The sequence below is a fragment of the Lolium perenne genome, chromosome 4 (genome assembly GCF_019359855.2).
Source record: "Lolium perenne isolate Kyuss_39 chromosome 4, Kyuss_2.0, whole genome shotgun sequence".
Taxonomy (NCBI): Eukaryota; Viridiplantae; Streptophyta; class Magnoliopsida; order Poales; family Poaceae; genus Lolium; species Lolium perenne.
In genome coordinates this window covers 384636722-384708810 of record NC_067247.2, presented here as the reverse complement: position 1 = coordinate 384708810, position 72089 = coordinate 384636722, and the positions used below count along the sequence as shown (strand labels likewise).

Below are 72089 nucleotides of genomic sequence, written 5' to 3'. Positions count from 1 at the left end.
TTATTAAACCATAATTCATACGGTGTCGTTTCTACGGATTTTGATGGTGCTCTATTTAAAGTGAATGCGGCTGTCTCTAATGCATAACTCCAAAATGATAACGGCAAATCAGTAAGAGACATCATACTACGAACCATATCTAAGAGAGTTCGATTACGACGTTCGGACACACCGTTTCGTTGAGGTGTTCCCATGGTGTCAATTGTGAAAGTATTCCGCATTTCTTTAAATGCATGCCAAACTCATAACTCAGATATTCACCTCCACGATCAGATCGTAGAAATTTGATCTTCTTGTTACGTTGATTTTCTACTTCACTTTGAAATTCCTTAAACTTCTCGAAAGTTTCGGATTTATGTTTCATGAAATAGATATACCCATATCTACTCAGATCATCTCGTGAAGGTTAGAACATAACGATAACCCCCGCGCGATGCTACACTCATTGGTCCACCTACATCGGTATGGAAGATGTCCAATAAGTCCGTAGCTCGCTCCATCATACCAGAACCTGGAGTCTTTGTCATTTTTCCCATGAGACATGCTTCGCATCTATCCAGTGACTCAAAGTCAAGTGATTCCAGGAAGCCATCAGTCTGGAGTTTCTTCATGCGTTTCACTCCAATATGACCAAGACGACAGTGCCACATATAAGTAGAATTATCATTCAATTTAATTCACTTAGCATCAATGTTATGTATATGCGTATCACTACTATCGAGATCTAACAGAAATAAGCCATTCTTTTGTGGTGCTCGACCATAAAAGATATTATTCATAAAAATAGAACAACCATTATTCTCAGCACTTGAATGAATAACCGTCTTGCATTAAACACGATCCAGAGATAATGTTCATGCTCACCGCGGGGACTAAATAACAATTATTGAGGCTTAAAACTAATCCCGAAGGTAGCTGTAGAGGAAGTGTGCCGACAGCGATCACATCGACTTTGGATCCAATGCCAACGCGCATCGTCACTTCATCTTTCGTAGTCTTCATTTATTCTTTAGTTCCTGTTTCGAGTTACGTATATGAGCAACCGAACCAAGATCAAATACCCGTGTACTAGTACGAGAACCAAGTGAGATAAACATCTATAACATGTATATCAGATATACCTTCTTTCTTTTTCTTGACAAGGCCGCTCTTTAGATCAGCCGGATACTTGGAGCAATTACGCTTCCAGTTGTCCCTTCTCCTTGCGAATAGCACTCAAGATCGTGCTTAGGGCCGTTCTTAGGTTTCATAGGAGGCGTGGCAGCTTTCTTGCCACCCTTCTTGAATTTTCCTTAGACTTGCCCTGTTTCTTGAAACTGGTGGTCTTGTTGACCATCAACACTTGGTGCTCTTTCTTGATCTCAATCTCAGCAGCTTTTAGCATGCCAAAGAGTTCAGGTAACTCCTTGTTCATGTTCTCGCATATTGTAGTTCATCACAAAGTTCTTGTAACTTGGTGGCGTGATTGAAGGACACGATTAATCCCCTCTATTAGGAATCACTATTCCCAAGTCAATGAGTTTCTTTGCATGCCCGGTCATGGCGAGCATGTGCTCACTAACGGAGCTGCCTTCTTCCATCATACACCAAGAAATGTTTCGATGCTTCATAGCATTCCACGGCCGCATGAGTCTCGAATATAGCTTTCAGCTCATTCATCAACTCATGAGGATCGTGGTGCTCAAAACGTTTTTGAAGATCGGATTCCAGATCGCACAGATGGCACACTGAACTTGAGAGTACCGAGTTTTCCGAGTCGCGTAAACAGCTTTTACTTCATCGGATTCATCTTCTGCAGGAGGGTCACCTAGCGGTGCATCAAGCACAAATTGCAGATTTCCGCCAGAGAGGAAGATCCTCACATGACGGAACCGGCCGGTGAAGTTGCTACCGTTGCTCTTAAGTTTCTCTTTCTCTAGGAACCGATTAAAATTGATTGGGGACGCCATCTCTACAACATATATTTGCAATAGTTTAGACTAAGTTTATGACAAATTGAGTTCAAATTTTAATTCAACATAATTAAAAATCTAGGTGAACTCCCACTCAAAACAATATCCCTCGCATTGTCTTAGTGATCACACGAACCAAATCCACCGCACCTAAGCCCGATCATCACGAGAAAAGGTGTGACTTCAATGGCGAACACTCAAAGTGTTCATCATATCAACCATATGATTCATGCTCTACCTTTCGGTATCACGTGTTCCGAGACCATGTCTGTACATGCTAGGCTCGTCAAGGCCACCTTAGTATCCGCATGTGCAAAACCGTCTTGCACCCGTTGTATGCACTTGTTGATTCTATCACACCCGATCATCACGAGATGCTTCGAAACGACAAGTCTTGGCAACGGTGCTACTAAGGATGAACACTTTATTATCTTGAGATTTTAGTGAGGGATCATCTTATAATGCTACCGTCGCGATCTAAGCAAAATAAGATGCATAAAAAGGATTAACATCACATGCGCTTCATATGTGATATGATATGGCCCTTTTGTCTTTGCGCCTTTGATCTTCATCTCCAAAGCACGGACATGATCTCCATCATCTTCGGGCATGATCTCCATCATCGTCGGCGTAGCGTCAAGGTCAATGGCGCCGTCTTCATGATTGTCCTCCATGTAGCAACTATTACAACTACTTTGAAATACTACTCAACATGAAATTTAAAGACAACCATAAGGCTCCTGCCGGTTGCCACAATACAATAATGATCATCTCATACATATTCATCATCACATTATGGCCATATCACATCACCAAACCCCGCAAAAACAAGTTAGACGTCTCTAATTTGGTTTGCATATTTTACGTGGTTTAGGGTTTTCGAGAGAGATCTAATCTACCTACGAACATGAACCACAACGTTGATACTAATGTTTTCAATAGAAGAGTAAATTGAATCTTTACTATAGTAGGAGAGACAGACACCCGCAAAGCCTCTTATGCAATACAAGTTGCATGTCGAACGAGGAACAAGTCTCATGAACGCGGTCATGTAAAGTTAGTCCAAGCCGCTTCATCCCACTATGCCATAAAGATGCAAAGTACTCAAACTAAAGATAACAAGAGCATCAACGCCCACAAACCATTGTGTTCTACTCGTGCAACCATCTATGCATAGACACGGCTCTGATACCACTGTAGGATAACGTTGCATAGAAAACAAAAATTTTCCTACCGCGAACACGCAATCCAAGCCAAGATGCAATCTAGAAGACGGTAGCAACGAGGGGGTATCGAGTCTCACCCTTGAAGAGATTCCAAAGCCTACAAGATGAGGCTCTTGTTGCTGCGGTAGACGATCACTTGCCGCTTGCAAAAGCGCGTAGAAGATCTTGATCACGATCGGTTCCGGCGCCACGAACGGGCAGCACCTCCGTACTCGGTCACACGTTCGGTTGTTGATGAAGACGACGTCCACCTCCCCGTTCCAGCGGGCAGCGGAAGTAGTAGCTCCTCTTGAATCCGACACACGACGGCGTGGTCTCGGTGGCGGTGAAGAAGTCCGGCGGAGCTTCGCTAAGCTACGCGGGCAATATGGAGGAGAGGGGGGCGGCTAGGGTTTGGGAGGGGTGGCCGGCCACTCTATGGGGGCGGCCAGCTTGTGGTCTTGGGGTGGCCGGCCCCCTCCCTTGGCCCCTCATTATATAGGTGGATCCCAAGTGTTGGTGTCCAAGTCTTCGAATAAGACCCGAAACCAAAACCTTCCATAAGAGGGGGAAACCTAGCCCAACTAGGACTCCCACCCAAAGGTGGGATTTCCACCTCCCATGTGGGGGTGGCCGGCCCCTATAGTGGAGTCCACTTGGGACTCCACCCCATCTAGGGCTGGCCGGCCATGGAGGTGGAGTCCCATGTGGACTCCACCTTCCTTGGTGGTTTCTTCCGGACTTTTCTAGAACCTTCTAGAACCTTCCATAGAACCTTCCGCGACATTTTATTTCACATAAAATGACATCCTATATATGAATCTTATTCTCCGGACCATTCCTAACTCCTCGTGATGTCCGGATCTCATCCGGGACTCCGAACAAATATTCGAACTCCATTCCATATTCAAGTACTACCATTTCAACATCCAACTTTAAGTGTGTCACCCTACGGTTCGTGAACTATGCGGACATGGTTGAGTACTCACTCCGACCAATAACCAATAGCGGGATCTGGAGATCCATAATGGCTCCCACATATTCAACGATGACTTTAGTGATCGAATGAACCATTCACATACATTACCAATTCCCTTTGTCTCGCGATATTTTACTTGTCCGAGGTTTGATCTTCGGTATCACTCTATACCTTGTTCAACCTCGTCTCCTGACAAGTACTCTTTACTCGTACCGTGGTATGTGGTCTCTTATGAACTCATTCATATGCTTGCAAGACATTAGACGACATTCCACCGAGAGGGCCCAGAGCATATCTATCCGTCATCGGGATGGACAAATCCCACTGTTGATCCATATGCCTCAACTCATACTTTCCGGATACTTAATCCCACCTTTATAGCCACCCATTTACGCAGTGGTGTTTGGTGTAATCAAAGTACCTTTCCGGTATAAGTGATTTACATGATCTCATGGTCATAAGGACTAGGTAACTATGTATCGAAAGCTTGTAGCAAATAACTTAATGACGAGATCTTATGCTACGCTTAATTGGGTGTGTCCATTACATCATTCATATAATGATATAACCTTGTTATTAATAACATCCAATGTTCATGATTATGAAACTAATCATCCATTAATCAACAAGCTAGTTTAAGAGGCATACTAGGGACTTCTTGTTTGTCTACATATCACACATGTACTAATGTTTCGGTTAATACAATTCTAGCATGATATATAAACATTTATCATAAACATTAAGATATAAATAATAACCACTTTATTATTGCCTCTAGGGCATATCTCCTTCAGTTCCGGGGATCAACCTCGTGTTGGTTTTTAGGCCTTGTCTAGGATCGGCTTACGATCACCGTGCGTGGCCGCGAGGCCCAATCGTGAGTAGGATGATCCGATTATGCGGTGAAAACCCTAAATCGTCGTAGATCGCTTTAGCTTTATCTTGATCAAGCAGGACCACCATATATTCGTGCACCTCGTGCGAATCATGGGTGGATCGGCTCCTTGAGCCGATTCACAGGATAACCTGAGAGCCGATCGAGGCTCGTATTTAATGTTTACGTGTATGCCATGCAGGAAACTAAGCGAGGCATCTCCATCACCTTCCTGACCAGGTATAGGTCAGGTGGCACGCCCTTGCATCAGCATCGGACGTGTGTACCAGAGGCTTTGCGGGCCGTCGCTCGGAGGGACCAGGGCGAGCCGCAGCCCTAAGTTGTTCCCGGCTCTACTGTGTTGCCCGTCGCTGCCCGCCGGTGGGTTTTGACCGCAACACATTCTGGCACGCCCGGTGGGACCAGCTTCGTCATCAACCACATCGCCATCTACATCTGAGATGGCGGACGGCACTCCAGTCACGTACGAGGATCTGACCGACGAGCTCAAGAAGAAGTATGACGAGGTCAAAGCCATCCTCGAAGCCGACCTCATCGGCTCTTTTCACAGAACCCATTCACATGGCATCAGGTGGAAGGGGTTCTCGCCTGATGGTGCACTCGATGGGATAGACCTCTCTGCCCCGTCGAAGAACGCACCAGGTCCCTACGTCGGGAGATCAACTACTTGGTGGCTCACTCGCCGCACCGCCACTCGAGAACCTGGTGAACACTTTGGAGCGTGTCGCTCTCCGGGTGATCCAGAGATCATGAGACACCGCACTCTCCGTCAGGACCAGCTCTCGGGACACACCAAGGAGAGATGCCACTCCGGCCCCGTCCACCGCTGCCATTTGCGTTGGCAGCACCGTAAGTGCCGAATTCACCGGCATTCGTCGTCTACAAGATCGGTGGTGACCCTAGTGATCGCCAATTCTTGCATGAGGCGCCTAAGGAGATCCCTCACGGGTACATGTGCACATACGTGCCGACTGCGTAATCGGGCGCTCACAAACCAGGCCGCGACAAATAGGGGCTTCGGGAAAGCAGGAGGAACGTCGGCAACGGATCTTGAGAAGCGTACGTGGCTAACTAAATATGCCACCCCGACGAACCTCCAGAGCTCAGCTCCTGCAGTTGGCTCGTAGCTGGAAAAGCAAGCATGGCTGGCTAAGTACGCCACCCCGGCGAATCTTCGTAGTTCAACTCCCGGCAGCCAAGACATGGATCAGATCAGTACCATACTGAGAGACCAGTTCGGCATGGTGCCGAAAAGGAGGGCAATCGGCTATTCCAAGCCGTACCCCGACGAGTACGAGTTGATCCCGCTGCCACCTAAATATCGGCTCCCTGATTTCTCCAAATTCAGTGGATGAGATGGTTCCAGCTCCATCGAGCATGTGAGCCGATATTTGGCACAGCTAGGAACGGCCTCAGTGTCGGATCCACTACGCGTGAGGTTCTTCTCACAGTCCCTCACGGGATCGGCTTTCGGGTGGTACACCTCGTTGCCACCAGACTCGATCCGGACTTGGAAGCAGTTGGAAGAACAGTTCCATACGCAGTACCACTCAGAGGCTTCCGAGTCTGGCCTTGCCGATCTAGCACAAATACGTCAGAAGCGTGGAGAAACTGTGACAGAATACATCCAGCGCTTCAGGAATCTTAGGAACCGATGTTATTCGGTTTGTGTGACTGAAAAGGAAGCAGTCGAGTTGGCAGTAGCGGGCCTTGCAGCACCGCTCAAGGACATGGCCTCCCAAGCAGACTACCCCTCACTGGCGCACATGGTTCAGAAACTGTCGGCATATGAACAGCGCCACCCGGACTTGTACCAGGACAAATTCAAGCGTGCAGTAGTCCTGGTCGAGGCAGAGGAAGACGAAGTTTCTGCGGGAGATCAAGAGGTAGCAGTGGCTGAATGGACTCGGGGGCAACCCCCGTGTCCTGCAAATGGGTTAAGCCACCAGGTCCGCCCAGGGGTTTTGATTTTGATGTGACCAAAACTGAGCAAATTTTCGACCTCCTGCTCAAGGAGAAGCAGTTGAAGATACCCGAAGGTCTCAAATTCCCCACGGTACAAGAGCTGAACGGAAAGCCATACTGCAAATGGCATAACTCGCTCTCCCATGCCACCAACGACTGCAGGGTGTGGCGTCAACAGATCCAAATAGCGATAGAACAAGGACGTCTGATTTTCAACTAGTACGCCATGAAGGTCGACACTCACCCCTTCCCCACCGTTAACATGGTGGAATGCACTTACCCTGAAGGTTGCCAGCCAGGATCCTCGTTCAGTATCAACACGGTAGGACTTGGACACCACGCTGGCAAGGATGGAGACGAGGGCAGCTGCTCTCGCAGCAAGGACACAGAGGAGGCCGCTCCACGCGATCGGCTCCGTCATGATGGCAAGCGCTACATCACAGAGGGAGAAGTGAAGGACATAAGATATCAGCGACCCCTCTCTGATCACCTCCTCAACAAGTATGTGAGTCAGTATGACCAACGCCGACGATCCAGTGATGAGGACGAAAGAGATCGTATGGCTAGGGAAGCCAGAAGACATCGTCGGCATGATCGCGATGAGGAGGAGCACGAGCGCCGTGCCAAAGGAAAATCAAGGGAGCAGGACGACAACGATAGGCACTGGGACTGCCCCTTCTTCAGACACTGCTGGGATTCAGGAATGAGCCGATTGCCCACAATCGGCAATTGCCCAGAATGCAACCAGAAGAAGAAGGAGGCAGCCAACGTGTCCGTGTTCAAGCGTCCAGGACCTCTCCCAACACAAAGTGAACGCGCGGAGTCCCCTCGTTTGGAAGATCTCGAGGATTCAGAAGACGAGGGAGAAGAAGAAGAAGACAGGTACCACCGTCCAAGGTGGTGCCCTGACGGACTCAGCCGTTCCCAAAAGCGCAGGGTTCAGCGATTGCGCGGCTTGGAGGAAGCCGAAAGGTTATACCTGCATACGCTAAGGAAGGCGCGACCTGATCTGGCTGCGAAAGTTCAGCGAACCCTGGGTGAAGAGGGTCGACCACGGAAAATGGAGTGGCGCCCCAAGCAAAGGAAAGCCGATGATGAAACATCGGCTGGCACAAACATGGTGCTCGTCCTTCCGACGGAGCTTAATGCTCCAAGATTACACGATGCACTCAAGGTGGACGACAGCGAGTGCATCGACATGACAAAGGATGTGGTTGGGCTGGTCTTATCCACCGGCCTGATCGTGTAGCAAGAACAAACCGATGAGCAAGTGTGGCGAAGCCGATCCTTGGGATCGGCTCCAAAAAATCTATGAAGGAAAACTACAAGACCTTCATTGAGCGTTTCGATCAATATGGAGGCCGATTTTCAGCAATCGGCCAAAATTATCCTCACCACATGTTCTGTTTATGTCCAACATCAATCTGCATGGCAGCGGTCACGTTGGCGGATGAGAGTCAACACGAATCCTAACGGAGCCGCCGTGCAAATACAGTGCATTGGTTAACCACGAAGCCGATATCTGCAGTCACCTGGCAGATTCGGCTCGGGGGGCATATAATAATCAGATGAACATGTGCAGATGAACATGTGTGCAGTAAAACATTGGGGCCGATAGAAAAATCGGCCCCGTAAAAAAACAAAATCTCTAGCCGATGCAAGGACATCGACTTTAGAATGAAAGGAGGTACAGCTGATATAAGCAGAAGCCCGATGGAGCAGTTGTTGAGTTACAAGGAGAGGCTCTACTGGATAAATTCCTTCTCAAGACTTCCAACTCCTTCTGCAAAATTTCCAAGTTGGCGTTTTGCCTGGCATGGACCAAGGTGGCGGCTTGATCAATGTCACTTTCAGAGGTTGTTACGCCCAGAGTCTAGGAGGGCATCAGAGATTCAGAAAACATCCTCACCGGAAGTTGCATTAGTCTGCCAAGGATGATGAGCCGATCCGATCAGCAAGGCGCAGAGGAGGAATTGGGAAGCCATTATATTTAAGGCTTCTTAGTTCAAGGAACAGATTTGCTGATCTTTCCAAAGCTTTTCAGTACAACGGCTCTTCCGGAAATCAAGAGGCTCGGGGGGCAGCTCGCCCTGAAATATCTTTGCTCTGGAGAGCCGATTTGGTTGGAATCGGCTGGTTCTGCATTATAACTTGGAAACCGATGGCGACGCATTTGGCTCGCTTCGGATGAGGCTCGGGGGGCAACTCGCCCGAGAGGTTCTTGGCTTTGGGAGCCGATTTTGTCGAAATCAGCTGGCTCTACATTGCAACTGTTCTGAAGAATGATGCTTTTGTTACAGAGTTATCAGTTTCAGCATCCAAGCTGATTCAACAACAGTTCCGGGGCTCTCTTAAAAACGCCCGCTCAAGCTCAAATCGCCGGTCTGCTGCAGTCGGCTGCACCCAGTGCTATCGTCATCGGCAGAGCTGGCTAATTTGGAAGGATGACTGAATTGGCTTATCTCGCAGATTATCGTGAGAGACCAAGGCGTGGCCCCATCTGGTCATTGAGCATCGGTTAGGCTAACAATCGTCAAAGTCAGATGAGGAAAAATCGGCTAAATCAGCATAAAGAACATCGGCAAAATCAAAGGAGATTTTTCATTAATAATAAGATTTCTTACAAAGAGAGGCCGATTGTTCAGCAAAAGGGACAGATTACTACTGCTAATCCTATACTAGTAGGTCCCTATTCTAAGGGCTGTTGCCGTCTTCGCCGTCGCTGGGGTAGCTGCCCTCATTGTTGCTGTCGACGAATCCCTCGGTGCTGCTACTGTGACCTTCAGTGGAGGCTTCTTCCTCGTCATCATCATCGTCCTCGTCTGACCAAGCCCAGCCACGGATGCGCTTTGGCGGCGGTTCGTCGGAGGAGGTGTCGTCCTCCTGTTCCTTCTTCATGTCGGAGGAGATGTCTTCGTCTTCGTCATTCTCTTCTTCTTTGGTGGCGGAGGTGAATTTACCCCGGAAGGGAGGGTCGTCGTCGTCGCTCTCCGCCTCCAGTGCTCCGTCAACCAGGTACCGGAGGTCATCTTCCCCGTCGGTTAGGGGCATGGCCCCATCCGACCAGACGAGGTCCTCGCCCTCTGGCACGAAATCGAAGTCCCACTCCCGCTTGTCCCAATGCTTGGGAGCACGACGGTTGTACGCCTCCATCTGGTCGTGCTCTGGAATTGATTTGCTTGAGGGAGAGGATTGGAGGGAAACAGAAGAGGAGGAAGAAGATGACATGGCTATGGAAGGAGAGGGTTTTTTGGTGCCGATAGCTGGAACAGAGGAAGGGGATGAAGAGGGCTAATCAATCGGCATGGTTAAATAATGAGGAGCCTGGTCGAGATTTAATGCCATTGCGGTTTCCGAAGAGGTGATGCCAAAAGCTATCAAATTTTGCAGAGAAGCTGAGAAGACAGGGCATCATGATGAAGGATACTGCAACGGTTTTGCTCTGCCACGACATGACCCTTCGAAGGAAAAACAGAGTGGTTTTTGAAATTATCATTACCAAAACCAGGGGGGCATGTGTTATCACCAGATTCTGGCCAAATCAGGAGGTGGGACGTAAGGGAGATGGGCTTGGAAGATTACACGTGGAAGATCTCTGAAGCGGCCTTACACGAAGAGTTTGGGCTAGATTGCCCGTGTATCTGTATTATAGTAGATCGCATCTTAGATTAAAAGATAGAGTTGTACCCGTGCACGGTTAGGTGCACACCTAAATTAGAAAGTCCCCTGGACTATAAATATGTATCTAGGGTTTATGGAATAAACAACAACCAACGTTCAACCAAAAATCAATCTCGGCGCATCGCCAACTCCTTCGTCTCGAGGGTTTCTACCGGTAAGCATCATGCTGCCTAGATCGCATCTTGCGATCTAGGCAGCACAAGCTTTATGTTGTTCACGCGTTGCTCGTACTGAAGCCTTTTTGATGGCGAGCAACGTAGTTATCTTAGATATGTTAGGGTTAGCATTGTTCTCCGTATCATATGCTATCGTATTGCAACCCTTGCATATCTAGCCGCCCTCACACCTATCTTAGGTGTGGGGGCGGCACCCCGCTTGATCATTATTTAGTAGATCCGATCCATTACGGTTGCTCCTTGTTCTCCAAGGATTAGTTTAATATCTGCAATAGTTAGGCCTTACAAAGGGTTGGAGGATCCAGCGGCACGCAGGGTGTCGTTTGCTAGTCCTAGACAGGATGTTCCGGGGATCAACCTCGTGTTGGTTTTTAGGCCTTGTCTAGGATCGGCTTACGATCACCGTGCGTGGCCGCGAGGCCCAATCGTGAGTAGGATGATCCGATTATGCGGTGAAAACCCTAAATCATCGTAGATCGCTTTAGCTTTATCTTGATCAAGCAGGACCACCATATATTCGTGCACCTCGTACGAATCATGGGTGGATCGGCTCCTTGAGCCGATTCACAGGATAACCTGAGAGCCGATCGAGGCTCGTATTTAATGTTTACGTGTATGCCATGCAGGAAACTAAGCGAGGCATCTCCATCACCTTCCTGACCAGGTATAGGTCAGGTGGCACGCCCTTGCATCAGCATCGGACGTGTGTACCAGAGGCTTTGCGGGCCGTCGCTCGGAGGGACCAGTGCCAGCCGCAGCCCTAAGTTGTTCCCGGCTCTACTGTGTTGCCCGTCGCTGCCCGCCGGTGGGTTTTGACCGCAACAAGCATATGGACAAGTATGTCCTTAGGCTCTACTCATAATATTCATGGCGAAGTTTCTTCTTCGTTAAATTGTTATATGGTTGGAATTGGAAAATGATACATGTAGTAATTTGCTATAATGTCTTGGATAATGTGATACTTGGCAATTGTTGTGCTCATGTTTAAGCTCTTGCATCATATACTTTGCACCCATTAATGAAGAAATACATAGAGCTTGCTAAAATTTGGTTTGCATATTTGGTCTCTCTAAGGTCTAGATAATTTCTAGTATTGAGTTTGAACAACAAGGAAGACGGTGTAGAGTCTTATAATGTTTTCAATATGTCTTTTATGTGAGTTTTGCTGCACCGCTTCATCCTTGTGTTTGTTTCAAATAGCCTTGCTAGCCTAAACCTTGTATCGAGAGGGAATACTTCTCACGCATCCAAAATACTTGAACCAACCACTATGCCACTTGTGTCCACCATACCTACCTACTACATGGTATTTCTGCGCCATTCCAAAGTAAATTGCTTGAGTGCTACCTTTAAATTTCCATTCTCTACCTTTACAATATATAGCTCATGGGACAAATAGCCTAAAAACTATTGTGGTATTGAATATGTACTTATGCACTTTATCTCTTATTAAGTTGCTCGTTGTGCGATAACCATGTTCACTGGGGACGCCATCAACTACTTTTTGTTGAATATCATGTGTGTTGCTATGCATGTTCGTCTTGTCTGAAGTAAGGGAGATCTACCACCTTATGGTTAGAGCATGCATATTGTTAGAGAAGAACATTGGGCCGCTAACTAAAGCCATGATCCATGGTGGAAGTTTCAGTTTTGGACATATATCCTCAATCTCAAATGAGAAAATTAATTGTTGCTACATGCTTATGCATAAAAGAGGAGTCCATTATCTGTTGTCTATGTTGTCCCGGTATGGATGTCTAAGTTGAGAATAATCAATAGCGAGAAATCCGATGCGAGCTTTCTCCTTAGACCTTTGTACAGGCGGCATAGAGGTACCCCTTTGTGACACTTGGTTAAAATATGTGCATTGCGATAATCCCGGTAGTCCAAGCTAATTAGGACAAGGTGCGGGCACTATTAGTATACTATGCATGAGGCTTGCAACTTGTAAGAAATAATTTACATGATACATATGCTTTATTACTACCGTTGACAAAATTGTTTCTTGTTTTCAAAATCAAAGCTCTAGCACAAATATAGCAATCGATGCTTTTCCTCTTTGAAGGACCATTCTTTTACTTTTATTGTTGAGTCAGTTCACCTATTTCTCTCCACCTCAAGAAGCAAACACTTGTGTGAACTGTGCATTGATTCCTACATACTTGCATATTGCACTTATTATATTACTCTATGTTGACAATATCCATGAGATATACATGTTATAAGTTGAAAGCAACCGCTGAAACTTAATCTTCCTATGTGTTGCTTCAATGCCTCTACTATGAATTATTGCTTTATGAGTTAACTCTTATGCAAGACTTATTGATGCTTGTCTTGAAGTACTATTAATGAAAAGTCTTTGCTATATGATTCACTTGTTTACTCATGTCATATACATTGTTTTGATCGCTGCATTCACTACATATGCTTACAAATAGTATGATCAAGGTTATGATGGCATGTCACTCCAGAAATTATCTTTGTTTATCGTTTACCGCTCGGGACGAGCAGAACTAAGCTTGGGGATGCTGATGCGTCTCCGACGTATGGATACTGTCTTATGGTCCATGCCACAGTGTTGATGATATCTACATGTTTTATGCACACTTTATGTCATATTCGTGCATTTTCCTGAACTAACCTATTAACAAGATGCCGAAGTGCCGATTCTTTGTTTTCTGCTGTTTTTGGTTTCAGAAATCCTAGTAAGGAAATATTCTCGGAATTGGACGAAATCAACGCCCAGGGTCCTATTTTGCCACGAAGCATCCAGAAGACCGAAGAGTCAACGAAGTGGGGCCACGAGGTGGCCAAACCATAGGGCAGCGCGGCCCAAGCCCTGGCCGCACCGACCTAGGGTGTGGGCCCCTCGTGACGCCCCTTGACCTGCCCTTCCGCCTACAAATAGCCTTCGTCGCGAAACCCCCAGTACCGAGAGCCACGATACGGAAAACCTTCCAGAGACGCCGCCGCCGCCAATCCCATCTCGGGGGATTCAGGAGATCGCCTCCGGCACCCTGCCGGAGAGGGGAATCATCTCCCGGAGGACTCTACGCCGCCATGGTCGCCTCCGGAGTGATGTGTGAGTAGTCTACCCCTGGACTATGGGTCCATAGCAGTAGCTAGATGGTTGTCTTCTCCCCATTGTGCTTAATTGTCGGGTCTTGTGAGCTGCCGAACATGATCAAGATCATCTATCTGTAATTCTATATGTTGTGTTTGTTGGGATCCGATGAATAGAGAATACTATGTTATGTTGATTATTAATTTATATCTATGTGTTGTTTATGATCTTGCATGCTCTCCGTTATTAGTAGATGCTCTGGCCAAGTTGATGCTAGTAACTCCAAGAGGGAGTATTTATGCTCGATAGTGGGTTCATGTCTCCGTGAATCTGGGGGAGTGAGAGAAACCTCTAAGATTATGGATGTGTTGTTGCCACTAGGGATAAAACATTGGTGCTATGTTCGAGGATGTAGTCACTGATTACATTACGCGCAATACTTAATGCAATTGTCTGTTGTTAGCAACTTAATACTGGAGGGGGTTCGGATGATAACCTGAAGGTGGACTTTTTAGGCATAGATGCATGCTGGATAGCGGTCTATGTACTTTGTCGTAATGCCCAATTAAATCTCACTATATGTATGTGCATGGTCATGCCCTCTTTATTTGTCAATTGCCCAACTGTAATTTGTTCACCCAATATGCTGTTTATCTTATGGGAGAGACACCTCTAGTGAACTGTGGACCCCGGTCCAATTCTCTATCTTTGAAATACACCCATCTACTGCAATACGTTTCTCTTGTTTCTGCAAACAATCATCATCCACACTATACATCTAATCCTTTGTTACAGCAAGCCGGTGAGATTGACAACCTCGCTGTTTCGTTGGGGTAAAGTACTTGGTTTGTGTTGTGCAGGTTTCACGTTGGCGCCGGAATCCCTGGTGTTGCGCCGCACTACATCTCGCCGCCATCAACCTTCAACGTGCTTCTTGGCTCCTACTGGTTCGATAAACCTTGGTTTCATACTGAGGAAAAACTTGCCGCTGTACGCATCACACCTTCCTCTTGGGGTTCCCAACGGACGCGTGCTGTACGCGTATCAGTCTACCGCCACCAGCGCCTCCGAGAAACCCTGTACCGACTGCCTCCGTCTCCATGCCGCTCTTGTGGCCGTCGCTGGATGACGCACCTGCGGTGTTGCCCACCTAGTGAGACGTCGTTTTCTCGAGCGTGGAGTGGCCCCGCGTGCCTTGACCCCCCGGATCGGGCTCCTCCTCCGGGGACCGACGCTCGGATCCGCCACCGTCGCCGATCTGGAGCTTATCCATGATCGCGCGCAGGATGAGCGCCGTATCGGCGTGCTTGATGGCGCCGTCCGCAAACGCCGCCGCCTGCAACTCCTGCTGCACCCGCATCTGCTGTTGAGTCGAGTCGACGCCGGCAACGACCCCGTGTAGTATATCCAGACTCGCCTGGAGCCGTGCGAGTACCGTGGATGTTTCCTCTTCGGCCTGCGCCATGGCCTCCAACACGAGCTTGGTCTGCGCAGATGCCTTGGGTGGTGCCGTGATGTGTGTCCACTAACTCGAGCCGACCGGCGCGAGGACTTACCGCAACTTGGAAGAGATCGATCGAAATCGAAATCCCCAAATCGCAACCCGACCCCGGAACTATAGCTCGAGAGTCAGCGACCTCCAAAACACGCACAGCGATTTGCCCAAGAACCGCCCCAAATCTAATACCAAGTGTAAGACCCCCTTGCTAGTATGATAGCCAGCGTGAGGTTCGATCTCGACACACAAATTTTCCTTGTGAAGGAAGAAAGAAGAAGGGAGCAACGAACAACAAAGAGAAGAGGACATTGGATTCGTTTTTCCTTTCTCCAGACTTAAGTTTAGAACGCTTACAGCTGCTGCTTATAACCTGCAGCTCACCAACCCACACACGCCCGGCTGACAGCCTAGACCCACACTTAACTTACACACACCCACACACCTGCGCCACCTTTATATTACCAACAAGTCCCTAGGTGGCGTTGTGTACAGCTAAGGCGTGACATGATATTAGCATGATGATACACTGCAATTATATCAGAACATGTGAACTGTTGGATGATTCTACTTAGACGAACCAATTGGGCACTCCTTTTTGTCAGTCTGCAACTCCGTACTGATCTGCGGTACCCTCTTCGTGTTATGTTTTCTACTGTGCTGAATTGATTAGTCTGACATCCGAATTTATGCAATTCTGGTTTGATGTATGAGATATTAAATTGGTTCGAACTTGAAATAATGTTAATTTCTCTTGACTGGTGTGGCATGCTCCCTCTCTTTGCATGCATGTAACACCATAGCCTCCACAACAACGATTTCTTTGATGTACGATGATTTGGTCTAAGTCATGGACGCAAAGGTTGGGGAGAAGTGTTGTAAACCCTATATAAATAAGCTAAAGAAAAGAAACAAAATGAGTTGATAAAAAGAAAGAAAGAAATAGAGTTGAGAAACGGAAAAGAGAAATATAAAAGAGTTTAAGAAAAGTTGATCATCCACTATACTCTAATCTCCCTCTGTACAAAACAAAATATAATATTCTACAAGACAAAATTCTTCAATGTTCAAGCTTGCAATTTTGTGTCATATCAGTATGCGGGGATTATTTTGATGTTTCATTTTCTCTACCATGATGGTAATTTGAAATCTCCTGAGGAAAGTTGCTTATTGCTCTTTTATCTTCACACATAAAGATGTAGCACATTATTTGGTTCAAATTTGTAAGTACGATGAGGTGATCAAACTTCAAAGTTATTTTGTTTTCATCATCCTACATAACAAGGAGTATGGATTAATCTTAGGGAGGCTGATACATCCTAACATATCTACACGAGAAGAAAATTTAGAAAGGTTCTGACCTCCTAAAACACGACACACATAACCTAAACTCATTTAGGGATGTCTGTATTGCTTATATACCGGGATATTGTGATGTGTGGATATCTAGGCCTTCCGGGTGTTCCCTACTCCGCCTTATATAGGTGGACGGTGTAGGGTTACAAAGTTCCAGGGTATGGTTACATGTAGATTCCTGAACATGTACAAACTTGTTTTTGGGTATTTCCTTGCTTGTAATGTAATCCAAGTTGCTACGACACCCATGTCTCAATTGGACTCTGAGTTGATAACGGCTTGACCCACCCTTTGTCTAGGGCCCAAATTTGTGTTATGTAAGGTACCTAGGGTTCTGCGTATTTTTCATTGTCACCCCGAGACTCGGAATTTTGCAGAGAACTACCCAAACTTCAAATTTAAAAATGGTCATAGTGTCTTTGATTTTGGAGGGAATCCCTAGCTCTTCCCAAAAATTATAAACAATCCCCCAATGGCTTGCTTGCATATAAGACCTCGAGCTACTCCTAAATTACATTCAAGCACCTAATTGGCCAAGTTCCTATCAAGAAATGACAGAATCTCAATACAAATATGCAGCCAAAAGCATCTTCCGAAGCCCAAGACCTCAAGAGTCAAAATTTGTGACCCTCATCCGTAAGATAACAAGAAGCAACCTCCTTTGTGACTACAACTTAAGGGGACTCATGTTTTAGGAATAGATAATCTTACCCAGGGGTCCATTCAATCATACGAGAAATGAGGTGAATAATCGACAAAGTCAATAGAGGTCAAATAAACTCCAAGGAACTAGTTGTGTTCAAGAAGTCAAAGGAGGAGAGAAGATGAAAAGAAGTCAAGCCATGCAGGCCCAAGAATAGAAGCCCAATGGTTGGAGGGATTTGCGGTCTAGTCGACCATAGACGATGCTAAAAAAACCATAAACCACACCCTCTCACTTCTATCATGGACCAAAAATCACCACTACTTTTCGTACCTACCATCTCAAGGGTACCCTTAGTCATTTGTCAAGTACCCTTGGGCTATAAGTTTCCCTCATGGTCATGTTGTTGTATGGGACAAAATCGGATTACCCCTAGTGGGGCTCCCTCTTCTCAACGCCACCATCTACAAGACACTAGAACTACAAAGGAATATGTGGAGAAATTGTAAGTATAAAATAGAAGGCCAAATTAAGAAAAAAAAAAGAGAAGAAGAAATCCAAGAAGCGGAATTTCAGCCCACTAAGGCCATTAGTCTTACCCTACATGAACTGAAGGCATGGGCCATAAATGACTAAAGAGTCCTTGCTCCCCCCACATGCGGTGTTTTAGACATTTCCCTATAATATACTAGGTTGCCCTTGCTATTCCTCCCAAGGATATTGGTGGTCGTTTGTACAATGCCATGAACCTATAAAAGGCACCCCATGGCTCATTTGTAATCAAGGTTTGTAATACATATGCATATGCATGTCTCATATGAAGCAAGAGCTCTCCTCTCAAGGTGAGACCTACTTCTTAAGTTGATTGTTTCAAAATTTGAGTTCCTCTGACGGGATCCCTCGAAACTACTAGCCCTCGACAATAATCACGACATAATTAAGTGTGGTACTATATGTCATATCACCGGGTTGTCCCCTTCAAACACCTAAGGTTTTCTCAACGACACTAGGCCTCTCTCGCATGTGTGTAGAGGGTGGAGCCAATCAATAAGAAGTGTCGTGACACTCGTCTTAGTGTCCGACGTACAACAATGTGGCCGTCGTGTAAGCCCTTGACTCCAATGACATCAACAAATACATCCTTTTTGCCGTTTTTACGATGACTACACATGTACTCGACTCACTCTCACTTAAGTGAAATCAAAGAGAGTGTTAGTGTTGATCAAGACGAGTTTAAGGAGCCTAGTATTGGATCCGAGAAGTCAAGGGCTCAGATCGACGTTGAGGAGTGGTGTCTAAGAGTCGGATCCGGGAAGTCAAGGATGGTTCAACCTTGTTCCAAACTCCACATGACATATTCCTAATACACGACTAAGTCGGGCTCAAGACAACCGAATCTACTCAAAGAACATTAACGTGTCAAACTTGTTATTGCACGACGACCTTTATTATAAGGCCGCTCCCCTACTCATATTGTGTCGTGACAATTGGTTGGATGGTTATCAAGTGATTGTTCCCCATAGCCTACGAAAACACTAAACCTCACATGTAGGGCACTATGTATCTCATTAATGGAAATTGTTTCGTTGGGTGAGAGGCTACATTTTCTTTGATAGCGATTCATGTATGGTGATTTCATCAAGGTTTTGCTAATTTTGAATCGGCTAGATTGAACCAAAGAGCTTTATTCTCAGTTGACTCTCAAATCATTGGACCGCGTCGTGATTTGTGCTAGCCATGAAGTGAGACTTTACTACTTACACATAATTTTTAATTGAGAAAATTTCTCTAGACCATTAGATTTGCTTCATGATCCTTGCTAGTCATTAACTGAACATGGTTAACTAAGATTTGACGATATCATCAGTTAGTTCTCAGTTGGAATGAACAGGTCAAGATTTTTTATACTCCCTCACTTTCACCAAAAGTGTCTCAACTTTATCAAACTTTTAATGTATTTAGATAATATCTAGTAGATGGATACATCTAAATTTTGACAAAGTTAGACACTTTTGTGGGACGGAACTGAGTTGTTGGTGGGACGGAGTGAGTACGCAAGTTTCTCAAGTAAGGCGATTTGCACAAAAATAGCCCAAAAGTTAAAGAAAAGCACAGACTGACCCTCCAGCGAAACTATTTCACCAATCTAACCCTTTTGTGTGGCGCCCCTCCCACGGGCGCCACACATGCCCATGTGGCGCCCTTCCTGCCGGCGCCACTGTCCCAGCCGACGTGGCCCCCTGGCCGCTGAGCTGGTGCGCCCATCCGACGTGGCAGCATGTGTGGCGCCCCTCCCAACGGTGCCACACATGCACTTGTAATTGCCCAAAATATACTGTGAGACAATTCGTCTGGGACTTAGCCATTTTGCGAGGCTCAATGTGTGGCGCCGACGCCACGGGCACCACAATAGCACGTGTGGCGCCGATGCCGCGGGCGCCACACATAGAGGCTCGCGAAAACGGCTAAGGACTTATCCTCCGGAGCCCCTGGATGTTTTCGACCCAGAAGTTTATATAAGTTGGCATGTGTGGCGCCGATGCAACGGGCGCCACACACTGCAGTGTGGCGCCAGTGTGCAGGGCGCCACACATTGACTTGTGTTAAAACCATGAAATATCCTACCATACTCCAACAGTTTTTAGTACAACATTGGACACAACAAGTAGCAATTTCATGACATACACATATAACACTTCATAGGTCACATTGTAGCACGTAGATTCAAACAACAAGTAGCATTACAGACCATGGTTCGAAATGACATAGGGTTCACAAATCGATACTTATGAAGATAGAGTTCAGAACAACACGTAGCACATCCTAGTATCGTCCTCGACGTGCCGTCCTCGCGGGCTGCTTCCGGACGGCCATCCTCTTCGTCCGCTGCCGTGGCTGTTGTTGCTGCTGCTCCTGCTGCTACTGCTGCTCCTCCTGCTCCTCCTGCTCCTCCTCCTCTGAAGAGAACGGCTCGTCGTTCCTCATCCTCGACAAAGCTGATCTCCGCGGCGGCCCCTCATCCTCCTCAGTGACAACCTTCTTTCCTCGGTTGACATAATCTTCCGGAGTGTACCGGTTTGGACCCTTGCCCCTTGGCTTCAACTGGTAAGCTGACCGTGGGGCTTGCTTGGAGGTATGCTTTGGAAGTATGCCTTGACTCAGAATTAGCTCGTCCTCAGGAATCTTCACAGACATGAACACATGAGATTACAAAAGTTGAAATTAGTAAGAACATGTTTGACAGCAACAAAATAGTCCATACCTCCCGCTCTTCTGAAGAGGAAGATGTAGCGATTTCGCCTTCCCGGCAACCTAGCAAGCTGGCTAACCGCCGCATCTTTCGTGCAGTGTTCTGCGTCATGCCGTTCATGGTTACAAAGCCACCACATCATAGTAGCGTACATTCAAAGTTGGTGATCATACCTTAATAAAATACCGCAACGATCCGACAGGCTTATCATCTCTCCCGCTCTGCTCCCACATAACCTCGCACTCCTCAGCTGTTTTTTGGATCTCCTCCCGCTGTGACAAACATAGCATTACACAATTGAAGCGAGCACATGGCAATGTAGATGATGTACTAGTTAGTGAGAGAATCCATTACCACGAAGTTCAGCTCGGAAGCAATAGAAGTCGATCTCCCTCTGCGAGCAAAGGTGTCGTGCTGGCTTTGCCCAACCTCATCGAACTGGATGGGGTCGTCCAAGATCTCCTCAGGATACGCGTGCTTAACTAACTCGATACGCGTGTTCTCATGGAACCACTCGAGGTAGTTGTTGAAAGCGGCGAAGTCGTGAGGCACAATCTGCTCAGGGCCAGCATTCCGTGTCGCTTCCAAACAGTGTAGGAACGCTGCGACGTGGCCGCTATGATGAACTGGCCAATTTGTGATCTTCCTCTGCCGCTGCCTATCAAGCCTGCAAGAATCAAGAAGTTAGATTGTACCTCTTCTATCAAGAATCTTCCATCGCATGATTCCAGAAGTTTACCTATGAAGCGCCTTGTCCGTGTCTTGCCACTGAGGTGGGCACACCTGATACAGCCCAAACTGTCTCATCACTCTTTGCGGCTGGTGGTGTTCAACAAGCCACATGCATATGAGTGGGCAGCGCATACGCCAGAACCGCGCCTCCTCCGTGCACTTGTGGTTGAGGTCAGCCATCCCGGAGCCAATATGGTAGTAGCTACCATATGGCTCCCATTCCACCTGCAGCATACAAATATTTCAGAATTTAGAACATGCCAGTAGAATCAATAAAAACTAGGATTGCAAAAGAGTGATCGGTTACCTGCTCAGCGGTAAGAGTGTCCAACTCCGCAGTGTACTGCCTGTACATGACCATTGGATCGCTCGTCATCTTCGAGACATTGTCCCAAAGGTATGCCCAAGTGGGCTCCCGATCAAGGTTCTCATGGTGATGAGGCCATGGCCTCTCGTTGAGTACCCTGGGACGCCCAACTGATAGGTGGTCTCAGCTCCATACGGAAAGTAGGAGCATGCATCCACCAATACCGCCGCTCCCAGTCCTGCTCCCAGTCCTGCGACAAGCTTCGTCCAACTGCGCACATAAGACATTTGGTTAGTACTTTGTCTAGCACACTACTATACGAAAATAGTACATAGAGCAAATCATCACCTGCCGGTAGAGGTAGGCAAGTGCCGCTGTTCCCCAACTCCACCGGTTATCCAACACCGTAAGCGCCTTCAGCCAACACCAATGGGCCAGCTTCCCCCCACTGTCAGGAAAGAGAGTCCTCGAAATCATGTACCATAAGTACACGCGGGCGTACGTCCTTCGAGTGTCCTCGTCGGCCTCTTCCGGGCATTCTCCAAAGTTAGTCCTGATCCAAGAGAAATATGCGCCGGCGGGAGCTCTCTTCTTTGGTTGTTCTGGCAGCGGAGGAGCCCTGCCAATAAGCACCTCCATCTGCTGGCGCCACCCATCAGAAGCTGTGTTCATACACAGTGGCTCGCCCTGAATGGTAGTCCAAGGATCATGGAAACATCCTGGAGAGTAGGGGCCATCTCGCCGGCCCTCAAGTGGAAGGTGTGAGTCTCCGGCCTCCACCGGTCGACAAGGGCGGTGAGTGCCGAGGGGTTCATGTGTGCCCCCCCACGGCTTACAAGGGATATGAACGGCATAAGACCGGTAGGCTGGATGAACTCCGTGTACCTCTCGTCATACGGTATATCTACTGTGCCATGGTAACGAATCTTCAAAGGGTGAAGATCCGCTGTCCTCTCCGTCATATGAACAGCCCGGTGATCCCTCTCGTATTCTTCATCCAGGAGCCACACCATCCTACATGTTTACACAAATACAACATATTATGAGCCATTCATACCAAATATGAGCAACACATACATGAGAATATATCCAAATAAGCCATCACACATACATTCATATCTAGGCATTCCTAACAAATATGAGTTATTCCATCAAGAATACTAGGCATATGTAACACATTTGAATGCATTTGGTAGGCAAATATTAGACATGTCAAGACATACATACATAGAATTTGAACACATACATAGCCATTTTATATCTAGGGTACATATCCAAATCCACCAACATATCCAAATCTAGGGTTCATATCCAAATCCACCAACATATCTAGGGTTCCTACACATACACATTCAACACTTACATACCCATTTCAACACATACATAGCCATTTCAACACATACATGTAAAATTTCATATCTAGGGTTCCAACAAATCTAGGGTTCATATCCAAATCCACCAACATATCCAAATCTTGCTAGGTTCAGAGCCAAATGCACTAACATATCAATGGTTCATATCTAAATCCACCAACATGAATTTCCATGTCTAGGGTTCATACCCAAATCTACCAAATCCACCAACACTAGTGGATGAATCGGAGGGAATCGAAGGGGAATACCTTGAGGAATGGAGGAGGAAGGAGTTGGCCAGATAGATCTGACGATTCCTTGGTCGATTTGGTGGGGGGTGGGGGCGAAGGGGAGGCGGGCGGCGGCGGCGGTTGGGGAGGAGAAGCAGAGAGGAAGAGAAAGAAGAAAGAGAGGGTCGGGCTGGACGCGGGCGCGGGCGCCACACTTAAGTGGATGTGTGGCGCCCGTGGCATCGGCGCCACACAGGCTAGTGTGGCGCCCGTGGCGTCGGCGCCACACATAGAGCCTCGCAAAACGGCTAAGTCCCAGACGTTCCGGAGCCCCTGGATGTTTTCGACCGAAAACATGATATAAGTTGGCATGTGTGGCGCCGTTGGGAGGGGCGCCACACATGCTGCCACGTCGGATGGGCGCACCAGCTCAGCGGCGAGGGGGCCACATCGGCTGGGACAGTGGCGCCGGCAGGAGGGGCGCCACATGGGCATGTGTGGCGCCCGTGGGAGGGGCGCCACACAAAAGAGTTAGATTGGTGAAATAGTTTCGCCGGAGGGTCAGTCTGTGCTTTTCTTTAACTTTTGGGTTATTTTTGTGCAAATCGCCCTCAAGTAAGGAGAGTAGTATCGAGCTCTTCGCATGAACGGCCTGTTACGGCTTAGAAGATCATGAAAGAGGGGATATTCACTTTGGCTCATAGGAGCATTTGCTCCCATTATGTGAATCAACATTTCGAAGTGTCAAAAAATTCTAAAATAAAATTTTACATGTACATCTACATATTTTATGTTCGTACACAAGTTTTCAAAAAAAACTAAAAAAATTTGTGGCTCCTGTAAAAAAGACAAATTTTGATGCTATAACATGACTACGTACAGGATATTTTTTTGTCTTTTTTGTACACGCCACATAAAATGTTGTTTCTCCACGAAAACTTGTACACTAACATAGAATGTCATGATGTACACCAAAAAAATTATGTCAGAATTTTTTACCATTTTTAAAATTATTTTTTAATTATTTTATATAATGGGAGCATTTGCTCCTATGAGCCAAAACTCCTCCTCCATGAAAGAGGCACTTTATTTCTCGCAAGACCTGGCCCTTTGTGAACTGCATTCTGTCTCCCTTTTGGGCTCACTTTTTTGGGCCTAATAGTACAGGCTAACACAAATCTAGTTCCTGTCTTCGACTCCTAAAATGTTCCTGCTCTTCTTCGAAGAGGAACTTGTTCAGGAAAAAATTGCATGATTAAGTTACTGTGCAAATTAAATGAATGATGTGTATCTTCCGGTCTCTCAATCCAGGCGTCAAGACTGAGAAGTCGACTCCAATTTCGCTTCCTCCTCATCCACTGACCCGTATGCACGCATCAACCTAACGATTCCAGCCAATAAGAACAGAAGTAGCATCCCATTATTCTCTGACGGACCCATCTGCAAATCGCATACGAAATGAGGCCGGTGATGCGATGGGACCTAAGGTCTCGTTTGATTTTAATGAATTAAATAGCAATTATTTAGAATTTAGATTTTATGGGAAAAATTCTACTACATAAGTTGTTTGATTAGTGGACACATATCTATAGAAACTAATCTTGTTTATCTCCTTTCGGTTTTAATCGACGTAAGAGAGTGAAGAAAATGAATTACTCTCTCCATCTCGGTTTAACAGCCGCACACATAGTTTAATTTTTTTGCTTTAACCATTATTTTGATTAACAAAATATGAATTATATGCCATAAAAATTATATCACTGGAAAACTCATTTGGATACGAATCTAATGATATAACTAAGTCAGGAGCGATAGGGAAGCCGCCTATAGGAGTCGAAGGACGAAAGTCCGTTAGACCTGATGAGCCTCCAGACCATAGCACCCTCTTGGGGAAATTAGGAGCACCGCGTTGCAAATGCACGAGATCAAAGAAATCTAGTGAAGCTGTGGATGAGGCTGGCTAATGGGATGGTCATCTTTCGAACCAAAGTAAAAAAGCACTTAAGTTTCATCAGATCCATACTTACGGTTAGTGGGTAAGCTACTTAGGCTAGGAAATAGGTACACATAGGTTAGATTTTGTAGACATAAAATTTATATTTTGTTGATCAAATCAATGGTCAAAATTTATCTTAAAATGCGTGCGTGTCTGTTAAACCGAGACAGAGGAAGCAACATTGGTTGAAAGTAAAGTTAATTAATAGGAGCAGAGAAAGTAGCAATATTGAGTATAAATCCTATATAAAAAAATAGTAGATCATACTTCATGAATTTTACTTTTCGGTATTACTAAACACACTTCATCTTCTAAAATTGGATTCAAGTAGACATGACATCCTAATCCTATGATTTTTCCATTTTTATGTTTTCAGTATATTATGGATTAAAGGAGTCGTAAATCTCCCCGAAAGTGGATAGGTCGAGTTACACGTAACCTTTATTTTTCAAAATTTGAAAGTTATATTGTATTATGGGGCAAAATCTTAATGTAAATTTTTCCAAGTGTTCAGTTTAATTTTCAATTTTTACTGTGGATGTAAATCACCCCATGTTTTCCTTTGCCATTCTTCGTCCAGCTGTATCCCACCACGCCCTCACAAACGTTGACCCGAGAGAAAGCAACGTCCGCCCATCCATCATCGTCAGGAATCCAATGCCCAAACAAGAAAAAAAAGAGAGATAAATATTCGAAGCGTACAACCGAAGGAAAAGGATACGGTGGGCCCCACCAGCAGTCCGGTCCCACCTATGCAGCCCGTGCAGCCCATCGCTTCCCGTGCCCCGGTCCCAGCCTTACCCACACCTCCTGCGTCCGCTGACACGGTGGGCTCCACATAAAACCGGCCCCACCGCTTGCCTGATGTAGCAAACGAAAAGGTCACGGCGAGTTTCCCATTTATTTTAAATCCGCAGAAAAAACGGTGGGCGGAGTTAAATATACGAAGGCGAGGCGACCCACCGCACGCGCTTGACGACTCCACTCTCCCCCACCCCGCCCCGAACCAAACCGGAGCGCCGCCGCCGCCGCACCATGTCGTCCGGGGGGATCGCGCGCGGCCGCCTCGCCGAGGAGCGCAAGGCGTGGCGGAAGAACCACCCCCACGTGAGTCTCGATCTCGTCCTCCCCCTATCGCAGATGTCGCGTCGCCGACGGCTGATCTGTTTCCCTTTTTCTCGTCCTCGCAGGGCTTCGTCGCCAAGCCCGAGACGGTGGCCGACGGCACCGTCAACCTCATGGTCTGGCACTGCACCATCCCCGGCAAGCAAGGGGTAAGCAACCGTCCCCACCCCCCGAGCCGATCGATTGCTTGATTGATTGATTCATAGTCTCGAAACCCCCACCTACTGCTCCGCGCGCCTGATTCTAGATCGGCGCGGCTCGAATAATCAGATCTCGTTCGGCCGATTGAGATTAGGTCGTGCCTCCGCGCGCGTCTGTACCCGTCAGGCCGTCCGAACTGGGGATTCTACATTGATTTTACTTAAATCAATAAGCTGTCACTTTTTCCCCAGATCAGGGCTTATCATTAGTTCGTCTGACCCTTCGGCGTGCATAGTGCTGTGGCCTGAGTTTTGGTATGGTTTGTTCACGCTTTCACCATGGCCTACTATGCCTTCTCATAGCGGAGTAAGGTTGAAATGTCCTAAGTAGTGTCTACCTGCCACTGGTTTATCCTTTTCAAGGGAGTGTTCATTGCAGCAACTACTAAACTGCACGGCTGAACGGGAAAGGGTAATGTTAAATGATGATTCACTAGGGCTTTAATTGATTGCAGCCAGAACTTCAGCTGTTAGGGATTTCTGCAGGCTCTGTAATCGACTCGGCTGCTAAGTACTAATTAGGTCCTACTAAAGCAGTGTTAGCAACTGGCGCAACTGCACCGTGTGGCCTGTTAGCAAAACTGGCGCAACTGCGCCGTGTGGTTTCAGTACCGACAGCATAGATGCCCTGCCAACTTGTTTCCAGTCCTACATACCCATGGTTTGTTCATGATTTAGGTTGTTTGCCCCCATGCTCGGTGGCATTAGTTGTTTAGAGCTAAAGCTGGGGTTATGTTCTTGAATTCCTGGACATTCTCTAGTGCTTCTCATAACTCGTAATTTTGTTTCTTCTCTGATCACGTGAAACTGTACACAGTCCCTAAATACACTGTGCATGTAACCCTAAGCCCCACCTACTTGTCCATTCACTCTATTCTTGTTTGAGATTAGGGAGTGCCGTGGTACGTTTATTTAGCTCCGACGCCTTCGAAAGAGATTGTCCTAATTTATTTTACTCTGTCGAACTAGTCCCGTTGTGAGGTGTTGATGTGCCACTTACAAAGGACTAGTAGCAAGCTTTATTAGATATAATCCCAACTTATACAAGCTTACTATAGAAAGACTGTCAGTCGTTTTGAAGAGACATAAACCGACTCGGTTCTAGAGTTCTAGCTAGCTGTTTGTTGCATTCTTACCCGTTAAGCTCGACCAACTTTACAGCTGGTGGTCAACTTCAGATTTGCTTGTACTACTGTTCCTTGCCAACATGCAGCTATCTATAACCTGGACTACAAACATCATGCAAGTTGTACTAGCATACCTACTCCTGCCGGCATGCATGTATAGCTACTTGACGAGATTGCTTCTAACAGGAAAGAGCATTAAGTAAACGAATATAACTGTTTGTGTGAAGCACATCTCTTTTAAAAAGAGAGGGAGCCTTGGGTGAGAGCTAGTAGCTAGCTCCAACATTACCATGGCAAAAATGCCCATTTTGGTGCGAGTGTCACTGTAGACATCTACTTAGTATCTGAATACTACTGCTTTATGCATAAACTTGTACACAGTTAGGTTATATGCTTCAAAGGTGTTGTTAATTGCAGTAATCCCTGTCTACCATGGTTGCAGTGGACATGTGCAATGATCAAAGAAAGGTTAACTATGAGTTAACTATATTGTGTGCAACCCCATTTGGTAGGAAATTTCTGGATGCTCTTTAATTAAATTGGCCAAGTCACTAAGGCCCTAATAAAGTTGTGTTAGCATATTAGCAATGGTTCAGAATCTACAACCTTGAGTTCCTTCCAGGTTATTCCATTCTCTCGTAGCAACTGTTCTGTCTTAAGCTAATTTGAGGTGTCTACCAGTCAACTATGAATATAAATGAGCCAGAGTACTTTGAAACATGTCCATGATTTGGTGTGGCATACTAATATCATGTAGAAAACGATCTAAATCTTTTCCCTTGTCATTTAGGTCGTTTGAGTTCGGTAACGATAGTGTCTTAGTGATTTGGTTCAGGTTATTTTCTTGAATTCTTTCAGATATCAGCCTTGTGATCATTCAGAATTTGTTGCATCTCTGTTTACGTACAGAGTTGTAGACTGTTGTAAATGCATGGTGTGGCTATAATGGTTTCCATCTTCTGTTTTGCAGACTGATTGGGAAGGAGGATACTTCCCTCTTACCCTTCATTTCAGTGAGGATTACCCTAGCAAACCTCCCAAGTGCAAGTTCCCAGCAAACTTCTTCCACCCGAATGTTTATCCTTCAGGAACAGTCTGCCTTTCAATCCTTAATGAGGACAGCGTAAGTTTGCCTACCATTTGTTAGCTATTATTTATGTAATGTCAGAATTGATACCCCATGGTTTACAGTCCGATTTAATCCTTTCAGGGTTGGAGACCAGCTATTACTGTGAAGCAGATTCTTGTTGGAATTCAGGACTTGCTTGATCAACCAAACCCTGCTGACCCTGCTCAGACAGATGGTTATCACCTTTTTATCCAGGTTAGTCAAGAGTGACCACAGTCAGGGTCCAGCTAATGCTTACTGGTGTCTAACTAGGCCTCCAAAATCATGTCAGATATAGTCCTGTAGTAACACCATTTTGGTATGCAGGATCCAGCTGAATACAAGAGGCGTGTTCGGGTTCAGGCCAAGCAGTTCCCTCCGTTGGTGTGAGAGCATTCAGCATTGGCTGCTTACTGATCCATGCTGCACATCCGCCTAGTTCTTGCTAGATCTTAAATGAATGCCTCTGCAAATATGGAATTAGATCAAGTATAACCCGGAATAGGGTGCTAGATCTCTGAGAAGTATTTACCTTCATTGTGGGACCAATTGCGATTTAAGACCGTCTTGGTTGTAATCGGAATTTCTCAACTGTTTGAGTGCTTGTTTTGTGGGTTAATGTCAAACTTCGGTTTGTCCTGTTATCGGAAGAGGATTGTTCTGTGTGTCACTGCAGTTCTAAATGCTAAAGAACATATGTTTTTGGATGCAGCATTTGCCATGTATCTATATATATGCTTGCCTCTCTTCTCTTCTGATATGTGGTGGATTGAATGTTGTGTTTTACTTAAACCTGTGTGTTGGTGTCGTCAACGAAGCATTTTACATCGATTCATTGTATTAGAAAAATGACGATCTTAAGAATTGCTGTAGCATATGTTGAGTCGAGCTTGCACTCCTTGCATATGCTGTGCTTTCATTCATCTTTATCCAGTCTACATGCATTTCTATTAATTTATCTCCCTGTTATTGTATATAAATATACCCCTCCAAACAAAATAGTATGTCAGTCTGTGTTTTGCACAAAGATATGCTTCTTATTTTTGAAATACATTTAAAATGCATTTTATAATACTATAAAAAAATCCAGCAAAAATTTAGTCTCTACATGTTGATGTTCTATTCTTGTAAAGTTGTTTCACGAAAAAACAAATATGTTTGTGTCATGTAAAAAAGAAAAAATTTGTTGCTAGCAAAAGTTCTTTGTGAGAAATCTGTTTGTCTTCATCATTTTTATGCATGACAAAAAAATCATTTTTTATTCAGAATATTTGGGACATTTAAAAATCTTTATTTTGGTAGCAGGAGCATATGTACACAAGATCAAAGGTGCATCTTTGTGTATGATGGTGTTTATATCTGAAATTATACATCTGTGGCAACATCATTACTTTTAGGCCACAAAAGAGAATATCACAGGTTATGAAATTGTTTTGATCCTATGATCCATCTCTGGCAACATCATTACTTTTAGGCCAGAAAGAAAACGAAATTTTATTTAGAAATACTTTCTGGCCTATATAAAAATGGAGAATTCTAGCAGTTGTAGCACTACTTAGAGTAAACTCAATCGACGGTGTGGATCTCATCTCCTGCCGTGCTGCTGCCGCTACCCACCAACACCGAGCAAAGCAGAATAGGGCAGCTCATTGTCTCGGCGGCGGCGGCGCGAAGGCAAAATCGGAAGGATTAGGGTTTAAGCCATGGCGGCCGAGGACCAGACCCCGCGAGCCCCAGCCAACCCCGAGAAGACCAAGAAGCGGAAGAAGCCCAAGAAGGACAAGTGGGGCCAGCCCATCGCCGCCGCGGCCGACGAGCCGGCGGCACAGCAGGTGCACGAGGCACCGGAGGAGCCTGCCGCCGAGGCGGAGGAGGCCGGGGGGCGCTCGGAGAGCTATGAGTGCGGCAAGGTGGTGGCGAGCGGCATGCCGTACACGACCACCGAGGAGGAGATCCGGGGGCTGTTCGACAAGTTCGGCCCCATCCGCTCGCTCCAGCTCTCTCGCTTCCCGGACTCCGGCAACTTCCGCGGCCTCGCCTTCGTCACCTTCGAGGTCAATACTCAACTAGTATACTGCTGTTATATCTGTCATATTGAATTATTGATGCCGTGGCAATGATTTTAGAGTTCATACAGTGGCACATCAGGATTTGCTCTAACTTGCCCCCCAGCCGGAGGTTTAGGAACGAACTAACAATGGCCGGTCATTCGGAAGTTGCAACAATTCGCGTTTTTTTTGCTTTGACCTGCACTTCCCCGGACGGCAAATATGAACTTGCACTGCACTTATTGGCAGTATACTTAGCATTTAGCAGCATAGTATTTGTAGGTGTCGCCTGATTGTTTGAGGTTGTTGAATGAGCTATGTACATTATGTGTTAGTCTAGGTTTCCATCCTGATTTGTGATTTCAGCGTTGACTGGTTAAATTCCTTATGTTATGGGGTATAAACCAGTGGCGGCTCCAGGATTTACATACTAGGTATTCATTGCAAAAAAATAAAATCTCAAAGCAATATAAGAACAAAAACGGCTGCTATGTAGTATAAGACATATGACCATTATTTTAGTACCACTATAACAATTTTTAAATGAAGTATCAATACATCAATACTTTTTTTTTTTTTTTTTTTTTTGCATTGAGGCAGTACCTCTTGAGTGAAGAATTGATGATATGCCCATCATAACAAACATCCTCATCCTCATCGAGATGGAAATCTGCTTCCCAGGATCATGATCGAGTTACTCCAAATCTGCTTGTGTTGGTTCATCATTTTCATCGTTTTCTTCATCATCTTCTACAATTCGGACTGGGGTTGCGCCGGTGCTGCTGCTCTCCGGTTCATGTTACACATCTGGTGATTGCACTAGTGCCAATTGCAGATTGTGCTCACGGTGGTCATGATAAGTAATTAAGTAGAGAAGTATTTGATTCAAGAGTAGTCTAATTCAGTGTGGATGTTTTATCTGTCTTTCCGTCAGTGCAAATAGGCTATTGCCAGCAGCACTCTTCTTGATCTGCATTACAAGAAAACAAGGGAGAATTTCAGAAAAATTAGTGAATTGAGATGCATCTACGAAATTCAGGAAAATTAGTTAAATATAAGCTGCATCTAAGAAATTATATATGCTAGTTCTAGTGCTTGTCTACTAGTCTACTAATCTCCTAAACAGCTAATATGGTACTGCTAAGTACTAATCAACTAGACTGATGCGATGGGGAGGGGATCAGGAGAATAAGAGGTGAGAAGACTGAAGATTACCTGGGGAGTGGGTTACTGGCAGTTGACGTCGTGGCGCCTGCAGCAGGCTCCGCTGGCCAGTGCTCCGCCGCTTTCTGCCGGTCACTGCGCCGCTACTCGCCTAGGGCCTGCCGCGCTACCGCCCGCCTGCGGCCGTGTGTGTGCGTGCGTGGGGCGACAGAGGTTTGTGTGCCGATCGTGAGCGGGTTTGACACATGGGCTAGTGGGCTGCTGCACGATAAATGGATAGATGTATAAAATTTTATTTTGACAGATTCTTTGGTATTCACCTGAATACAGGTGCATACCCCCAGCGCCGCGAATGGTATAAACATGCTATTGCTGCTATCTCTGAAAAATACTGGCAAAACTGAAGAAATATGGAAGCTGAAACTTATAACTGGATAGCTTTAAGTTTGATTGGATAAGTCTGATTTTATCTTGCTTCATTTCAGTCAGACGAGGTTGCCATGAAATCTCTAGAGCTGGATGGACACAAAATGTAAGTCCCTGCCGAGCATGTCTGTTCGTTTCTCTTGAAGTCGTGGCGGCATGCAGGCGAAATCCATTCTAACTGATACATGTGTGGCTTCTCCAGGGGCAACAGGTTTATGAGGGTTGAAAGATGCAGAATAACTGCGAGCTCGAAGAGGCAAAAGAAGTCGGAGCACCAATCTGATCCCGAGAAGCCCGATGGCTGCCTCTCGGTGTATGTTGGCAACCTCTCATGGAACATTACTGAGAAGGACCTGCGAGATTTCTTCAAATCATCGAGGGTTGCATCGATAAGGTTTGCCGTCGACAAGAGGACTGGAGATTCCCGCGGTTTCTGCCATGTCGATTTTGAGGACGATGAGTCGCTTGAGAAAGCTGTAGGGATGAATCAGTCTGAGCTGCGGGGAAGACCTGTGAAGATAGCGTATGCGATCATCAACAGGGCCTGAAGGCTAGCTGGTGCTCAGAATCCAGCATTATTGAGCCAGCGAGTTTTGGCCTTATGGTCCTGCCCCCTTGACTGTTTCCATAATGTTTCTATAGAACCTGGAGTCATGTCCGTGTCACTTTCACCAAACGTTTGCCTAATGTAATGCTTGTGTAACAAATGCTTATTGGCGACATGTTATCAATCTATCAACCTTTTGTCCGCTCGCTGCACTTCATTTCATGAAAGACTTGTTGATACATTCCTCTGTCCAGCACAGCTGCGATGATTTTGTGCCTCTACTGAAATGCTTTCCTAGTTCAAGTTGATGCTGAGGCGGTGGTATAACAGGTAGGAGAGCTGTGCAAATCTGTCCCTCGTATGTTTGTTAGAAACGTCTATCTGTAAATACTTTTGACAGGTAATTGCTTGCAGGGAAAGTTCGTTTTGGTTAATTTTGACAGTGTTCCTCAGGCACACCTACACTCTCGTCTTCTGTGATGTTTTCGGTTCTTGGTAAGAGTGTCTCCGATCCTCCACTTACACAGTACTACCTCGAATTATTCATGTCGGAGACATGCCGTGTCAACACGGATAATAGATTTGATTAGGGCTAGGGTGGTTACACTGTCTTTATCAGATTGCCCGTTCCTGGTGGTCCTATTGCAGGAAAGATAACTGGAGCACATTGGGGCGAGGTTCTGACTACTATCGCTTCATTTCGGTCCTTTGCATCGTGAACATGGAAAAAAATAGCGCGCTATTCCAACGCTAATAAGCGTCTTTATAAGATATCACGGAGAGCGATGACGCTGTTATTTATTTATAAGCGTATTATTCACGTTAATAGCATGCTATAGCATGCTAATAGCGTATTTTTAGACCCACGCTATTTTGTTATAGCACGCTATTTTTTTCCTTGATCGTGAAGCTATTATGCATTAGAGTGGTGCACCCTTCATCAATCTGAAGGTACCGATGATTGTTAATTTAGGATCTATCAGAGATGACCACCTCACTTAAGCATCTTTCTGCTTCATTTGGTACTGGACTACTGGGGTGGATTATGGCACTCGCTTCGAGAGGGATTGCGATGGGGTTTAGTGAGATGTTAACCCCCGCACGAGGCATATCGCTTTTCTTGAACATATTTGTACAAAGAGTGAAGTTTAATAGTACAACTTTCAGAAATGTATTGAAATCGTCAGATTCACCGAAGCCTCCTAACACCATCTTTGCAGTTTAGAATTGGGAGAGCCATCGAAGGCCAAATCAAAGAGTGAAGTCTAATAGTACAACCTGGGGTGATATGTTTGTCTCACGGAATATTGGCTAAATATGTTGTGTAAGAAACATTTGTGGGCTAAATCTTATCAATCTACCACAAAACTTATATCCTCACTACACTTGATTTTGTGGGAATATTTGCTGATGCATTGTTCTGTTTGGCTCGGTTGCGATGGGTTTGTGCAACTGCTGAACCGCTTTTCCAAATTTAAGTTGATGTTGAGGCATTGGTAACCTGCGGTAGACTTGTCTACCGTATGTTTGTTAAAAACATCTGTCTAAATATTTTGGCATGTATGGAGTACTACTTGCGTGTTCCTCGGACACGCCTGCTGCTACCATGTTTTCTTGTTATTGTCACTGGTAATCTCTGATGCTCCACTTAGACAGTACCATCCCAACCTGTTAATGTAGGAGACATACGCTGTCTTTATCAGATTCCTGGTTCCTTGTGGTCATAATGCACGAACTGAATTCACATTACTGTCGCTTAATTTCAGTCTTTTGGTGCAATGGTGCATGATGATTTACCCTTTGCTTGTAAAAGCTCCTGATTATTTAGCATCTCACTTAATTAAGCATCTTTAGGCCCCATCTGGCACCATGGTGGGTTATGGTAATCAGTGCGCAGAGGGATCACGCTCGCGGTAGGAATTATTGAGTTGTTAACCCTGCACAAGAGGTCTTGCTTTTCTTGAACGTATGCATCCAAAGAGTAAAGACTAGTAGAAGTAGTCCTTACTTTTTCATGGGACGAAGGGAGTACAACATTTCAAAATGTATCGAGATCATCTGGTTCACCGAAGTGGCGAAGCCGCGTTAACATCAATCTTTTCAGTGTAATTTTTTTTTTGAGAATTTTGCAGTGTAAAATTGGGAGAAGCACCGAGTGGCAAATCGAAGCGCTTGTTCCAAATGCCGAAGGAAGTACGGCCGGCCGGAGGATGGATAGCCAGACACAGACATCAGATGCGATCGCAAGTGAGGCTTTATGTACGTCCTCTCTGAACTGAAGATGTAGTCAGCTTGCCGGCGCCCTCGGGAAATAAACTGCTCATACGATCCCAATTCCCATCATTGCTGTTGTGTGCTATGCAACTGTCTCAGGGTAAAGGAAACATGTCATCCCATCGACAGCGCTGGAGTGCTCGACGATGCAACGTAAACCTTACCAGTTACCGGTGCCTGGAGGGTCTGTCAGGGCATCTCCAACCGGCCGACCCATCCCGCGCCCGCGCGTCCGGATGGGTCCAGACGGACAAAAACCCGGCCCAGCGCGCGGACCCATCCCTAAAACGGATGGCCGCGGCGTCCGGAACGACGCAAACCCGGCCCAAATCTGGGCCGGGTTTGCGTGGCCGCGGACGCGAAAGGCTGGTCGCTCGCGTCCGCCCCTTGTCCGCCCCTGGCCCGCGTGTCATAGACATAAATATTTGTTTTCATTAGAAAGAAATCATTACAATTTTTTTTAACTACTACTTCTATCCTACTACGTACGGGGCCGGCGGCCTTGCCGGCGTCTCCTCGCCGACTCGCCGTCGGGGCCGTGGATTTCACTCGACGCGGGCGGCCTGTACGCGTGAGGATTCGACTCCAGCTTACCAGCTGGGTGGCGCGGCGGCGGCGGCTTCGGCGGCGGCGGCGGCTTCGGCGGCGCGGTGGCCGGCGGCCGGCGGAGGCCTTCATCCTCCTCCTTTCCGCCCGCGCATACCTCAAGCGACATGCCTCTGCGGCGGAACCATCCGCCTCCCGCATACCTCAAGCTCCTGCGCAGGCGGCGCGTTCCACGGCGGTGCGCGCCTCCCGAGCGGACGCGCGCGGGGCACGGGCCTCGTGGTTCTCTGCCGCCGGCGCATGCGCTCTTGCCGGCCGCGCTCCGCCGACGCAGCATCCTCCGGGAGCGCCGCTCGGGCGAGGGCATCCGGATGAGGTGACGGGCTGCTCGCATAGCGATCGGCTCGTTCTTACGGCCGAGGAGGTCGCCTAATCGGCGGCGGCCGGCGCGCCGGTGGCCTCGTGCTCCCTCGTCACGCGCGTGAGATCGGCGAGACGGCTCCTCGATGGCGGCGTTGATGTTCGCCGGCGCGAGGTCCCCTCGTCGACGGGCTCCTCCGCGGCGGCCGCGCCTCCTCCGCGGCCTCGTACCGCCCGTCCGCGGTCTCGTGCCGGCCGTCCGCGGCCGCCTCCACCATCTCGGCGTCGGCTGCCTTCTTTCCCGCCTCCTCGGCAGCGACGCGGAGCGCTTCGTCATCGGCGACCCACCGCGAGTCCGCGCGCTCCTCCTCCTCCGTCCGCGGGAACCTGGCCCGGGCGGCGAGGAGGAGAGCTTGGCCCACGTGGACCGCGGGGTGCGCGGCATGGCGACGGAGAAGGTGGAGTGGCCGCCGGAGAAGGTGGAGTGGGAGAGGAAGGTGAGATGCGGTGCGTGTGAGACCGCCGCCGTCTTTTATAGCCGGCGATGCAGCGGAAACATGGCGCGAGCGCGCGCCAATGGTGTTTTCGCGCGCGGGAACCTTGGTACGCGCGGGATCTTTCCCGCGCGTTCCACCGCCCGCCATGGCTGTCCCGTCGAGGCCTGCCATAGCGCAGCGCCGCGCAACGAAGACGAACCACGTGGCGTCTCTTTGGGTCGCCGCGTTGGGCGCCGCGTGCGACCCAAACGGACGTCCGCGTGTCCGGACGGCCACGCAAACGGCCCAAAACGGACGGCCCAGCGTCCGTTTGGGTCGGCCGGTTGGAGATGCCCTCAGATCGCCGCAAGGTTACGCGTGCATTCACTTCAGTACCGATCGAGTACTGACAAACGAACGTGGGCAGCTAGCGAGACGATCACTGCACACTTTGTTTCTGACCGGCAGCGCGGGGCCTAGCTAGGTTGTTTTTGTTTCATCCACGCTACTTGTCGAAATGATCTCTACTTACATTAGCTAACAATGTCGAGAGTTGCTCACGACGACGGTGGAAGATCGGAGGAGTTGCACGTACGGACACGCTCTATTTGAGTCAAGTTGTCGAGGCAGATCTAGATCTCCTTATAATTACCACCAGTTCACCTTCACCACACACACCCAAGCAATTAAGTGCGGCGCGCGTTGGATCGATCGCGATGGACATGCCCCGTTGTCACCACGCCATGTTGGTCAGATCCTTGGCACGCTTCTGCGAATCGATCGATCGATCGAACGGGCGAATGATTCTTCCAGATTTCTCGGCTCGTGCTAGTTTTGGAATATTGACCGATCTAGATCGGGAGAAGCGTGTAGCCCAATCTACCCGAACATGGGACGAACATCCTCCTGTGTAGGAGAACATGGCACCGAACATGCGTCGAATCCTTAGTTACAGCATCTTGGACTTGGAGGGCAGGAGAACACCACAACCTAGCCTAATGGCTAGACGTAAATAGACTGACGAATATCTACCGTCACATTTTAGATTTAAGTTGATCTAGAAATGCGTCGACACAAACAACGAACACGTTCTTCCGCGTCCTCTGGGGCCAGCTTGGCAGCCACAGAACGGCCGCTTCACCTTCTGCGACGTGTCTTCGGCTTTTTAAGGCAAGTGGCGGCATCCGCAATTCTAAAAAAAATCGCCATTGCCACATGGAGCCATTCGTGCCTCGGACCACCACCGGCAAGCCACAACAAAACCCTAAAAAATGGGCACGTTGGACAGAGCAGTGGCCAGCGCAACGCCTCCACAACGGCCCCTCCAACGCTAGCGGGCACAACTCCAACGCCACCGATGATCTCTTGGCCTGCGCTGGAGTATGTCGACCTAACCGTCAACTACGACGAGGAGTAGGCAGCACAACGGCAATGAACCCTAGGGAGGGCTTTATCTATTTTTATTTTTGATGTCCTTTTTAATTTTATTTGCACCATGTAAAATAAGTTAGATATACTGTATTAGATATGATCAAACATAAAATTGGGTCGAATCGCAAGTTTGGCTCGGATTCAAAAGGATAAGAGGAGGACACGGTCCTTATTTTTTTTTGTCTCACGGAGATGCCCTACACCGGAACAGCCAAAACAAGCACCCTCACTAACAGTGTAGCAATGTAGCATCCACCCAGATGGATATCGCCAAACTAGCGAAACGAACTCGGATGACCGGCTGACGCCGATGGATCGCCCTGCAGCTGTAGGCAGGTCCTTCCTCGCAAGCTGGCTGCCTGGCTGGTTGGTGGTAAGTGAATACAGGACCCTCTACTCGCGTTTTAAGGGGCGAAAAAATACGGGGCATGTTAGACATGCTCTAACTACTCATGCCCATCTGAATAGCAAACACGCACGGTGGTGGCAGGGCCGGTCCATAGATTTCGGGGGCCCTAGGGCGAAACGACACCAAGGACCCCTTTTCATAGTGGTTAAGCTTTTCTAGGGTAGGGGGCCATTGCCCCCCTACTATGAAAAAATCCTTAAAGATATTTATTTGTGTTAAATTTATATATCTTACTTAAAGTTTAAGCATGATTAGTTTTCTAGGCCCCTTAACAATCTCACTCAAACTTCACCACTTGGTCACACACAAAAAAACTAAAAAAAATTATTATTCAGCAAGATAAATATTAGGGTAATGCAATAATAAACTAAATAATATTTACATTTGAAAGATCCATGGTCTTAAGAATATTGATGAAGATGTTTGAAACTATTTATTTCTATTGATCGCACGAGCTATATACCAAGATTATTATTTCTACCAATAGCTACTTGTGTACATGTGTATTGTCCGCGAGAAATAGAAATAATCAGAGAAAAAATATGAGGGTTCCTGTTGTTCAGCCCATTAGAGAAGGAGTCAGAGTATAGGCACGTTAAGCTACAACATCAACCTTCTATTTTTTTCTAGAATTATTTCAAACTCTACTGCCTAAAGAGTATAAATATAAGTGTAGTAAGTGTACAAACAAATCTTAAACTAGGGCCCTAACTGTTGAGGGCCCGGGGCGAGCGCCCCTCTGCCCCGTCCTATGAACCGGCCCTGGGTGGTGGGTGATCAATATCGCACCATGCTCGTCAGACGGCCATATCGAATTATGTAGTATCGGATTTGTAGCAATGTAGAAGAACCACACGCACTACGGCCTGCAGTCCACTTGTGTACCTTCATCAGAAGATAATACACAAACAAGAAGTGCGTCCGATTTGCCATTTTCGAACACAACAGAGCGTCAAGATAGCTCAATTGAACTAACTCAAGACGCTGTAACAATTCCTGCGAGATGGAACTCTCGTTTTAGGGTAGATCCGCATGGCCCTTTCCCATTACACATCCTTGTGAAGCCGAACTTCAAAATGGCTCGTCCCGTAACCGGCGACCATGTAATCCTTCACACATTCGAGGAGGGTTCCCACATTTTGATAAATCGAGCACCGTGGTAGAATTAGGAAACAGTTTTGTTGGTTATTTTTTCGATGTCTCTTTACATGGGTTTGGGGGTTCTCTTGGTTTCGGCGAACATCCGCACATCCCCACACCCGCGCTGTATTCGTACATATTTTTTTTAGCAATATTTGCTTGATTTATGCATTTGTTCTTGGTTCCAAAAAGAGTTATATGAAGAAAAAAAATGTGGCAGCACTTGATCAGCAATGTAGCATCCACCTAGATCGACATCGCGAAACTAGCAAAACGAGCTCGGATCATCGGCTGACGCCGATCGAGCGGTGCACATCACTGACGCCGCACGCACGGCACGCGGCCAACGCTAGTCCAGCTCGGACTCGTCATTACCCGGCCAGGGTCCACCCCAACCATCCCTGGAAAACAACATCTGCATCTCGATGGATGGATCGACCCATGGAGGTCCTTCCTTGCAAGCTGGCTGCTGCCTGGCCGGTAATGGTCAGTACTCGATGCACATCTGAATCGGATTCATAACAAACACAGTGGCGATCAATAATCGAATTGTGTATCGGATTAGTAGCAATGGCCTGCAGTCCACCTTCAGAAGATAATACACGGACACAACAAGAGCGTCCGATTTGCCATTTTCGAACGCAACAGAGCGTCGAGATAGCAAAGCCTTTTTGAGAACCAAACAATGCCTTCTGTTGTACTAGTGCCACTTGGCTTCGAAAACCGGAGCGGTTCGTCCATCCATGTGCTTCCGAACAAAAACGAAAAAGAAAGGTTTTGTCCGATTCAGAAAAGAACAAGATAAACTGTTTATTTTGTTAGGCTTGGGAACAAGATCTCCGCGTGGCCCACGGCGCAGCGAGAGCGCATAAATACGGAGCCATCGCAACAGGCATCCAACAGAAAGTAATAAATCCGAGTAAACAAACTAATCGTAGCGTGGGAAGGAGGAGAGAGAAAGCGCGCGAGCGAGCGAGAGAGAAAGAAAGAGCATCTCAATCGCGAGCGGCGCAAGAACCCATATCACATCCCCACCGCCCCCGATCCCCAATTCGCCCGCCCGCCCGCCATGGAGCACCACCAGCACCCGCCGTCGCCGTCGGCGGCGGACCCCAACTCGAAGCCGCCCACGCCGTCCTCCTCCACCCCCGCCGCGCGCCTGCCCGCGGGGGCGCAGGCCTCCTGGCCGCCCTCCTCCCCGTCCGGCGCGCAGCAGCGACCCTCCTCCTCCGCCGCCTCCTCCGCGCCGTCCACGCCCGCCTCCCGCACCGTCTACAGCGACCGCTTCATCCCCAGCCGCGCCGGATCCAACCTCGCGCTCTTCGACCTCCCGCCCGCCGGCGCCGGCGCCGGCGGATCCGCCGCGCCGTCGCCCTACTGCACGCTCCTCCGCGCCGCGCTCTTCGGGCCCGACACGCCCGACCGCCTCGCCTCCTCCGCCGCCGCATCCTCCCCCTCCTCCTCCTCCCCCGCCAGCGCCAACATATTCAGGTTCAAGGCCGAGGTGCCGCGGAACGCCAAGCGGGCGCTCTTCGCCGGCGGGACCGACGACGACGACCTCCGCTTCCCCGGCGTCTTCTCCGCCAAGGGCGCCGGGCCCAGGAAGATCACGAGGTCGCCCTACAAGGTTAGTTGTTACTCTTTCTCCCAATTTCATGGATCTCCCGGCGCCAAAGATTCCGTCTTTCCTCTTCGGCCGCTCTAAAGAGTAGGATTTGAAAAGCTGTGCGCTGAAAATGTGACGAAATTTTTCCTTGTGTTGCTTCTAGGTGCTAGACGCCCCCGCATTGCAGGACGACTTCTACCTCAACCTCGTGGACTGGTCTTCGCACAACGTCCTCGCCGTCGGATTGGGGAATTGCGTCTACCTGTGGAACGCCTGCAGCAGCAAGGTGTGCAGCCAGTGCCATTCTATCCTGATGGCGAGATTTCTCTTCTGAAACTTCAGTTCTACAGACACTAAACAAGTTTTATCCCTGCGCAGGTCACCAAGCTCTGCGATTTGGGGGCGGAGGACACAGTTTGCTCCGTGGGCTGGGCGCAGCGTGGCACTCACCTTGCCGTAGGGACTAACCAAGGCAAAGTTCAGGTTTGGTCTTTGCTCCCATCTGGAATGATTACATGACTTGCTCGCGGCTCCATCAAATTTAGGATTACATTTCAACCCCAAATTTCGCCCAAAACAACTCTAGAAACAGTCTTTCGCCCGCTTTCTAAATAAAGCAAAATGGCCGAACCAAGACAAATAATACAGTAGTACATTGAGTTGTGCGAATTTCGGAAATTCGCAATACTACCACAACACCCCAGTAGCCAGCAGGCCCTGCATTGCGGTACTTTCATTAGTTAGTATATGGTGGTATTTCCTTCTTGATTGTACTAACGCCTTTTAGAATAAATCAACCTTGCCGTAGGGACTAACCAAGGCAAAGTTCAGGTTAGGTCTTGCTCACATCTGAAATCATTAGTACATGATTTGCTCACGGTCCATCAAATTTAGATTAGATCTCAACCGCTAATTTTACACAAAGCAACTCAATTACCAAATAATTCGGTGGTACATTGAGCTGTGAGAATTCCGGAAATTCTCGCAATACTACCACAGCTTAGCATTAGCCAGCAGGCCCTGCATTGCGCTACTTTCATTAGTTAGTCCATGATACTGTTTCCTCTTAATTGTACTATCGCCTTTTAGAAAAAAAATCATGAATGTACACCAAGTCTTGCCATTCAGATACCATTGTATGGCGGGTATAATTGAGTTCTGTGCAAAACACCACATTGAAATATGTTCAATTAAATTTGGTCCCGTTTAGCTCATATCTCATTTGGTGAAATTGACGAATCGGCGTTAGTTATTGGTAGAACAATTTTACGTTCCAATGGTGTTCTGTAACTGTGATTCTCGTCTTATGTAGATCTGGGATGCTTCACGATGCAAGAGAATGCGAACCATGGAAAGCCATCGCATGCGAGTTGGTGCTCTTGCATGGAACTCTTCATTGCTTTCTTCCGGCAGTCGCGACAAAAACATCCTTCACCATGATCTCCGTGCTCCAGACGACTACATTAGCAAACTTACTGGGCATAAATCTGAGGTAATATTTTCTTAACTATTCATATAATATGGCATCTTATGTAGACCGTTACAGTCTTTTGTCTGTTTGTACAATGTTTGAATTATCCTGTCAGTCTTCTATTTTGCAATTTCTAATATTGCTTATAATTTATAAATTTCTCAATTCTCAGGTGTGTGGGCTCAAGTGGTCTTATGATAACCGTCAGCTTGCTTCTGGTGGTAATGACAACAGAGTAAGATGCATGTCCATATGTTTCGTCGCAATGAACTGTGTGGCACTTCGATTTCAGGATGTTGTTTTCTTCTGCTCATAACTTTTGTTTTCTGTCCCAGCTTTTTGTTTGGAACCAACATTCAACACAACCTGTGCTGAAGTATACTGAGCACACAGCAGCTGTGAAAGCTATTGCTTGGTCTCCTCATCTAAATGGCCTTCTTGCATCTGGTGGAGGAACTGCAGATAGATGCATACGTTTTTGGAATACGACCACAAATACGCACTTGAGTTCCATGGACACAGGAAGTCAGGTAATTCGCTTGCTATCTATCCTCTCAACAGTTTACATGCAGCCCTTGTTTTTTTTTTCTGAATTTAAGTTGGGTCTGTACTTCTATATTCAAATATCATGATCTGGATACTTTTGGAACCTTTGGACTTTATTCGTACAGATGCATTTGTTTCCTACAAAAATAATCAGAGAAGATCTAGGGTATGTGTTTGGATTGTGGCCAAAGTGTGCCCTACCAATTTTTTAGTCATGACTAAAAGGTTGGCTCCTGTTTGGATGGTTGCCAAATTTCTGGCATGCCAATGCTCCACTACCAACTCGTTCATTTTTCGAAGCCAATGTTGGCCAACTTGTGGGCAAGGAAAGGCTTAACCAAACTTTTGGCTAGCCAAAATCTTGGGTAAAAATCAAACACACTCCTAGACTGGCTGGCCTCTGCATACTTATATATAAAAAAAAGTATGTGCCATGAATTCTTTTGGAAAATAACGTGGGCAATACAATATCTCCATAAGTGTCGAGAAATTTGATGCTTCAATTGTTCACGTTTGAGACTGTCAGATATTATGTGTTTTGAAGACTTGTGGATGTGGTAGAACTAAACATGCTGCTTTTTTACATGTTCTCATGATGCTAAATGTCTTAACAGGTCTGTAATCTTGTGTGGTCCAAGAATGTTAATGAGCTTGTTAGCACACACGGATACTCTCAGAATCAGATAATTGTGTGGCGGTATCCAACAATGTCAAAGGTATGCCCCAAGTTTATTGTGTAGCTTAGTTATTCCATACCTTTTCTGTTTTGTACTAATTGCGGTCAATTCTCTCCCAATTTGCAGCTTGCCACATTGACAGGCCATACATTCAGAGTATTATATTTAGCCATCTCCCCTGATGGACAGGTGAAATTCTCTCTTTGAACCATACGGACTTGACTTTTTTTTGGTTCTGTTTGGGGTTCCTGGTGTAATTTCTTCTCACTGTTTTTTCAATCTCGATGTGAACAGACTATTGTTACCGGTGCTGGTGACGAGACGCTGCGGTTTTGGAACGTGTTTCCGTCTCCCAAGTCCCAGGTACTTGCTTATTCTTGAAATGTGTGTTTGATATCTATATAATTACACCTCAGGAGGCGTTATTCTAATCTTCTAGCCCCACACTTATGTTACAGAGTGCTGACAGCTTAAGTAGCATCGGAGGCACATCATTTGTTAGGAGCTACATCCGGTGACCCGAGGAAAATGCAGTTTTGCCAAGCTTGTAAGATTATCACATCGAGTGTTGATGATCACCAGCACCATTTCGTTCCACTTGTAGCACCCGTCCCTGCCTCCTCCGGATCGTCAGCCATCAGAGGCCAGCGTCATTTTAGAGATAGCACAGCACAGGATGATTGGCTGGCTTGCGCGGGATTCGGCTGAAACTGTACATAGTTATTCAGGAGCGGCGACGTCGCGGGAGTGAAAGATGGCAGATGTTGATGCACAAGAAACATGGACCATCCAAACTGTTGCATTGCCTAGATCACCACGACCTCTTGTTTACGTTCCAATTGGAACTGTCCGACGATCAAATTGTTTCTAACATTGACTGACGCTTGAAGCCCTTTTATTTTATTCATTCTGTTTTCTTGTTAGGACAAATTCATCATGTTGTTTTAGAAATTGAGAAATTCAGAACTGAACCTTACTGGTCAGGTTGGCAAGGCATGTGAATTCAGAATTGTACCATCTCTTTTGCTGCCAGATGGGCAGGTGGTGAAAATCCACATGTTTATCAACTGATTTTCTGGCAGCATCTATATACTGTTTGCAATCACTGTTCTGCCCGTGATGTGACACTGATATTGGTTCTGGTTGGACGTCGCGATCGGACAGTACAGGATAGCCCTCTCGAAAGGGCAATGAAAAGATGTGGTTATCTGGTTAGCCGCTAGGTCCCCGTGAACACTCGTATCTGTTGTGAGATTGGTTAGCACAGTTGGGTGGTACTTGCAAGTTGCAGCACCGTGAACAGCTAGAGGAAATATTCCATCGCCATTGTTAAGAAAGATGCGGCCGGATTGGGCCATTAGGCAAGCATGTTTTAATCACCAACAGCTTCTCTCTTTAGTTTGTTATAGCTATTACCTATTACACTCCTATCATCTTTGTTGAACTGTCCAAGAACTTCTTTAGAGGGATCGAGTTAGTTTTCAGATGGTCTCTCTCTGTAGGACATGGAATGGAACAGGTAGGTTTACCAATAATTTGTCCAAATGTATGATAGAAACCATGTTCCTTTTCCTCATCCTTATCAACTCTTCCCCTCTTGTCGTAGACCAGAGTGACCCTTCATGGAAGATGTGTGGCCTCCTTGAAAGATGCGAACCAACTAACTAAACCAGCCATGGCTCCATGGCCATGAAACATGGTTTTCCGCAAACAGTCGCAAGAACCAACGTATCACCGAACTAAACAAAGCTAGTTGCATAATTATTTTAAGCTGTGAGGCACACACAAGCTACTCCACCATAGATCGGTTACCCCTCTTCTTTTGGTTCCCAAATTAATGGAGATGACATCGGTTACAATAATTGATCTTCGTCCCATCTTTCGACGAGATCTTCCTCCCATCGTCAATGGTGGTATCGGAAGATTAAACTTCTCTTGGTATGGTTCTTCGGATCTATCTTCGCCGAATCAATCTAGGATCTTTTCTCATGGTTTCCGCGAGAATGTTTGTCCTCGCAATATTTGTCCCGGTTGTACGTCCTCAACAATGGCGATACATATTCTCGGCTCCCCGGTGATGTCGAATAGATGTTCGGTTGCTTTTCTTTGGCATACTGGTGTTGATACTCTTGCCAATGATGATTGACTATTTCAATGGCTGCACACATGCACGTAACCTTAACATTGCGATTAAAATTAAAATTATGAGAAAATCTTTTTTGGTATTTTCTGTGGTTTAGTATCTATCTTCGGCTACCTACAGGAAAGTAGAAGATTGTGTCATGGAAGAAGAAAGATTTTGAAGATCTCGAATATTTATTGGTTTTTTGAGACTTTATTTTGTAATAGTTGAAATTCGCTCATGTATCTTTACCATGTACTATTTGTACTATAAATATATATGGTATTGATTGTAAAAAAACAAAGCTAGTTGCAAGCAATGCAACTGCCGTTACGGGACAATTATACGATTTCTTTAGGGATAGGGACAATTATAAGATATTTTTTAGCAACTTGATGACCCACAAGTATAGGGGGTCGCAATAGTCTTCGAGGGAAGTAAAACCCAATTTATTGATTCGACACAAGGGGAGCCAAAGAATATTTGTAAGCCTTAACAGCGGAGTTGTCAATTCAGCTGCACCTGGAAACAGACTTGTTCGCAAGGGTTTATCAGTAGCAACAGTTTTATAGCAGTAGCAGTAGTGAAATATCAGCAACAGTGTAACAAAGACAGCAGTAGTGATTATAGTAAACATCAGGATTAAAATACTGTAGGCACAGGGATGGATGAACGGGTGCTGCATGGATGAGAGAAATCATATAACAATCAAGGTAGGGCATTTGCAGATAGTAATAAAACAACATCCAAGTACTAAACAATCCATAGGCATGTGTTCCATATTTAGTCGTACGTGCTCGCAATGAGAAACTTGCACAACATCTTTTGTCCTACCAGCCGGTGGCAACCGGGCCTCTAGGGAATCTACTGGAAATTAAGGTACTCCTTTTAATAGAGCACCGAAGCAAAGCATTAACAGTCCGTGAACACATGTGATCCTCATATCACCGCCTTCCCCTCCGGTTGTCCCAATTTCTGTCACTTTGGGGCCTCGGGTTCCGGACAGCAATATGTGTATACAACTTGCAGGTAAGATCATAAAGCAATGAATATCATCATGAATTGATAACATGTTCAGATCTGAGATCATGGCACTCGGGCCCTAGTGACAAGCATTAACTATAACAAGTTGCAACAATATCATAAAAGTACCAACTACGGACAGTAGGCACTATGCCCTAACAATCTTATGCTATTACATGAACAATCCCATCCAATCCCTACCATCCCCTTCAGCCTACAGCGGGGGAATTACTCACACATGGATGGGGGAAACATGGCTGGCCGATGGAGAGACATTGATGGTGATGATGGCGATGATCTCCTCCAATTCCCCGTCCCGACGGAGTGCCAGAACGGAGTTTCTGGTCCCGAGACGGAGTTTCGCGATGGCGGCGGTGTTCTGGATGTCTTCTGGCGATTTCATCTAACCCCCGTGCGTTTTTAGGTCGAAACGCTTAAGTAGTCCAGAGGGGGGCGTCAGAGGCTGGCCGAGGCGCCGCCACCATAGGCCGGCGCGGCCCAGGGGCCTGCCGTGCCGCCTTGTGGCGTGGGCGCCTCGTGGCCCCCCTCCTTCTGGTCTTCTGGCTCCGTCAATATTATGTGAAAATAGGCCCATTGGAATTAATCACGGGGATTTTCCTGAAAGTTAAGTTTCTGCACAAAAACGAGACACCAGGGCAATTCTGCTGAAAACAGCGTTAGTCCGTGTTAGTTGTATCTAAAATACACAAATTAGAGGCAAAACAATATCAAAAGTGTTCGGGAAAGTAGATACGTTTTGGATGTATCAACTCCCCCCAAGCTTAGCTTATTGCTTGTCCTCAAACAATTCAGTTAAAAACTGAGTGCGATAAAAGAACTTTCACGAACACATTTGTTCATATGATGTAAATATTCTCATGATATGAACAAGTACTTAGGCAATTCATAATAAGATACATGCAAATAAAGTCATCTAATAGCTATGTCAATCATGGAAAAGGTACCAACGAATTAATAATAAGCATCATGAATCATGTCTATCAGCAAGATTGCAATGTTCATAAAATGATATGATAAAGTGGTATCTCGCTTGCCCGTATTTTTACAGCAAAACATAAATGCTCGGGCACCTTCGAAGTTCATGGAAAGACTGGAAGTAGAGATTATCAAAGATAAAAGCATCAAAGTTATACCACAGTTAATCACATTTTGGGACAAGCATATTATAGTAAGAATGACAGTTGTGCTCTCAAGAAAGTGCTCAAAGAAAGGATGGTGACTCAATGTAAAAGTAAAAGATTGGCCCTTCACATAGGGAAGCAGGGATTAACATGCGCTAGAGCCTTTCATTTTTAAAACATGAGTAAAATTATTTTGAGAGGTGTCTGTTGTTGTCAACGAATGGTAGTGGGCACTCCAACTACCTCGTCAACCAGACTTTCAAGAGTGGCTCCCATGAAGGACATTATGTCTACCAGCAAGGTAAATCATCCCTCTTCTCTTTTGTTTACACACGTACTTTAGTTTCATTATGGATGACACTCCCCCCAACCTTTGCTTACACAAGCCATGGCTAACCGAATCCTCGGGTGCCTTCCAACATTCACATACCATGGAGGAGTGTCTATTTGCAAATTAAGTTGCTTACTGATAAATCAGGGCAAAACATGTGAAGAGAATTATTGATGAAAGTTAATTAATTGGGGCTGGGAACCCCGTTGCCAGCTCTTTTTGCAAAATTATTGGATAAGCGGATGTGCCACTAGTCCATTGATGAAAGTCTGTCAGGAGTAAATGACAAGGTGGAAAGATAAACACCACATACTTCCTCATGAGCTATAAAACATCAACACAAATTGAGAAGTATTTTGAAGGTTTAAAGGTAGCACATGAGAATTTACTTGGAATGGTTTGAAATGCCATGCATAGGTATTTATGGTGGACACTCAGGAATAACTTGGTTTTCAGGGGTTTGGAAGCACGAGCAGCGTTCCCGCTCAGTACAAGTGAAGGCTAGCAATAGACTGGGAAGCGACAATCAAGAGAGCAGTAACTATCATAATCATGCTTGCGACAAAATAAATTAACGGAGGCATAAAAGTGATACAAGAACTCTGAGGCAAAGTAAATCATCGAGTCTTGATTGACTTTTGTTCAGTCATATGCATGCGTGAGCATGTGCCAAGTCGATTCAAGTGAATTATTCAGAGGAGGATACCACAATGTCATACCTATTTATGAATAAAACAATGCAAGCAAATATTTATGACACGCTACTCATATTAATAGATTGGAGCTAAACACGAGAGATCATGAACTACTAGACTTTCTTAAATGACATATACCTCACATGAACCAACTAAGCATGCTCACATGGATGAGTATATGTACAAAAATGAAAACAAATAGAGTTCATACCAGCCTCTCACCACAGTCGAGTTGTCGTAGATCGTCATTATTGCCTTTCACTTGTGTAGCTTGAATAATATGGAATGAAAACCAAGCTCCAGCCACCGGAGACCGCTGAACTCCATAATGAACTTTACAAAACCAAAAAATAACAACAAATATTTTTGGTGTTTTCGAATTGGAGACAAGAACAAAAGGAAACAAGCAAACAAAGCAAAATCTTTTTGGATTTTCTCATAGCAAACCAATGATAGCAAATAAAGCAAAATAGGAGCAAGAAACCAAAATAAACAAATGGTAAAGAGAAAAAACAGAAATATTTTTGGTATTTTTGTGTTTTAGGAAAAAAACAAAGCAAAAACAAGAAAATGAAAACTAAAAGAGTCACACAAACACAAGGTAGCAGAAATTCGTCAAACTTAACAGCAGTACAGTAATCGATTTTTAAGAAAATCTTCCGCTGCTCAACTCGAAAAGTGCTCAACTAATGAAAGTTAGATAATAACCTGGGGAACATGCACAAAAATTGGCTTCGTAAAATAACGTTCTGGCTGTTTTTGGGAAGTTTTTTGGTATCAGTCCAGAATCTGTTTTCAAACAGCACTTCCCCAAATATCATCTCCCTCTTATTAGAAACCACTTTAAGAAGCTAAACAAGTATGTACAAGTATCCAGCAATCGTAATATGCTATGAATGAGTGATGCCGGTATACCTCCCCCCAAGCTTAGGCTTTTGGCCTAAGTGGAGTTCAACCCCAGCGAGGGTCAGGGTTCCACGCCGGTGGATCATACATGGCGTAGTCATAATAAGGTCCCTGTGCAGAAGAAAAGGGTGAAGGCTCCACATGCCCAAAATGTTGATGCGAAGAGCTCGCTGCATCGGATGACAAGTCGAGGTGTTCCTCGGCCTCCTCCGTGCCGTCCCCTGCATGATGGCCATCCCCCTCTATGTATGCATTCAGTTCATCTTCCGTGACCAACCAATTTTCCCTGGAATCAAGGTTAAACAAAGCAGGTGCAGGCAATCCTAATAGCCTTTCAGTTTTTTTTGTTGTTCTCCAATTTTTCTTGTAAAATGTTATCTTATAAGACAGGTTACTCAAATTAGACCAATCAGAAACAAAGTCATGTTTAATCATGGAAACAATGTCAAGTTTCTCTATGGAGAGCTGAACATCAAGAGGGTGAGGTTCTACACCATGCATAGCTAATAAACGAGAGGCGATGAGACCTCCACAAATTCCTCCCTTCTCACGGTTAGTAGCAAGTATAAAGGCTATCAAAGCACTCAAATTATAAGTCCTATCACATTGCAATGCAGCAGCTAGGAAAGCCAAATCCTGGATAGATAACTTATTTGCATTCTTTCTAGCAAGAACGCACTTGGTGATGAAGTAAGCAAAGTAGCGAATAGCTGGGAGTTGAATACTACGAATCTTACCACTCTCATCTGAGAAGCTTCTCCCTTGACAGATCATCTTGTATAGACTCAAGAGCTCCTGTGGCAGTCCCCTAACCTTCTCACATGATCCCCATCGTGGCACTCTAATTGCTGCACAAAAATCATCAAAGGGCAAGTTGACAGTTTTATTATAAATTTTGTATCGAACCATGGGGTTAGGTTGGGACCAATTGAATTCAAAATCTCGCACCACTGACATGGTTAGTTTTGCATATTGGTAAGGTTCACCAACAACAAAACTTTCCAACCCTGCATTGGAAATCAGATTTTGAACATCTCGCAAGATTCCTGCACTCCTCATAAAATCAGCGCATGGGTAGTAAGAGGGGTATACTCCCTCTTCGCGGTGAACTCTCATAACTTCTTGCACCTTCAATTCTTGTTGGTTCAGTTGGTGCCTATTCCACTCCATTTTCTGAAATTTTTCAACAAACATTATAAAAGTTGATTTGGAGACATATAAATGAGGGAAACTACTATATGAACTTGGTAGAGTACTAAGCATGCATCAAAAATAATTTGTACAACTTAGAACAAGCATGCAAGCTCACTTAACATGTTACCTACAGCAGCAAAATACTCAAGATATACTTAACCAAACAAAATTCTATTTGGATAATCGGAGGAGTCACATACCAGAGAGCAAATGTGCCAAATTTCAGACAGAAATCTGGGCTGAGCAAAGAGATCGAAGAATCCCGAGCTCTTGAGCAAAAACGCGAGTGAGAGAAAGTTGGTACGAGTTTTTTTCGGGAGAGAGAGTAGAATGGGAGGAAGAGATGACTTAGTGGGGCAAGGAGGGGCCCACACCACAGGGTGGCGCTCCCCTCCTTGGCCACGCCGGCACATGGGGGGCAGCCCTGGGGTGCCCCACTGGTCAGCCCCAGGTGCTCCCAGGTAGCTCTTCGAAAAATAAGACCAACGGTATAATATTTGTAAATTTTTGAAAACTTTGAAAAATGCACATTTCTGGGTGTTAAAATTATTATTATAGGGCAGAAAAAGAATTTCAAACCTCTAAACAATTAAAGAACCTTGCAAAACAAGGAGTGCTACAGCAAATAGAACAAGTGGAGGAAATAAAGAAATGTTGTTTAGCTCCTCTATGCATATAAAATGTACTTGTTAACAAGGTTGATCAAGTCTTGCCACCAAATAAATTTTACATGACATAAGAAGAAATAAACCTCAAATCAATCATGTTACCTTGTATTGTATTGATATGGATCCAATCATAATATTTTGATAACCTTCTTTAGGCTCATATATAGGACAATCAATAATTCCGACTTTGATAGTTCTCACATTAGAAATTGTATTAACTCCACATACTTTATCAATCCTCTTGGGAAAATAAACAGTATGCTCCTTGTCATCAACATTGAAAGTAACTTTTCGTTTATTGCAATCAATAACAGCCCCTCCAGTGTTAAGAAAAGGTCTTCCAAGAATAATAGACATATTATCATCTTCAGGCATTTCCAACACAACAAAATCAGTTAATATTAAGCAATTATTAGTAACTTGAACAGGAACATCCTCACATATACCAACAGGAATAGCAGTAGATTTATCGGCCATTTGCAAAGATATGTCAGTTGGTACCAACTTATCTAAATAAAGTCTCTTGTAAAGAGAAAAAGGCATAATACTAACACCTGCTCCTAAATCACATAGAGCAGTTCTAACATAATTATTCTTGATGGAACAAGGAATAGTCGGTATACCTGGGTCGCCCAACTCACTACAAGGGAAAGGCCTACTGCCGGCGCACCAAATAGGCTTATTGCCGGCGCACCTAAGCCCGCCGGTGCGAACGGGCCGGTGATAACAGCTCATTGCCAGCGCGCCTGGATGTTCGCCGGCGGTAAGGCAGCTACTGCCGGCGCACCGGCCATGATTCGCCGGCAACTACCATATTCCACCGGCGCACGTGTTGCTACGCCGGCAGTAGGGATGCCAGCACTGGCGCGTGCTTTGTGCGCTGGCAGTAGGTAATGTAGGTTCGCCGGCAGTAGCAGTCGAAAATACAATTTTATAGCCATTTTCCAGCTTATTACAATGCATATTTGCAAATTTATACAACAGTTCATATTTGTACAGCAGCACATGCAATATGAGAAGCACATAGAGAGTCAAGTATCATTTCGGTATCAATACACAAATACACAAGTCTTGTTCCGGAATGTTGATTCATACAACACAAGTGCATATGCAACACCGAACGACGAAGTTTCACAAAGTTAGAAGTCTCGGTACATAGTCGTCACAAGTATTGTCATACACCTCACAATGTAGGTCCTAAGCTAAACTACAATCACATAGAACATGACCAACATGGTCACGATGACCATCATCACGAAGGCCATGGTCTTCATCCGGTTCCTCCTCATGTCCCTCATCTCTCCCGCTAGATAACGGGCGTATCTTCCTTCCGCCTCCACCCTAGTGGGGTATCCCTTGTAGCTGTTGCCGCTGAAACGGTGCACCTGTCTCCGATAGTCCTCCCAGTCGTCGTAGACTCCAGGAACCCTCCCCTTGTACACGACATATGTCGTCGGCATCTCCATTCACAAGACAAGTAAAACGTTATTAGTACCAATGCAATGAACAAGTGCCAACTCAAATAAGAGACAAGTAGTATGAACTAAATAGTGCCTCATACTTTGTTGGTCGAAATAAATAATAACATACAGGGATGGGGTCAGTGAGGCTAGGTAGGATGCACAATAGATTGATATTTGTGGCCATCACACCAAGCCTCACTGGCCCCACCCCGGAGTGTACAAGTGACCGAACATTTTAATCATCGGCCAATGCAATTAAGAAGTGCGAACTCAAATAGAAGACAAGTAGTACGAATTAAATAGCGTGCCTCATACTTGGTCGGTCGAAACAAATATTAACATCCAGGGATGGAGTCAGTGAGGCTAGGTAGGATGCACAATAGATTGATACTTGTGGCCGTCGCACCAAGGCTCACTGGCTCCACCCCCGAGTGTACGAGTGACCGAACATTCTAATCATCGGCGAACTCCAAATACGAGGCAAGTAGTGGTCGAGTAAATGCAAATAATTATTAAGCTATGTACGCCATAATCTTGAAATATATAGCAAAGTAAATGAAACTATAGACACATGTTCACATGCACATTCATACAACTAAATAAAAGCAACTAGTCGATTCTATGGGAATATATAGCAATTATTACAATACGGAAGTTCAAGGACATATCGTTCAAGCTTTAGCAAGTGTTCCCGTCGTAGGATCAGGTTGTACGCCTAGGGGGGAATGGACGGCAGCCCTCAAGCGAGTTGAACGGCCTCTCATCACGCGACATCTCCAAGCGGAGTTCTATCTCGTCATTAGGTGGTAGACCGTAGCCGTAGAAGAACTCGCCAGACCTATTGTTGACATCCTGCAGGATTATCGTGCAAATGAACTGCTGGATGCGACCCCAGTTCTTTCTAATCTCTCTATCAGGGACATCCGCCATGTTTGCAAACCTATTTCTGAGATTCTCTTGCAGCAACATGTCATCTGCATACTTTATGTACTCCTGCATCTGAAGGATGGCGTACCACGCATCCATCCCATTGTCGGGCGTCGACTGCCTGAGGCAGGGGAAGTTGGTTGTGTGGGTTAAGACCAAGCCTCCTCGGGATTTCCTCTCTACTTTGAGGGGCCCTGCCTTGTTGGCGAAGCCGGTGAGAGCATCATTGAGAAGGGCCTTGATGTGGGTGTAGTCTTTCTTGTGGTCCCTACCCGAGTCGAGATAGACTGCATGCGAGTGTTGCGGGTGCACGACGATGAGGGTGCAGAACTTGTCTCTGTGGAAAACACACGGATTAACCTTTGGAAATGCAAATGGAGATATAGGATAGAATGGTAATGGGGGACTAGCGAGTGATTACTTACTCGGGGAAGTAAGGGATGAGAATGGCGCCCTTTTTAATGTTCGCCAGCATGAAATCCTCGACCTGCTGGGTGGCAATCGCCCGATCCCCAGCATTGCAGATGATGCTCTCCCGCATATAGAAGGGGTCCATTATCGCGATGGTCGGCGTCTCCTCCTTAACAATCTGGGTAGACAAGCTAAGAGCAACTAGGCGAACCACACTAAAGTGGAGCGCTTGCATGCGATAGATGCTGAAGATGTCGTTGAACCGGATGAAGCACAAGTCCGCGGGGTACTTCTCGACGAAGTTCATGCCAGTTGGCACCTTCGCCATGAAGAGAGGGTAACCAGGATCTTTTGATTTGAGAAGAAGGTTCTCCACATGCAAGACAGTCTCATGCAAGCTCCTCATATCCGGGTTGAGTTTCTTCACGACATGCTCCGGCAACATCGGTTCACCCAAGTGATGCAGAGGTCGCCAATTGTTTGGCAACTTGTCAAGGAGTGGGACCTTGTCCTTGGATTTGGCCGCCGCCGCCTTGTCTTGGGCGTCCTTCTTATTTTGCCTCTTCCTCTTCTTGGGTTGTACTACTGGACCCTCCATCACCGTAGTGGCCGTAGCACGGAGTGTGTTTGGGCTCAACATATTTTTGACGGCGGCGGTGGCGACCTCCTCAGGATTTTCCTCCTCAGCCGTTTCTTGAGAATCGAACAGCTTCTTGGAGCACACATATTTCAAGGCCGGCGCATCCTCATGGACAACTTGTGAAGACGTAGGAATATCCCATTGTAAGTTCTCACGTTCGTATTCCTCGGCCTCTGGCGCAGCTGGCTGTTGTGGTGGGGCGCTGACCTCTGGCGCAGCTGGCCGTTCTGGTGGGGCGATGACCACCGGCGCCGCTGGCTGTCGTGGAGTGTCGCTGACATGTGGCGCTGCAAGGTGCTTGTCTTCGCTTGCCGTCGACCCCGAGTAGGTGTTGATCCGAATTAGGGTCTTCGGCCATAGCAGTACCCAACCCTTCAGTGAGGCCAGATTCAACGGGCTATCGTCATCGGCACCATGCGGTTGATTAGGAGGAAACAAATCCTCATAGCCCGGTAACGCCCGATCCACTTCAACCCGGTAAACGTCATCCGCCATATCTCGTGTGTGCCACTTCTTATCCAGGGGCCGAAGGATGGACCCCCTCGCGACGTCTTTGAGTTCGTCGTTTACTCTCATCAGGAAGGTGCATGGCGTTGAGAGCACCTGCGAGAACATGTGTATGGCATTAGAGAGAGGGCAAGGATGATGAAACTAATATATTAACTTGATGTACACATTAGTTAATTACCGTGAGGGCACTGAGCTCGGCTAATGTCGACGGGCCAGCACATGCGGCGGCGGGCGTGCAAGTGACGGAGGGGCTGCTGCTGGCGCAAAGTTGACGTGGGAGTTAGAGATCTCTGTGATGTAACTTTTCTTCAGTTCCCCGGCAACGGCGCCAGAAAACAGTCTTGATACGCGTACATCACGCGTCCGTTGGGAACCCCAAGAGGAAGGTGTGATGCGTACAGCGGCAAGTTTTCCCTCAGTATGAAACCAAGGTTTAATAGAACCAGTAGGAGCCAAGAAGCACGTTGAAGGTTGATGGCGGCGAGATGTAGTGCGGCGCAACACCAGGGATTCCGGCGCCAACGTGGAACCTGCACAACACAAACCAAGTACTTTGCCCCAACGAAACAGTGAGGTTGTCAATCTCACCGGCTTGCTGTAACAAATGATTAGATGTATAGTGTGGATGATGATTGTTTGCAGAGAACAGTAGAACAATTGCAGTAGATTGTATTTCAGATGTAAAGAATGGACCGGGGTCCACAGTTCACTAGAGGTGTCTCTCCCATAAGATAAATAGCATGTTGGGTGAACAAATTACAGTTGGGCAATTGACAAATAGAGAGGGCATGACCATGCACATACATGATATGATGAGTATTGTGAGATTTAATTGGGCATTACGACAAAGTACATAGACCGCTATCCAGCATGCATCTATGCCTAAAAAGTCCACCTTCAGGTTATCGTCCGAACCCCTTCCAGTATTAAGTTGCTAACAACAGACAATTGCATTAAGTATGGTGCGTAATGTAATCAATAACTACATCCTCGGACATAGCATCAATGTTTTATCCCTAGTGGCAACAGCACATCCATAACCTTAGGGGTTTCTGTCACTCCCCCAGATTCACGGAGACATGAACCCACTATCGAGCATAAATACTCCCTCTTGGAGTTACTAGCATCAACTTGGCCAGAGCCTCTACTAATAACGGAGAGCATGCAAGATCATAAACAACACATAGACATAAATTGATAATCAACATAACATAGTATTCTCTATTCATCGGATCCCAACAAACACAACATATAGCATTACAGATAGATGATCTTGATCATGTTCGGTAGCTCACAAGATCCGACAATGAAGCATAATGAGGAGAAGACAACCATCTAGCTACTGCTATGGACCCATAGTCCAGGGGTGAACTACTCACTCATCACTCCGGAGGCGACCATGGCGGTGTAGAGTCCTCCGGGAGATGAATCCCCTCTCCGGCAGGGTGCCGGAGGCGATCTCCTGTATCCCCCGAGATGGGATTGGCGGCGGCGGCGTCTCTGGAAGGTTTTCCGTATCGTGGCTCTCGGTACTGGGGGTTTCGCGACGAAGGCTATTTGTAGGCGGAAGGGTAGGTCAAGGGGCGTCACGAGGGGCCCAGGAGACAGGTCGGCGCGGCCAAGGCTTGGGCCGCGCCGCCCTACCTTCTGGCCGCCTCGTGGCTCCACTTCGTTGACTCTTCGGTCTTCTGGAAGCTTCGTGTGAAAATAGGCCCCTGGGCGTTGATTTCGTCCAATTCCGAGAATATTTCCTTACTAGGATTTCTGAAACCAAAAACAGCAGAAACAAAGAATCGGCTCTTCGGCATCTCGTTAATAGGTTAGTTCCAGAAAATGCATAAATATGATGTAAAGTATGCATAAAACATGTATATATCATCAATAATGTGGCATGGAACATAAGAAATTATCGATACGTCGGAGACGTATCAGCATCCCCAAGCTTAGTTTCTGCTCGTCCCGAGCAGGTAAACGATAACAAAGATAATTTCTGGAGTGACATGCCATCATAACCTTGATCATACTATTTTAAGTATATGTAATGAATGCAGCGATCAAAACAATGTAAATGACATGAGTAAACAACTGAATCATATAGCAAAGACTTTTCATGAATAGTACTTCAAGACAAGCATCAATAAGTCTTGCATAAGAGTTAACTCATAAAGCAATAATTCAAAGTAGAGGTATTGAAGCAACACAAAGGAAGATGAAGTTTCAGCGGTTGCTTTCAACTTATAACATGTATATCTCATGGATATTGTCAATGTAAAGTAATATAACAAGTGCAATATGCAAGTATGTAGGAATCAATGCACAGTTCACACAAGTGTTTGCTTCTTGAGGTGGAGAGAGATAGGTGAACTGACTCAACATAAAAGTAAAAGAATGGTCCTTCAAAGAGGAAAGCATCGATTGCTATATTTGTGCTAGAGCTTTGATTTTGAAAACAGAAACAGAGCATAAAAGTAAAATTTTGAGAGGTGTTTGTTGTTGTCAACGAATGGTAGTGGGCACTCTAACCCCCTTGCCAGACAAACCTTCAAAGAGCGGCTCCCATTTTATTTTTATTTTTGTGTGGCACTCCTTCCAACCTTTCTTTCACAAACCATGGCTAACCGAATCCTTCGGGTGCACCGCCAACAATCTCATACCATGAAGGAGTGCCTTTTTATTTTAGTTTTATTATGATGACACTCCTCCCCGCCTTTGCTTTCTCAAGCCATGGCTAACCGAATCCTTCGGGTGCCGTCCAACAATCACATACCATGGAGGAGTGTCTATTTTTTTGTTAATTAATTTGAGACTGGGAATCCCATTGCCAGCTCTTTTTGCAAAATTATTGGATAAGCGGATGAAGCCACTAGTCCATTGGTGAAAGTCGCCCAACAAGATTGAAAGATAAACACCACATACTTCCTCATGAGCTATAAAACATTGACACAAATCAGAGGTAATAAATTTTGAATTGTTTAAAGGTAGCACTCAAGCAATTTACTTTGGAATGGCGGAGAAATACCATGTAGTAGGTAGGTATGGTGGACACAAATGGCATAGTGGTTGGCTCAAGTATTTGGATGCATGAGAAGTATTCCCTCTCGATACAAGGTTTAGGCTAGCAAGGTTTATTTGAAACAAACACAAGGATGAAGCGGTGCAGCAAAACTCACATAAAAGACATATTGTAAACATTATAAGACTCTACACCGTCTTCCTTGTTGTTCAAACTCAATACTAGAAATTATCTAGACCTTAGAGAGACCAAATATGCAAACCAAATTTTAGCATGCTCTATGTATTTCTTCATTAATGGGTGCAAAGTATATGATGCAAGAGCTTAAACATGAGCACCACAATTGCCAAGTATCACATTATCCAAGACATTATAGCAATTACTTCATGTATCATTTTCCAATTCCAACCATATAACAATTTAACGAAGAAGAAACTTCGCCATGAATACTATGAGTAAAGCCTAAGGACATATTTGTCCATATGCAACAGCGGAGCGTGTCTCTCTCCCACACAATGAATGCTAGGATCCATTTTATTCAAACAAAACAAAAACAAAAACAAAAACAAACCAACGCTCCAAGCAAAGTACATAAGATGTGATAGAATAGAAATATAGTTTCACTAGAGGAACCTGATAGTGTTGTCGATGAAGAAGGGGATGCCTTGGGCATCCCCAAGCTTAGACGCTTGAGTCTTCTTGATATATGCAGGGGTGAACCACCGGGGCATCCCCAAGCTTAGAGCTTTCACTCTCCTTGATCATGTTGTATCATCTCCCTCTCTTGATCCTTGAAAACTTCCTCCACACCAAACTCAAAACAACTCATTAGAGAGTTAGTGCACAATCAAAATATACATGTTCAGAGGTGACATAATCATTCTTAACACTTCTGGACATTGCACAAAGATACTGAAAATCAATGGAATCGAAAAATCCATCGAACATATCAAAACAGGCAATGCGAAATAAAAGGCAGAATCTGTCAAAACAGAACAATTCGTAAAGATGAATTTTATTGAGGCACCAGACTTGCTCAAATGAAAATGCTCAAATTGAATGAAAGTTGCGTACATATCTGAGGATCACTAACGTAAATTGGCATAATTTTCTGAGTTAACTACAGAGAATTTTGCCCAGATTCGTGACAGCAAAGAAATCTGTTTCTGCGCAGTAATCCAAATCTAGTATGAACCTTACTATCAACGACTTTACTTGGCACAACAAAGCACAAAACTAAGATAAGGAGAGGTTGCTACAGTAGTAAACAACTTCCAAGACACAAAATAAAAACAAAGGTACTGTAGTAAAAACATGGGTTGTCTCCCATAAGCGCTTTTCTTTAACGCCTTTCAGCTAGGCGCAGAAAGTGTGTATCAAGTATTATCAAGAGATGGTGCATCTACAGCGGGGTGTGGAGTTTTCTCAACCATGCATAGTATATTGGATACATAAGTTTCAGCGGCTCCCTTTTCATTAGTCTTGGGCTTGCTACTCTCATCAAACAAATTTTCAGGAACAAGCCAAGCATAGTTATTTTCTAGTGCTTCATTCATCGCTAGGAGCTTACATGGTATTGGTGCTTTGATCTCCCCACCATCATTAATATTATTAGTGTACCTTACTCTCTCCATGTCCATCTTTTCAAGGATACTAACAAAATTGGTATAAGAACCAAGCATCTTATATTTAATAAAGACCTTTCTAGCCTCTCTTGCTATACCACCAAATTATCTAAGAAGGGTTTCTAAAACAAAATCTTTCTTTTCCCCTTCTTCCATATCACCGAGTGTAAGAAACATGAGTTGGATTATAGGATTGAGATTAACAAATTTAGTTTCCAACATGCGAACTAAAGCAGCAGCAGCAATTCATAAGTAGGAGCAAGTTCTACCAAGTGTCTATCTTCACAATCTTCAACGGTACTAACATGATTGAAAAATTCTTCTATATTATTTCTCCCAATTATAGACCCACGTCCTACCGGTATGTCTTTTACGGTAAAATTAAAAGGAAACATGTTGAAATAAGTAAAGCAAATATAAGTAACTAATTTTTTTGTGTTTTTGATATAGAGTGTAAACGAGACGGTAAATAAAGTAAAGCTAGCAACTAATTTTTTTGTATTTTGATTTAGTGCAGCAAACAAAGTAGTAAATAAAATAAAGCAAGACAAAACAAAGTAAAGAGATTGGGATGTGGAGACTCCCCTTGCAGCGTGTCTTGATCTCCCCGGCAACGGCGCCAGAAAACAGTTGCTGGCGCAAAGTTGACGTGGGAGTTAGAGATCTCTGTGATGTAAATTTTCTTCAGTTCCCCGGCAACGGCGCCAGAAAACAGTCTTGATACACGTACAGCACGCGTCCGTTGGGAACCCCAAGAGGAAGGTGTGATGCGTACAGCGGCAAGTTTTCCCTCAGTATGAAACCAAGGTTTAATCGAACCAGTAGGAGCCAAGAAGCACGTTGAAGGTTGATGGCGGCGAGATGTAGTGCGGCGCAACACCAGGGATTCCGGCGCCAACGTGGAACCTGCACAACACAAACCAAGTACTTTGCCCCAACGAAACAGTGAGGTTGTCAATCTCACCGGCTTGCTGTAACAAAGGATTAGATGTATAGTGTGGATGATGATTGTTTGCAGAGAACAGTAGAACAATTGCAGTAGATTGTATTTCAGATGTAAAGAATGGACCGGGGTCCACAGTTCACTAGAGGTGTCTCTCCCATAAGATAAATAGCATGTTGGGTGAACAAATTACAGTTGGGCAATTGACAAATAGAGAGGGCATGACCATGCACATACATGATATGATGAGTATTGTGAGATTTAATTGGGCATTACGACAAAGTACATAGACCGCTATCCAGCATGCATCTATGCCTAAAAAGTCCACATTCAGGTTATCGTCCGAACCCCTTCCAGTATTAAGTTGCTAACAACAGACAATTGCATTAAGTATGGTGCGTAATGTAATCAATAACTACATCCTCGGACATAGCATCAATGTTTTATCCCTAGTGGCAACAACACATCCATAACCTTAGGGGTTTCTGTCACTCCCCCAGATTCACGGAGACATGAACCCACTATCGAGCATAAATACTCCCTCTTGGAGTTACTAGCATCAACTTGGCCAGAGCCTCTACTAATAACGGAGAGCATGCAAGATCATAAACAACACATAGACATAAATTGATAATCAACATAACATAGTATTCTCTATTCATCGGATCCCAACAAACACAACATATAGCATTACAGATAGATGATCTTGATCATGCTCGGCAGCTCACAAGATCCGACAATGAAGCATAATGAGGAGAAGACAACCATCTAGCTACTGCTATGGACCCATAGTCTAGGGGTGAACTACTCACTCATCACTCCGGAGGCGACCATGGCGGTGTAGAGTCCTCCGGGAGATGAATCCCCTCTCCGGCAGGGTGCCGGAGGCGATCTCCTGTATCCCCCGAGATGGGATTGGCGGCGGCGGTGTCTCTGGAAGGTTTTCCGTATCGTGGCTCTCGGTACTGGGGGTTTCGCGACGAAGGCTATTTGTAGGCGGAAGGGCAGGTCAAGGGGCGTCACGAGGGGCCCAGGAGACAGGTCGGCGCGGCCAAGGCTTGGGCCGCGCCGCCCTACCTTCTGGCCGCCTCGTGGCCCCACTTCGTTGACTCTTCGGTCTTCTGGAAGCTTCGTGTGAAATTAGGCCCCTGGGCGTTGATTTCGTCCAATTCCGAGAATATTTCCTTACTAGGATTTCTGAAACCAAAAACAGCAGAAAACAACAACTGGCTCTTCGGCATCTCGATAATAGGTTAGTTCCAGAAAATGCATAAATATGATGTAAAGTATGCATAAAACATGTAGATATCATCAATAATGTGGCATGGAACATACGAAATTATCGATACGTCGGAGACGTATCAGCATCCCCAAGCTTAGTTTCTGCTCGTCCCGAGCAGGTAAACGATAACAAAGATAATTTCTGGAGTGACATGCCATCATAACCTTGATCATACTATTGTAAGTATATGTAATGAATGCAGCGATCAAAACAATGTAAATGACATGAGTAAACAACTGAATCATATAGCAAAGACTTTTCATGAATAGTACTTCAAGACAAGCATCAATAAGTCTTACATAAGAGTTAACTCATAAAGCAATAATTCAAAGTAGAGGTATTGAAGCAACACAAAGGAAGATGAAGTTTCAGCGGTTGCTTTCAACTTATAACATGTATATCTCATGGATATTGTCAATGTAAAGTAATATAACAAGTGCAATATGCAAGTATGTAGGAATCAATGCACAGTTCACACAAGTGTTTGCTTCTTGAGGTGGAGAGAGATAGGTGAACTGACTCAACATAAAAGTAAAAGAATGGTCCTTCAAAGAGGAAAGCATCGATTGCTATATTTGTGCTAGAGCTTTGATTTTGAAAATAGAAAGAGAGCATAAAAGTAAAATTTTGAGAGGTGTTTGTTGTTGTCAACGAATGGTAGTGGGCACTCTAACCCCCTTGCCAGACAAACCTTCAAAGAGCGGCTCCCATTTTATTTTTATTTTTGTGTGGCACTCCTTCCAACCTTTCTTTCACAAACCATGGCTAACCGAATCCTTCGGGTGCCTGCCAACAATCTCATACCATGAAGGAGTGCCTTTTTATTTTAGTTTTATTATGATGACACTCCTCCCCGCCTTTGCTTTCTCAAGCCATGGCTAACCGAATCCTTCGGGTGCCGTCCAACAATCACATACCATGGAGGAGTGTCTATTTTTTTGTTAATTAATTTGGGACTGGGAATCCCATTGCCAGCTCTTTTTACAAAATTATTGGATAAGCGGATGAAGCCACTAGTCCATTGGTGAAAGTCGCCCAACAAGATTGAAAGATAAACACCACATACTTCCTCATGAGCTATAAAACATTGATACAAATCAGAGGTAATAAATTTTGAATTGTTTAAAGGTAGCACTCAAGCAATTTACTTTGGAATGGCGGAGAAATACCATGTAGTAGGTAGGTATGGTGGACACAAATGGCATAGTGGTTGGCTCAAGTATTTGGATGCATGAGAAGTATTCCCTCTCGATACAAGGTTTAGGCTAGCAAGGTTTATTTGAAACAAACACAAGGATGAAGCGGTGCAGCAAAACTCACATAAAAGACATATTGTAAACATTATAAGACTCTACACCGTCTTCCTTGTTGTTCAAACTCAATACTAGAAATTATCTAGACCTTAGAGAGACCAAATATGCAAACCAAATTTTAGCATGCTCTATGTATTTCTTCATTAATGGGTGCAAAGTATATGATGCAAGAGCTTAAACATGAGCACCACAATTGCCAAGTATCACATTATCCAAGACATTATAGCAATTACTTCATGTATCATTTTCCAATTCCAACCATATAACAATTTAACGAAGAAGAAACTTCGCCATGAATACTATGAGTAAAGCCTAAGGACATATTTGTCCATATGCAATAGCGGAGCGTGTCTCTCTCCCACACAATGAATGCTAGGATCCATTTTATTCAAACAAAACAAAAACAAAAACAAACCAACGCTCCAAGCAAAGTACATAAGATGTGATAGAATAGAAATATAGTTTCACTAGAGGAACCTGATAGTGTTGTCGATGAAGAAGGGGATGCCTTGGGCATCCCCAAGCTTAGACGCTTGAGTCTTCTTGATATATGCAGGGGTGAACCACCGGGGCATCCCCAAGCTTAGAGCTTTCACTCTCCTTGATCATGTTGTATCATCTCCCTCTCTTGATCCTTGAAAACTTCCTCCACACCAAACTCAAAACAACTCATTAGAGAGTTAGTGCACAATCAAAATATACATGTTCAGAGGTGACATAATCATTCTTAACACTTCTGGACATTGCACAAAGATACTGAAAATCAATGGAATCGAAAAATCCATCGAACATATCAAAACAGGCAATGCGAAATAAAAGGCAGAATCTGTCAAAACAGAACAATTCGTAAAGACGAATTTTATTGAGGCACCAGACTTGCTCAAATAAAAATGCTCAAATTGAATGAAAGTTGCGTACATATCTGAGGATCACTAACGTAAATTGGCATAATTTTCTGAGTTACCTACAGAGAATTTTGCCCAGATTCGTGACAGCAAAGAAATCTGTTTCTGCGCAGTAATCCAAATCTAGTATGAACCTTACTATCAACGACTTTACTTGGCACAACAAAGCACAAAACTAAGATAAGGAGAGGTTTCTACAGTAGTAAACAACTTCCAAGACACAAAATAAAAACAAAGGTACTGTAGTAAAAACATGGGTTGTCTCCCATAAGCGCTTTTCTTTAACGCCTTTCAGCTAGGCGCAGAAAGTGTGTATCAAGTATTATCAAGAGATGGTGCATCTACAGCGGGGTGTGGAGTTTTCTCAACCATGCATAGTATATTGGATACATAAGTTTCAGCGGCTCCCTTTTCATTAGTCTTGGGCTTGCTACTCTCATCAAACAAATTTTCAGGAACAAGCCAAGCATAGTTATTTTCTAGTGCTTCATTCATCGCTAGGAGCTTACATGGTATTGGTGCTTTGATCTCCCCACCATCATTAATATTATTAGTGTACCTTACTCTCTCCATGTCCATCTTTTCAAGGATACTAACAAAATTGGTATAAGAACCAAGCATCTTATATTTAATAAAGACCTTTCTAGCCTCTCTTGCTATACCACCAAATTATCTAAGAAGGGTTTCTAAAACAAAATCTTTCTTTTCCCCTTCTTCCATATCACCGAGTGTAAGAAACATGAGTTGGATTATAGGATTGAGATTAACAAATTTAGTTTCCAACATGCGAACTAAAGCAGCAGCAGCAATTCATAAGTAGGAGCAAGTTCTACCAAGTGTCTATCTTCACAATCTTCAACGGTACTAACATGATTGAAAAATTCTTCTATATTATTTCTCCCAATTATAGACCCACGTCCTACCGGTATGTCTTTTACGGTAAAATTAAAAGGAAACATGTTGAAATAAGTAAAGCAAATATAAGTAACTAATTTTTTTGTGTTTTTGATATAGAGTGTAAACGAGACGGTGAATAAAGTAAAGCTAGCAACTAATTTTTTTGTATTTTGATTTAGTGCAGCAAACAAAGTAGTAAATAAAATAAAGCAAGACAAAACAAAGTAAAGAGATTGGGATGTGGAGACTCCCCTTGCAGCGTGTCTTGATCTCCCCGGCAACGGCGCCAGAAAACAGTTGCTGGCGCAAAGTTGACGTGGGAGTTAGAGATCTCTGTGATGTAAATTTTCTTCAGTTCCCCGGCAACGGCGCCAGAAAACAGTCTTGATACGCGTACAGCACGCGTCCGTTGGGAACCCCAAGAGGAAGGTGTGATGCGTACAGCGGCAAGTTTTCCCTCAGTATGAAACCAAGGTTTAATCGAACCAGTAGGAGCCAAGAAGCATGTTGAAGGTTGATGGCGGCGAGATGTAGTGCGGCGCAACACCAGGGATTCCGGCGCCAACGTGGAACCTGCACAACACAAACCAAGTACTTTGCCCCAACGAAACAGTGAGGTTGTCAATCTCACCGGCTTGCTGTAACAAAGGATTAGATGTATAGTGTGGATGATGATTGTTTGCAGAGAACAGTAGAACAATTGCAGTAGATTGTATTTCAGATGTAAAGAATGGACCGGGGTCCACAGTTCACTAGAGGTGTCTCTCCCATAAGATAAATAGCATGTTGGGTGAACAAATTACAGTTGGGCAATTGACAAATAGAGAGGGCATGACCATGCACATACATGATATGATGAGTATTGTGAGATTTAATTGGGCATTACGACAAAGTACATAGACCGCTATCCAGCATGCATCTATGCCTAAAAAGTCCACCTTCAGGTTATCGTCCGAACCCCTTCCAGTATTAAGTTGCTAACAACAGACAATTGCATTAAGTATGGTGCGTAATGTAATCAATAACTACATCCTCGGACATAGCATCAATGTTTTATCCCTAGTGGCAACAACACATCCATAACCTTAGGGGTTTCTGTCACTCCCCCAGATTCACGGAGACATGAACCCACTATCGAGCATAAATACTCCCTCTTGGAGTTACTAGCATCAACTTGGCCAGAGCCTCTACTAATAACGGAGAGCATGCAAGATCATAAACAACACATAGACATAAATTGATAATCAACATAACATAGTATTCTCTATTCATCGGATCCCAACAAACACAACATATAGCATTACAGATAGATGATCTTGATCATGCTCGGCAGCTCACAAGATCCGACAATGAAGCATAATGAGGAGAAGACAACCATCTAGCTACTGCTATGGACCCATAGTCTAGGGGTGAACTACTCACTCATCACTCCGGAGGCGACCATGGCGGTGTAGAGTCCTCCGGGAGATGAATCCCCTCTCCGGCAGGGTGCCGGAGGCGATCTCCTGTATCCCCCGAGATGGGATTGGCGGCGGCGGTGTCTCTGGAAGGTTTTCCGTATCGTGGCTCTCGGTACTGGGGGTTTCGCGACGAAGGCTATTTGTAGGCGGAAGGGCAGGTCAAGGGGCGTCACGAGGGGCCCAGGAGACAGGTCGGCGCGGCCAAGGCTTGGGCCGCGCCGCCCTACCTTCTGGCCGCCTCGTGGCCCCACTTCGTTGACTCTTCGGTCTTCTGGAAGCTTCGTGTGAAAATAGGCCCCTGGGCATTGATTTCGTCCAATTCCGAGAATATTTCCTTACTAGGATTTCTGAAACCAAAAACAGCAGAAAACAACAACTGGCTCTTCGGCATCTCGATAATAGGTTAGTTCCAGAAAATGCATAAATATGATGTAAAGTATGCATAAAACATGTAGATATCATCAATAATGTGGCATGGAACATACGAAATTATCGATACGTCGGAGACGTATCAGCATCCCCAAGCTTAGTTTCTGCTCGTCCAGCGGTAAACGATAACAAAGATAATTTCTGGAGTGACATGCCATCATAACCTTGATCATACTATTGTAAGTATATGTAATGAATGCAGCGATCAAAACAATGTAAATGACATGAGTAAACAACTGAATCATATAGCAAAGACTTTTCATGAATAGTACTTCAAGACAAGCATCAATAAGTCTTGCATAAGAGTAAACTCATAAAGCAATAATTCAAAGTAGAGGTATTGAAGCAACACAAAGGAAGATGAAGTTTCAGCGGTTGCTTTCAACTTATAACATGTATATCTCATGGATATTGTCAATGTAAAGTAATATAACAAGTGTAATATGCAAGTATGTAGGAATCAATGCACAGTTCACACAAGTGTTTGCTTCTTGAGGTGGAGAGAGATAGGTGAACTGACTCAACATAAAAGTAAAAGAATGGTCCTTCAAAGAGGAAAGCATCGATTGCTATATTTGTGCTAGAGCTTTGATTTTGAAAACAGAAAGAGAGCATAAAAGTAAAATTTTGAGAGGTGTTTGTTGTTGTCAACGAATGGTAGTGGGCACTCTAACCCCCTTGCCAGACAAACCTTCAAAGAGCGGCTCCCATTTTATTTTTATTTTTGTGTGGCACTCCTTCCAACCTTTCTTTCACAAACCATGGCTAACCGAATCCTTCGGGTGCCTGCCAACAATCTCATACCATGAAGGAGTGCCTTTTTATTTTAGTTTTATTATGATGACACTCCTCCCCGCCTTTGCTTTCTCAAGCCATGGCTAACCGAATCCTTCGGGTGCCGTCCAACAATCACATACCATGGAGGAGTGTCTATTTTTTTTGTTAATTAATTTGGGACTGGGAATCCCATTGCCAGCTCTTTTTGCAAAATTATTGGATAAGCGGATGAAGCCACTAGTCCATTGGTGAAAGTTGCCCAACAAGATTGAAAGATAAACACCACATACTTCCTCATGAGCTATAAAACATTGACACAAATCAGAGGTAATAAATTTTGAATTGTTTAAAGGTAGCACTCAAGCAATTTACTTTGGAATGGCGGAGAAATACCATGTAGTAGGTAGGTATGGTGGACACAAATGGCATAGTGGTTGGCTCAAGTATTTGGATGCATGAGAAGTATTCCCTCTCGATACAAGGTTTAGGCTAGCAAGGTTTATTTGAAACAAACACAAGGATGAAGCGGTGCAGCAAAACTCACATAAAAGACATATTGTAAACATTATAAGACTCTACACCGTCTTCCTTGTTGTTCAAACTCAATACTAGAAATTATCTAGACCTTAGAGAGACCAAATATGCAAACCAAATTTTAGCATGCTCTATGTATTTCTTCATTAATGGGTGCAAAGTATATGATGCAAGAGCTTAAACATGAGCACCACAATTGCCAAGTATCACATTATCCAAGACATTATAGCAATTACTTCATGTATCATTTTCCAATTCCAACCATATAACAATTTAACGAAGAAGAAACTTCGCCATGAATACTATGAGTAAAGCCTAAGGACATATTTGTCCATATGCAACAGCGGAGCGTGTCTCTCTCCCACACAATGAATGCTAGGATCCATTTTATTCAAACAAAACAAAAACAAAAACAAACCGATGCTCCAAGCAAAGTACATAAGATGTGATGGAATAAAAATATAGTTTCACTAGAGGAACCTGATAGTGTTGTCGATGAAGAAGGGGATGCCTTGGGCATCCCCAAGCTTAGACGCTTGAGTCTTCTTGATATATGCAGGGGTGAACCACCGGGGCATCCCCAAGCTTAGAGCTTTCACTCTCCTTGATCATGTTGTATCATCTCCCTCTCTTGATCCTTGAAAACTTCCTCCACACCAAACTCAAAACAACTCATTAGAGAGTTAGTGCACAATCAAAATATACATGTTCAGAGGTGACATAATCATTCTTAACACTTCTGGACATTGCACAAAGCTACTGAAAGTCAATGGAATCGAAAAATCCATCGAACATATCAAAACAGGCAATGCGAAATAAAAGGCAGAATCTGTCAAAATAGAACAGTTCGTAAAGACGAATTTTATTGAGGCACCAGACTTGCTCAAATGAAAATGCTCAAATTGAATGAAAGTTGCGTACATATCTGAGGATCACTAACGTAAATTGGCATAATTTTCTGAGTTACCTACAGAAAATTTTGCCCAGATTCGTTACAGCAAAGAAATCTATTTCTGCGCAGTAATCCAAATCTAGTATGAACCTTACTATCAACGACTTTACTTGGCACAACAAAGCACAAAACTAAGATAAGGAGAGGTTGCTACAGTAGTAAATAACTTCCAAGATACAAAATAAAAACAAAGGTACTGTAGTAAAAACATGGGTTGTCTCCCATAAGCGCTTTTCTTTAACGCCTTTCAGCTAGGCGCAGAAAGTGTGTATCAAGTATTATCAAGAGATGGTGCATCTACAGCGGGGTGTGGAGTTTTCTCAACCATGCATAGTATATTGGATACATAAGTTTCAGCGGCTCCCTTTTCATTAGTCTTGGGCTTGCTACTCTCATCAAACAAATTTTCAGGAACAAGCCAAGCATAGTTATTTTCTAGTGCTTCATTCATCGCTAGGAGCTTACATGGTATTGGTGCTTTGATCTCCCCACCATCATTAATATTATTAGTGTACCTTACTCTCTCCATGTCCATCTTTTCAAGGATACTAACAAAATTGGTATAAGAACCAAGCATCTTATATTTAATAAAGACCTTTCTAGCCTCTCTTGCTATACCACCAAATTCTCTAAGAAGGGTTTCTAAAACAAAATCTTTCTTTTCCCCTTCTTCCATATCACCGAGTGTAAGAAACATGCGTTGGATTATAGGATTGAGATTAACAAATTTAGTTTCCAACATGCGAACTAAAGCAGCAACAGCAATTCATAAGTAGGAGCAAGTTCTACCAAGTGTCTATCTTCAAAATCTTCAATGGTACTAACATGATTGAAAAATTCTTCTATATTATTTCTCCCAATTATAGACCCACGTCCTACCAGTATGTCTTTTACGGTAAAATTAAAAGGAAACATGTTAAAATAAGTAAAGCAAATATAAGTAACTAATTTTTTTGTGTTTTTGATATAGAGTGTAAACGAGACGGTAAATAAAGTAAAGCTAGCAACTAATTTTTTGTATTTTGATTTAGTGCAGCAAACAAAGTAGTAAATAAAATAAAGCAAGACAAAACAAAGTAAAGAGATTGGGATGTGGAGACTCCCCTTGCAGCGTGTCTTGATCTCCCCGGCAACGGCGCCAGAAAACAGTTGCTGGCGCAAAGTTGACGTGGGAGTTAGAGATCTCTGTGATGTAACTTTTCTTCAGTTCCCCGGCAACGGTGCCAGAAAACAGTCTTGATACGCGTACATCACCCGTCCGTTGGGAACCCCAAGAGGAAGGTGTGATGCGTATAGCGGCAAGTTTTCCCTCAGTATGAAACCAAGGTTTAATCGAACCAGTAGGAGCCAAGAAGCACGTTGAAGGTTGATGGCGGCGAAATGTAGTGCGGCGCAACACCAGGGATTCCGGCGCCAACGTGGAACCTGCACAACACAAACCAAGTACTTTGCCCCAACGAAACAGTGAGGTTGTCAATCTCACCGGCTTGCTGTAACAAAGGATTAGATGTATAGTGTAGATGATGATTGTTTGCAGAGAACAGTAGAACAATTGCAGTAGATTGTATTTCAGATGTAAAGAATGGACCGGGGTCCACAGTTCACTAGAGGTGTCTCTCCCATAAGATAAATAGCATGTTGGGTGAACAAATTACAGTTGGGCAATTGACAAATAGAGAGGGCATGACCATGCACATACATGATATGATGAGTATTGTGAGATTTAATTGGGCATTACGACAAAGTACATAGACCGCTATCCAGCATGCATCTATGCCTAAAAAGTCCACCTTCAGGTTATCGTCCGAACCCCTTCCAGTATTAAGTTGCTAACAACAGACAATTGCATTAAGTATGGTGCGTAATGTAATCAATAACTACATCCTCGGACATAGCATCAATGTTTTATCCCTAGTGGCAACAACACATCCATAACCTTAGGGGTTTCTGTCACTCCCCCAGATTCAC

General features: G+C 45.1%; 3 protein-coding genes across 3 annotated transcripts; all 3 read left to right on the top strand.

Moving 5' to 3' along the window:
* Nucleotides 1–26224: 26224 nt before the first annotated feature.
* Nucleotides 26225–29369, top strand: LOC127297297 (SUMO-conjugating enzyme SCE1). Its single transcript, XM_051327595.2, has 5 exons — nt 26225–26385; nt 26469–26552; nt 28701–28853; nt 28941–29054; nt 29166–29369. The coding sequence occupies exons 1-5, from the start codon at nt 26314–26316 to the stop codon at nt 29226–29228; spliced, it is 486 nt and encodes a 161-aa protein (XP_051183555.1). The 5' UTR covers nt 26225–26313; the 3' UTR covers nt 29229–29369.
* Nucleotides 29370–30416: 1047 nt separating this feature from the next.
* LOC127297296 (phragmoplastin interacting protein 1) lies at nt 30417–33225 on the top strand. Its single transcript, XM_051327594.2, has 3 exons — nt 30417–30892; nt 32536–32582; nt 32679–33225. The coding sequence occupies exons 1-3, from the start codon at nt 30542–30544 to the stop codon at nt 33022–33024; spliced, it is 744 nt and encodes a 247-aa protein (XP_051183554.1). The 5' UTR covers nt 30417–30541; the 3' UTR covers nt 33025–33225.
* A 7359-nt stretch (nt 33226–40584) lies between these two features.
* LOC127297295 (protein FIZZY-RELATED 2) lies at nt 40585–45047 on the top strand. Its single transcript, XM_051327593.2, has 10 exons — nt 40585–41286; nt 41429–41551; nt 41644–41748; nt 42578–42757; nt 42909–42971; nt 43072–43266; nt 43897–43998; nt 44086–44148; nt 44254–44322; nt 44418–45047. The coding sequence occupies exons 1-10, from the start codon at nt 40729–40731 to the stop codon at nt 44475–44477; spliced, it is 1518 nt and encodes a 505-aa protein (XP_051183553.1). The 5' UTR covers nt 40585–40728; the 3' UTR covers nt 44478–45047.
* The last annotated feature ends 27042 nt before the right edge of the window (nt 45048–72089 follow it).

What these genes read in the sequence shown, in the direction of transcription:
- LOC127297297 (XM_051327595.2), top strand. Translation starts at nt 26,314, where the DNA reads ATGTCGTCCGGGGGGATCGCGCGCGGCCGCCTCGCCGAGGAGCGCAAG. An exon ending in GGCGGAAGAACCACCCCCAC is followed by an intron (nt 26,386 to 26,468) that starts GTGAGTCTCGAT and finishes TCGTCCTCGCAG; the next exon opens with GGCTTCGTCGCCAAGCCCGA. An exon ending in GTTATCACCTTTTTATCCAG is followed by an intron (nt 29,055 to 29,165) that starts GTTAGTCAAGAG and finishes TTTGGTATGCAG; the next exon opens with GATCCAGCTGAATACAAGAG.
- LOC127297295 (XM_051327593.2), top strand. Translation starts at nt 40,729, where the DNA reads ATGGAGCACCACCAGCACCCGCCGTCGCCGTCGGCGGCGGACCCCAAC. An exon ending in CTAACCAAGGCAAAGTTCAG is followed by an intron (nt 41,749 to 42,577) that starts GTTTGGTCTTTG and finishes CGTCTTATGTAG; the next exon opens with ATCTGGGATGCTTCACGATG. An exon ending in TTACTGGGCATAAATCTGAG is followed by an intron (nt 42,758 to 42,908) that starts GTAATATTTTCT and finishes CTCAATTCTCAG; the next exon opens with GTGTGTGGGCTCAAGTGGTC.
- LOC127297296 (XM_051327594.2), top strand. Translation starts at nt 30,542, where the DNA reads ATGGCGGCCGAGGACCAGACCCCGCGAGCCCCAGCCAACCCCGAGAAG. An exon ending in TCGCCTTCGTCACCTTCGAG is followed by an intron (nt 30,893 to 32,535) that starts GTCAATACTCAA and finishes GCTTCATTTCAG; the next exon opens with TCAGACGAGGTTGCCATGAA. An exon ending in GAGCTGGATGGACACAAAAT is followed by an intron (nt 32,583 to 32,678) that starts GTAAGTCCCTGC and finishes TGGCTTCTCCAG; the next exon opens with GGGCAACAGGTTTATGAGGG.